The 52,712-nt window shown below is 49.8% G+C and overlaps 1 protein-coding gene across 1 annotated transcript; it reads right to left on the bottom strand.

The window, feature by feature from the left end:
* Positions 1 to 10,985: 10,985 nt before the first annotated feature.
* On the bottom strand, positions 10,986 to 51,109 carry LOC149353226 (uncharacterized). Its single transcript, XM_089575765.1, has 10 exons — positions 50,990 to 51,109; positions 47,870 to 47,975; positions 46,565 to 46,685; positions 34,329 to 34,416; positions 27,612 to 27,746; positions 24,715 to 24,763; positions 23,694 to 23,832; positions 22,144 to 22,401; positions 16,764 to 16,833; positions 10,986 to 11,168 (listed from the first exon to the last, which is right to left on the bottom strand). Exons 1-10 carry the CDS (start codon positions 51,107 to 51,109, stop codon positions 10,986 to 10,988), a joined length of 1,269 nt encoding a protein of 422 aa, XP_089431891.1.
* Positions 51,110 to 52,712: the final 1,603 nt, after the last annotated feature.

The raw sequence follows: 52,712 nt of genomic DNA, 5'->3' as shown, positions 1-52,712 counted from the left end.
ACAATGGCACTGAGAGGTACGAAAGTGGAGCTTCTGGGGAGAAAATTTAAGCTGGGCGTTTCCGGCCAATGGGGCTAATTAGAGGCTCGGTAGAGCGGCGCATAATGAACGCCGAGTGCTCTGTGTTGTCCGTGTTGCGACAGTTCCAAATGAAAGAGCGGGTGGCAACCCATGGGAAACTGGCGTAGAAAATGCGAAAGAGGAATTAGCGCACGAGGATAAACGGAGCAGCCTGCCTTACTGAACTAGGGTGGCTAAAAGGTAACGAGAAAAGTGGGCGTAGAAGTTCGCATTGCTCGAAAGTTTGCCTACTGTGAAGCAGCGGAGAAGGCGTCCGTCGTTTAAAGTTTGTCTCTGTCGAAAACAATGTGGGCGGGACCATAGCTGGCTAAATATAAGTTTACTTATATGCTGCGCTCTACCAGCGAGCAAGCTCGAGTTCAACGTCATACGGTCGTTTCGAATATGAAGATGACAAAGCTACTCTAATGTTATCACTAAAAAATCCCACTCGCAGAGATATTTCGGGTGACAATGGGCCAGTTAAGAACACCTATGACTTGTTAAGAACGTTGAGGCTAAGCGAACATCTTTGCTGGTGCTAATACATCAGTGAGTGCATGCGACGATAGCTAGGGAAGACGCTTGGCAAAATAGAAATAAACTACGTGGAATCACACTTCCGTTCTCTGCAACAAAATTGCTGGCAGGGGGATTGAAGGTTGCATTCCTAGCGATGGAAATTATAGAAGCGGCGTGAACACGTTTTTTTTTTTTTTGATGATGGACATTCATGAGAGCTAACGTCGAACTTTGTTTCCATGCGTAGTACAGGCAAGCATTGTGCTGTTCGCTATTTTTTCTCTTGCTTGGTGTTTAAGCACTTGGTGCTAGTGACTGTAACTGATATATTTACTGCAGTAAAAAGTAACCAATCCTTTTCTAACGGGCTTTAACCGATGGGGTTATCCTTCAGAAGGGCATTGTTCGTACTCACGGCATGCTTCCCAAGAAAACTCGAATTCGTGCAACCATATAATAGATACCTAATATTTCTACGAGCACTGCAGGTTATACGCAAATGCAGGGAACATAGCAGGATGAATGACGGGAGAGACTGACCACACGGGGTCAAGGAAGAGGCCTAAGCACATTGGTATATTCTTTGGTTAAAAATAATCGCGCGAAGGACAGAGCAGCAAGATTATTGCAAATTTAATATGAGAGATGGTTTACAGCGCCATAAAAAAACCCTGCCAACGGCATAGACAATAGAGCAAGTGGGTGTGACTTAATTGCTCAGCTGCGAGTGCCGCTGAAGACGAAAATGTCGTGCAGCTATCAAATAAATCTACAAGGCACACATGAAGTCACCTATGTGGACAGAGACTTCAGATCTTCGAAATAACTACATATTTGGAAATAAAACAAAGGGAGGGAATGGTGGGAAGGGAGAGGCGAGGGCAAGCATACTTGGAACTAAAGAACTGCGGAATTCGCAACCACAGGCTTGAGGTAAAAAAGGAACATCATGCACGGAGGACCGCCTCGCAGAAGGCACGTTAAGGCCTGCGTGAAGAACAACTTAACTCGAGTGGGGCATAGCCCCGTCAACGACATCACGCACCGCAGAAAGTGTAAACGGAGCGCGCGCCTAGGGAGGGGATGCGTGGAAGGTACAGAACATCGCATAATTAATGCGAATGTCTGAGAGTATGCAATGAGTAACACTCACGAGGGTTAGCTGAAGCTGTGAAAACTTGGCGGAAGAATGCCTGCTACAGTTAATGCCGCTTCTGGCTGCTTTTTTTCATTTTGTTGTTAAGAAAATGAATCCCGACAAAGCACAGCGACAATAGTGATCCTCCTTTGCGACGCATGACAGCACGGGGAATGGTCCTTTTTAATGGAAGAGACATGATGATAGGTAAAGCGGCACCTCAGGCATGTAGACGGCAACATACGATGGAAAGGGGCTCTAGGGAACTGCAATCCAGATTTGGTCAAGAAGTGGTTCTGCAACCCAACTTTTTCATTTGGGTTCGTTTCTATCGACCATTTGCCTTCGCTCTATTGATGGGTCTACTGACCCTGCAGTCTCCTTCCTTGCAGATTACGTGCAAGGCGTGAAAGATGATCTAAACAGGAGCAGCGCGCGTGTGCACCCGGTTATTTAAGTACCTAAATTCCAAATCTGACAAGGCCACTGAAGGATCACTGACGCACCGTTTGCCGTTTTTTCGAATAAAGAACGCTTCCATCAGCTCCCGGGTCACCTTATCTTGGTGGCAAAAAAGCACATTAGTTTTCGGGAAAAGGGGTGTGCATTTGCAAACCAGGCAGTGTGCGGGAAGGTTGTCTCGCTAGTCACTGCCGAGTAAGTTGCGGTGCTCAAAGAGCCTTACATTTACACAGCGCCCCGTTTGCCCAATATACTCTTTACCGCAAGACAGTGGCAAACGATATACAACACCCTTTTTGCAAGGAATGAAAGGCGCCACATGTTTTGTTGTACAGGCCTTGCGATTCTTGTGGATACCCGCCGCTAGTTTTTTGGCCACTTGTGGGCAAATTGCAGCGAGCTTCTTAGGAGCCGAGAACACCACCCTAACATCGTACCTCTTTGCCACGCTCTTTAACCCATGCGAAAGCCTGTGAGCGTACGGAATGACAGCCGGCCTACGGCGCTCACTGTCAACACGGCCTCTTCCATTGGCCCCTGTCTTAACCCACCTCAGAACTTTTTCTCCTGCCCTGGAGATGACGTGGTCGGGAAAACCACTACTTTTCAATCGTACCACTTGCTCTGACACACTTTCCGCAACACGGTGGTGGCACGACCTAGATGTGGCGGCCTTAAGGCACGAAACAGCGATACCGTCCTTGATCAGTTTTGAGTGCCCTGACTCATAACCGAGGAGTGGCTTGACGGTGCGCGGGCGATACATACAGCAAAGGTCTCCCGGAGTAGCTCTCAAAGACATGTCAAGAAAGCGTAGCTCGTTGCCAACAGAAACCTCCGTAGTAAAACTTAGACCACGGCCGAACTGACTGAACACCCTTAGAACATCAGCCATTTCCGCTGCAGGGTCAGACCCTTCCACGATGACTAAAAAATCATCCACGTATCTGAAAGCCCTCAAGAACAATCCCGCCGAGGCCGCAGCTACCTTCCTATCCATGTCGCTCAGAAAAATGTTGCTAATCACAGGTGCAACCCTCGACCCAACTGGAAGCCTGCCACGCTGGTCATCTTGCTCTGGTGCTCCGCTGCGACCCCGCAAATCTTCAACAGTGGTGACCCGGTGAACCGTGCCTTCTATCCCAGCGGCCTCCTAGCATGGCGTTCTGGCAGGACCCAAGTTTCGACCCGCCGCTCCCAGCGTTCCGGCCTGCAGGCGTCGGCGGGTGGTTCGCCCAACTGGAGGCAGCGATGTACCTGAACGGCATTACCATCCAACCGTTTAAACACGCAGTCCTTCGCGACATCGCCTTTTACATGCTTTTACATTTTACATGCTTGGGGCCACAGTGGTACACCTTTTTCGCTAGCATGCGAGGGCACGCATTTGAGAGCCGTATAAGCCGCGTATACGCTATCCTTCCTTCCGAATGAACGGGGCGCAGTCGTTTGAAGCACGTCTTACCTGATGTCGACTGCTTTGGAATGAGGAGTACAAGAAATAAGACAGCATGTTAATCCTATAGCTATTCGTAACATATGTTGCGAAAAGCTATAGAATATATATGTGGCGAATATACGTACCAGCTAGTTTTACCATCCCTTCCTTCATTTTTAACCATCGTGTGTTGTTGTCATGACCAAGATATAAATAGAATATTCTCTATTTTAGATGGAGTCAGCCTTGTTCTTCTTTACTGCAATTTATTTTGGCACCTGTGTTGTTGTGTCACGACCTTGTCTTGTGCGCTGTTTCCTTCACTCGACTTCAAGGACCAACTACCCCGCCAATAGCCCATTTGGATGTATTCCTCCCTGCTGTTTTTTTCACATCTCTCTTCATAGTTGTTCAGCATCAGGAGGCATGTGTCGGACGCTAAATCAAAACAGAAAACAAGGTTTGTGGAGAACAAAATATATATATATTGGTTAAAATAGGCTACGGTTTAGTTAAAACATTCGGCGACAACCGTCATGTCCTTCCACTTTCTCTCCCTTCTTTTTCCCGCCTTTATTATTCTCCTTTCGTTTTTTTTTTCGTTCTTTCGTACCTTCGCCTCTCTCTTGGCTTGGCTTTCGGATTGCGTCGTTTTGGCTTGCGTATTTCTACACCTACAAGGGCTTCAATTACACGACGACTCATGGTGGGCTCCCATCAACGGCTCCCACCGCAAAAGAGAGACAGGTTCCTGCATGGGAGTCCACGGCTTCACCAGGCATGCAGTACAATGACCATGCGTACCTCCGGCTTCGGCAAGATATAACACATAGTATTCTTCATTGTCATGCAAAAAGAGCATAAAAAAAACCGGAGAGAGTCGCATTTGACGCAGTGTAGCGAAGGTGGTACTTACCTCGAGGAACATTTTTTCCGGAAGAGCTACCTCGAACGGGATGTCGGTGTTTTGGAAGTCGGAATGATCTAATGTGTCCAGTGATCCCTCTTCAATGGCCTGAAATTGCAAGAAAGTCGGAAAGTAGAAATAAATAATGGAAAGGTATCACTTGGTTCGAAATGTTTATACCCCTTTTCTCATATCTTTTTTTTTTCGCGCGCAACCATGCCCCCTTGTATATTATATGGTGTGGTTGGCATAACTACCCCGTACTATAATTTTAAACCCCCATCCCCGCCAGAAATTACCACAACTTTACCCTCAAATCAAAATTTCGAATAAACCTTTGGTTCATTCTGTGACGTAAAATTTGTTCTGTACCTGACGTCTGCATTTCTATTTCAGAGTGGTGGTCTGGTGGCGACACCGTTACCTGTTCTTAGCCCTTTCTTTAGTCTTGCGCAGTTGGCATAGGCGTCCGCCAAGCACTCACTGGTAAAACTCCGCCTTCGGGCACCCATAGCAAAAATGCATCTTCGACATATGAGCAGCACCTCCTGCAGCCCTCACCAGGTGCCGAATACGAGGCGGATGCACCAGTATATCAACTCTAATATGTCTCTATTTCTTCGCAGTCACAAGCCATCGCAAAGTGGATCATTCGCGTTACGAACTCGCTACCGTCCAGTGATTTTGTTCTGGCCAGCGCCGGCTGCGATGGTTCACCCGGCGGTCTTGGCAGCGCGCCAAGGATCTGCGGGGCCAGCAGCAGCACAGCGTGTTTCTGAAAGGATCTTTGCTCTCACATCACAGCAAACGCTCAAACCTTCGCGGTACACACTCGCGACCGTTTTGTTAGTTTTCGTTCCCCCCCCCCCCCGCAGGCGAGATGCTCTGCAGGCGATGAAATTTCGCCTGGCGCGACTGTGGCACGATGAGTGCGATGTGTGGTTGGCGCGAAACGTGAATGAGTGCGATATGTGGTTTAAGTGTCAATACCGTTTTCATTACCGTGAGCGAGCGCTGTTTTCAGTACTCGCCCAGCCATGCATGGATGAGAGAGTGCACAAGTTGGCTCCTAAGCGCTATGCAACGCGTCGCACGGACCTTTGACCGCCAAAGTATGACGTGGAGTGTTTGCCGCGCTTAACCTAGAAAAGGTCCTGGAAAACACTTCGCTGACAGCCCTGTTTCCAGCCTCTGACGCGTTTTCGTTCTATTGGTAGCACTGGCATACTGGAAGCTATGCACGCTAGACTGGCGACTCATGGGAAACGCGCGCAGCCATCCGCCTATCCAGACGGCGGGCCAAGGACTGGTCCGCGGACCGGTCACGTGGGGTGCACCGTGCGTGGCCGGGCCGGGCCCGTCCGGCGACAGCATTCACATGACGGCCCGAAGGAGCAGGCGATCATGCGGGCCAAGCGAAAAGCTCTGGGATCCGCTTGCAGCAGCGCTCCTTTCATGGCGCATTCAAGCTTCGGCATTCGGCGGCGAGGGCAAGCGGAATTCGCCGTCGCGGCAGCGACTCTCCTCTGAATGCCTAGCGGAAAGCCCGATCAGTCCGCGACCGATTTCTGCTGCGGCGAGGAGGAAGTTGCAGTCAACATACATGGCGGCGCGCTTCGAAGCAGGACCGCTCGCTTCGGAGTCAATTCGTCGTTGTTACTGCCTTTTTCATTGCCTTCACTGGCCATAAATGGGGCACCGATCTTTCGCTTGGTGCCATCTCGGCTATAAGAAAACTTATGAGTGAAAAATTTGCTTTATTTTTTATTTAGAGTGACGATTCTCCCGCTTCTAGGCTTAAGAGGTGCGTAGGTTTGTTGACAGCAATGGTTCCCGTCTTAACAACTAGATGGCGCCACTAAGCTGAGCTTATCGCTGTGTCTATATTTTCATGCGCTGAAATAATCGTGGGAAATGTGACAATTGGTTTAGCGGTGTGTAGGTTTAGCAGTGCGTAGAATACTCAGTTTAGCGGTGCGTAGACAGCGTCAATTTATGTTATTTTCTAACTATATCTGTGTACGCCGTAAGCGACGTAGTGGCGGCTTTGAAGCGCGTACTAGAAAGCCCTCCGGAGGCGGCGGATTTCGCTCGCTTTCATGCCCAAGTGTAAACGAGCCACAAAGCTGTAGTGAGAATGATATCAGTGGTGAATCGCCTGCCTGGAGAGACAAGTGTGACGTGGTTGCCAGATTTTAAGTGAGCCAGTGGGCTAAAAAGTCCGTGTTCCGCCGCCAAAAAAAATGTTCTCGCATTTCTCGCACGATTCGGTCCGCGGACCATGCGCGGACCTCGTAGACCGGAAACTAGACCCCACGTGACCGCTAGTCCGCGGGATAAAGCAGGTCCGTGGTCCGTCGTCTGGATACACCTCAGCCTTCCGTTCAGCGTTAGACGTGGCCGCATTATTTGGTTCTACGCTCGACAACAGGCTCTAACGTCCTTCTGACCTAAAACACCGGCCATTGAAGTCGTTTAGTTTTCAACGGCGTGCAGAGGCCATCCTGGCGCCAATGTGCGTCGCCAGTGTAGCGATGAGTTGAATGAAGCGCACGATTCAAGCGAAGGAAGCGTTGCAAGGCCTCTTCAATGGCACTTCGACTCGCCACACGCGTTGCGAGAGGAGGTACGCTGAGATTTCCGAAGCTCAAGGGCCGAACTTCGTAGTCATCTTTTCTCGATCCATTCTCCTGCCTCGATGTCAGCGTTTAATCTTGCCTTCGATACGAGCACATGCGACTGGCACTGCTTGCTGCAACTGTCGGCCCTGACATCACAGGCGGCAGCGATGAACGGCGGCGACGAAAAAGAATAGATCAAGAAAACAGTCGTCACAACATACGACCTCAAGTCGAAAAAAATGCGGTGTTAACGCGGTGTCTTTCGTCGGTATACAAGCATTGATAATGCTTCTGGAATCACGAAGTAGAAAGAAACAGTATGCGGCGTTTTCAGAGCTTTTTTAGCATAACGTTACCGTTGTTATGAACGTGAATTTCCAACACCGGGACGCTCCCAAGGATGGCGTCCAGGCCTGCGCCTCAACGAGCCTGCGCGTCGTCTTCGTGGAGAGTGTTGCGCGTTCGGCCGGTCAGCTGCCGAGACGCTCCCCAAGGACGGCGTCCAAGACTGCGTCTCTCCGAGCCCGCGCGTCGTCATCGTGGAGCGCGTTGTGCGTTCGGGCCGAACAGCTACCGGAACGCTACCGGGGTTGGCGTTCAAGCCTTGCAAGCCAATCACCCACCAGGACGCTCCTGATTGGACGAAAAGGGGCGGGAGTCTGTGCCGACTCTATTTAAGGGCTCCCGTTTCCTTTGTGTCTTTTCCTGTTGTGTTACATCGTGCCATGTATCGTGCTTCTCGTTGCTTGTAAATATGTGAATTCATATACCTTTTTTTCACGCTACTCCTTATCAACCCCCGTCTATTCATTGCTCCGGCATGTCGGCGACAGCGGACCCGCGTCCCGACGGCAACTGAGAGCCCGCGTCTCAACACCGTGTACCACTACCGTTGGGCGCTGGCACAGTCATTTCCCTGGCGTGGTAGCCCTCTGCGGCCACCATGCGAGCACTAGTGCGCCCGGCTACCTAGCTGGGCCTTACCGACACTGTCTCGCCCCATCAGTAAGCTAAAGCGCATGCACTTCAATGTAAACTGAAGTTTTCATCTCGAAATACTAGCAGGGTGGCGTGGCATTCGCGATATCGTGAACGTAAGCGTAATACCGCACTCGAAAAAGCATGTGCCTCGCTGTCGCGAATGGAGCCTCCTCTTCAATGTGGCGTCCTGACGTTTATTAAGCTTTGAGACTCGCCGCGGCGACTGAGTGGCTCTAACGTTCGGCTGCTGATTGCAAGGTCGGGAGATCGAATCCCTGCCATGGCGTCCGCACTTCGATGAAGGCGATTTGCAAAATTTCCCGCGTGTTGTGCGTTGTCAGCGCGCCTCCGGTGGTCTGAATTAATCCGGAGCCCTCCACCACGACTGTCCCTAATAGACCATGCAATACCGATTGCCAATACCAATTAAGTTTTGAGCTTCAGGATAAATAGAACGCCGCGCTTCAATGTTTTCGAACCAAAATTATTATTCGTTGGCGAACACGGTAAAATGCCCCGCACTGAAGTAACGAATACTAGAAAAGTAGAAAAACAAAACAGAAGGCTACTGAAGACACAGCATGCTCTGTTGCGTGTTCGGCTGGCAGTGAAGTCCCCCCCCCCCCCGCCTCCCCAATACCATTTCATAGGTAATCCCTACTAGATGCGTGCGTATGGCACTCTTACAAGAAACAGGCGTGCACTGCGCATCTGATGCTCCGAGGGCAACGTACTTCGCATATGTCCAGGTAATGGTTCCAGAAAACGAAGGCCATTCCCTCTCTGTTCATTGCCTGGTAAGAAAAGAGAGTGCATGTCACCTTCCACGCTGTCTCAGAGCGGGTTTGGCAACAGAGGCCACACTGCCGCCTGCCAATCATCTATAAAGTGCGTGACAAAGAGCGAAGCGATAAAAAAAGAAGCAAAGGGTTCCTGCTGTCCGCTCTCGGTGACAGTTCTAGCACACAGTGGCCTCCCTCGCCACGATTCCTCTTGCTCTGCTTCTGTCTGCAGGTGGCAGCGCGCAAGTAGGAATGGCAAGTTCCACCGGCATGTTCTCCTGTAGAGCTTCTGTCCTTTGAGTAGGGGTGTGCGAATACTTTTTTTCGAAACCGAATCGAATACGAATAGTTTATATATCGAATTAGAATCGAATAATGAAAGAACCGAACTGGATACCAATCAAATATTCGTATGATCATTCGCTACTTGTGGAAATATTCGAAGAAGACGAATATCCATGCGAAACAGAGAACAGCTAGCGGCGGCGCTGTAACTCTTGGAGTTAAAGCTGTAGCTATCGAAGGACGCAACAGTGATTTCAACTGCGAGGCACGCAGCACGAAGTCAGCATTTTCATTCTGTGGTCGTCACTTCATGCGCCTCGGGAAATTACCCTTTGCTGCTGACGACGACGGTGAACGAACTAGCGCCACATCTCATTTGATGACAGGGACGAGAGTTATGAGCCATGGCCTCCGATGTCAGGCATGAAAGCAGGGTTTGCTGGGCCTGGCTGAACCCAGTCACACGTCACCCAGTCTTGAAGGCCATATATGTCGGCACCGCGAGCGCGGCCACACGAATGCACCGCGTCGTGGCGCTGAACCTGCACACCAACCAAGGCAGAGCTGTACTACATCAGCGAAGGGGGCCCTGTTTTTGAAACAGCCGTTGAAGAGAAGTATGACGTGCCCGATTCAAAAATTGCGTCTGCTGTTCGAAAACCATTCGAACACTTTAGATTGCCTTCGATTTGTTTGGAATATTTTGTAATGTGCACTATTTCATTCGTTCAGCGAAACAAATAGGACGATATCCGATACAATATTCAAAAATTTAGAATATTTGCATAGCCCTACTTGCGAGGTTTTAAAGTTTCTTTGTCATGTGTAGACGTTTTCTAGCCTACACGGGTACGTGCACGGTGGAAAATTGCGCGAACAGCGTGCCTTGCAGGCGAGCCCCGCCTCGTAGAAGGCCTTGTCCGGAGGTATGTACTCCGTGTAGCGCAGCAGCGACACGGAGATCTTCATGGCATGCTCGGCGAGGGTCTCCTGACCCTGGCACGCAGATCGGGTGGCGTAATAGTTGCTGATTAGCAGCAGCTTGTCGAAGTCCCCAACGTCCTGACCGCTGGCCTCGAGGTTCTTCACCTGCACGAGTGGGTACAATTGCTGAGGACATCGCGAGCGTATACACATGCGAAAACGCGGCACCTTTTTTTTTTTTGTCTTCTGTCACGCAGGCCTTTGTGTTCAAACATCGCCTGATCATTTTCTTTTCATTTGTAGCGAAAACTCAGACTAGAGAAAATATCATCACTTTTGTTATGCTGCAGCGACCTTGCGATTTCTTGTTCCGATTAGGTTGTAGCTGGGCGACACAGGCACAAAACCATTGGTTAAATTCCCAGCACAGAGCCTCGAGTCGGCTACAAACCTTTCCTTTGCGTGCGTTGTACATTATCACCGAACAGTCTACACACCTTGTGATGCTGTCCGCATGGTGCTTTACTTCGATAGCCTACATGAGCATCTCTGCACGCACATCGCACTGGGCTCAAAGAGCGGTTGACGCACTTCTCGCCCTCTGCGGCCACCATGCGAGCACTAGTGCGCCCGGCTACCGAGCTGGGCCTCACCGACACTGTCTCGCCCCATCAGTCTCACCTCCTCTACCCTTTACAGCCCCGGATAAAGGGTGTCTACAGTAAAGTTTCCAGCATCACCATCGAACTCGTACTCTGTGCATAGGCAATTGCTGGAGCTTTCCGGTCCCCTTGTAGGTTTATGGAGCGCAGTTCCCCTCCCTGCTTACGAGGTCATGGAGGACGTCCCTGAGCTCGGACCAGGTTCAGTAGGCCTGCGCACCGTAGAGGCCCGGCAGCGCGGACACGCTGGCAGCGATGTGCCGGTTGATGTTCAGGTTCTGCGACAGGGCCGGCGCTCCGTAGTCGGCGTACAGGCGCAGGGCGTCCAGCGGCGACCCGTCGCGGATCCGCTGGCTGGCGCACAAAGCCACGTACTTGTGCAGCACCTGCGAGACAACGGGGGCACTGCGCATGCGTGCTGCGAAGTGCACTCTGGAACTACAGTCCTCGAGCGCGCCTCTTCAGCATCAACCATCGGTCGTAACCACGAAGCACCCAAATTTTACTCGTTGTGAAAGAGATACTGAAGCTTTGTATGTGAAGCCCTCTCACCGCCGCTTGTTTCTCTGTATAATTACCACGCGGTCGCATAACTGTGAGTTGTGTTATAGTTTGCGGTCTGATGCCGTGCGGCTTATGGCGCCTTGATGCCAGCGCCTCCACTGGCCCATCGAGGCACCCTGGTGTTGCATTACTATCAGCTGCAGTATGAAAGTCGTTTCTAATCTACCCAGGGGCCGAGCATAATGTTTTGCGTCAGTCAACAGCGACCAAATGAACGTCCGCCTAGCCCGCCGTGTCTTCCGCAGAGCCACGCACCCACACGCATGCCCCAACCCCCACAAGATCTTAAAAAGGATGTCAAATTTTTTTTTTCTTTTTCGTAACCCGAAAAATGAGGCAAAGAAACCTTAATGTCTTCAAGCTTTCGAAGAAAGTACTTTGAGTACTTCGCTGCGCAAGCGCTTGAATACTGCTGCAGGCATGGATTGGTCGAATATTGCGCGACTACGCGATTTTTCTTTTCTGTTTTGCAGCAGACTGGAAAAAGGCAAGAGTGTATTAAGTCGGTGGCTTTGTTTACAAAACATATAACGATTTAGTTTCCCCAGCACTCTTAAACCTCAAATTTTCAAGCGACATTGCATGTGTACCTAGTTTTGTGCGATCAGCATGCACACACACATTTGACGTAACATCAGCGCAGCCAAAAATGCGAACAGGAAAACACTTCTGCCAAAACCAGAACCCAAAAAAATTAGCTGCTGAAAAAGAAATACACGCACGGTCTGTACTACACTTCCTCACGGTGAACATCGCACCTGATGATCAAAATGACAAAGTGCGCTAATGGTTGATATGCCCTATTAAAATCTTGCTTTCCTGCTCTCATTTCAATTGTTTTGTTCGCGCTTCATTTGAAGCTGACAGTACGTACTGTGAACGATATCTTTCCCGCCACTGTCTTTTCCGAAGAATTAAATAAGGTTTGACTGCTTATGTATTTTATAATTCATGTCACAAATTTCCTCACACGCTGAACATAGGTAGTGAGGAGTATTGAAGCACCAAAAGGAAATTAGGCGTTCTTTCGTAGAACGCTTTGACGACGGCATACGTGGAGCATCCACAGCAGTCCACATCAGCTGCAGGTGGATGGGGGTGGGGGGGAGAGGTGAAGGAAGCTGAAGATGCATTTTAGAGCACAGCTCTTTTCGGCTGTTCCTGCGTTCCGCGTCGTAGGCGGCGTAACTGGTTGTCCATGTTGCAGAGCGAATTAAATGCAGCCTGGGAGGTGGCTGCCGCGGGAAGATCCAGGCGGGTAGCTAACAGCGTAACACGCCACCTGCTACACTGTAAACATGAACCAACCCAAATGGGAGTTTAAATGGTTGGCATCACCCTTTAAACTCCACATGCGAAAACAATATTACTCCATCAATATGGAGTAAAATGGTTTAAATGACCTATTTTACTCCCTGCACTCAATAATTAGGCATAAAGGAGGATTCTCCTCCTTATAACTCTCATTTTTAAAGAGAGTTTCTTGGTCTCAATGCGTCCAAGTTCCCAATGGAGTAAAAAAATAAACATTGCGCCATCCGTCCCGCCACCTAGCGTCTCGTCTGCTTCTGGTCAGTCGTCTGCTAATGGTGGTGAGTGACGACCCCTTGGTTACTATTGTCGCTGGATCTCTGCTCACTTCTGCTCCTTCACGGGCACCTGCCGCGATACAAGATATTGGCTTGTCGCAGTTTTCCGCTACAGTAAGATATATAACTGAACCGCTCCTGTGGAGCTTCCGGTGCTCTAAACATACCTTACCTTCCTTCCTTTGTGTTGCCAGCCCGTTACATCCCCCGCTTAGGCCTAATTCTTGCAGCTTTTTTCAGTGTGGTTCTCGCGGTGTTGCGGGAGATTTATTGCATTGCATAAACATGGAACTGTTTATTGGCTAGCTTTATTGGGGGTTTAACGTTGCAAAGCGACTCAGACTATGCGGGACGCCGTAGTGAAGGTCTCCGAAAATTTCGACCACGTGGGGTTGTTTAACGTGCACTGACATCTGTGATAGAACATAGTTTCAATGCTGAGCTCATGACTGATCAGTTGATGAGGCTACATTTTTTCTCAGTCATTTTTAAAAGTCAAGCCTTAAAGAAGTTAACATGCAAGCAAACACTGTCATACCAAACTACCTTCAGGGGTGTTTTCATTTTCAACTTATTCTGCTCTGGTTTTAAGTCAAATATAGCGTGGTGCATGACAGTGAAACTACCCCACGACTCCTTTTTAGTTTTGAACTATTGGTTCTAGTGTTACATCTTTTTACCTACGAACGTAGCTAACCAAACGAGTTCGTTCAGCAAAAGCAGATGACAAGCAGACGACTCCTGCTGCCTACGCCAACGCTGGGCTTGCAAACGGCGAAAAGAATGCGTGACGCGGGGTCACATTAGGGCAGCGCAGGTGGGTTGCCGGCGGCCCTCGAAGCTACTGTCTGTTTTCGCCGCCGGCACATGTTGTAAGAATGAGCCTGAATGAGGATGAATAAACATGACTTCATTTTTGGGCTCCATTTCTGTGGGTAGTAAAAATTTTACTCCCTTGTACATATAAATACCTCCCTTGTATAAGGGAGCAAGTAAAATACTTCATTTACATGGAGTAAATAAAAAATTCAGGGTGACACTTTGCTGACATAAAGTGCAGTGAGGCGAAAGCTCTAAGCTGCTTGTGTCACTGATGTGTTTTTAAGATGTTAAGCTTCGCCTCTAAGAGTGGAACGCGACAGCGTCTTGCAACGCTGCTAGGGAGTCCACAGAACGCCATCGCCCGTTCGGCTCAACGCCTTGCTCATCGGTAAATTGGGTTTTGAGGAAAGGAAATGTATCTGTCTCGCATATCTCGGTGGACTCCTGAACCTCGCCGTAACGGGAAGGGAGGAAGATGGGAGTGAACGACGAAACTGTATTCACTAGACGCGCCTTTGTTCATTCCAAACCATCCAGCTGGCATGGCGGAGTTGAATTGTGTCCTTGTTTTTCATAAACTATGGAGGCCAAGGAGCATATGTAATAGTGTCATAAGGGATGTCCTGTTTTCCTACCAGTAAGAACCTGATGTCATGCGGGTGTAGCGGTAAATCTTTCTTTAAGGTTGTTTGAAGCACATCTCAGAAGAAAACCGCAACCCAACAATCTAAAAACACGTCATCTATTGTTTCAGGTTTTTTACATAGAAAACAATCTGTTGACCAAGGGACAAAGAGTCCTTAATCATGCATCCATGTTTTGACCGACAGTGTTCCGGTGTGAAGTTTCAAGAAGAAAGTTTTCAAAGATGGGTAAACTGGCATTCTTTTAACCCTTTTGAGCACATATCTGCTCAACAATGCAGAAGTAGTTGTGAGATCTCCATGCGAGCATTTCATTGAAGGTGTCATACGTCTGAGGGAAGTGTATCAGGCACTGCTTGATCAGCCAACTTGGTTAAATGTGTTGATGACTTGGTTGAACTGAAAAAATTTTAACCTGCCGTGTCAGTGCAAGTGTTGCTGACATGTTTTACTTCTTTGTACCCGTTGTGAAAATGCAATAAAGAAAAAAAAAGCTGGCATGGCGGAGCGGTTAGCGTGCTCGTTTCGCACACTCCGGAGACCCTGGTTCGATTCCCCAAGTCGACCAATTTCCTACTCGGTTTTATTTATCTGGTCTGACTAGAAAGGTTAATTAGGCTAATTGGTTAATTAAGCAATTAACTAAATGCAGTCTCACTTACTTAGAGCATCACTATAAGATTATGAGAAAAGACGTGCGCTTGTTTTCTTGAACATAATTCTTGACTCGACGCTCTTTTTCATTTTCTTTTTCATGGTTACTAGCCAAAGTACAATTGGCTCCGTTTGAAATTCGCGTACTGTGACGTCACGACCATTTCGACCAATTGAAAAGCGTGACATATCTGTCGACGACTCCTGCTTACAACGATGAGGCATTAAAGGCTTTCGACTTAAAACCTCCTTTTGGGTGTGCGCTAGAGGACAAGCCATTTACTCGCTATTGGGTGTTTTTTTGCTAACAGTGTGGCGGTGGGGCCTTCGGGGAAGCGCAGACTTTTGAGCGTGCGAAAAGTGAGGCGAGGAGAGGGGAAGGCTCGAAGGCGCTGAAAATCAAACTTTTACTACAGGTAACTCAGCTTCTATAAAACTCATTAAAAAAATTCTCCCGGCGGATATTCGTGAAGCGGCGCCCTTTAATTCAGCCTATGAATAACGCACCTTCATTTAGAGCACTTGGGCATATACCAAAGCGCTGCCCCGGTGACTCAGAGGTTATGGTGCTCAGCTGCTGACCCGAAAGACGCAGGTTCGATCCCCGCCGCTGTGGTCGAATTTTGATGGAGGCGAAATTCTAGAGGCCCGTATACTATGCGATGTCAGTGCACGTTAAAGAACCCTAGGTGGTCGAAATTTCCGAAGCCCTTCACTACGCCGTCTCTCATAGTTTCTACCTTGATTTCTTTTGGATTACTGAAATAAGATTCTTTGGTAGCATTTATGATCATAATATTAGCCGGGCGCGTGAAGACGCGTTGCCAAATCGCTGCTGACATGCGCATTAGATGTACTACCGGGGTCAATGCCCCACTGTAATGCCTCACGGCGCTGTGGGTACTGTAATAAATAAATAAATAAAAAGTGGTATACTCCACGCGGCGGCAGCCGGAGCCGAGGAAAACTACGTTGCAACGCCATCTACAGGCTGCATCTGGGATCGAGACAGCCATTGCGTGACCTTTATTGTCAGCAGGCATGTCGCTTGGCTTGTTTCAATGTTTCGTACTTTAGCTTGCCAAAATGCCGCAGTTTTGTTTTGCTCCTGCTCCCGCCGCGTGGAGTATACCACTTTTCTCCCCAATAGTACATTCAAGAAAATAGACTGCTTACAAACGCTGTCGCTTTACCTAAACAAGTTGTTGCAACTAACACTCCTATATTATTTCTATGTTGAAATGTTAAAGAGGTGAGGGCTACTGAAGCGAACATTGGCCGCAAAATAAAAAAAGATACACAGAAATGGTTTACGGTTTATAGGAGTTTAACGCCCCAAAACGACTCAGTATATGTGAGACGCCGTAGTGAAGGGCTCCGGAAATTTTGACCGCCTGGGGTTCTTTAATGTGCACTCACATCGTACGGCACACGGGCCTCTAGAATTCCGCCTCCATCGAAATTCGACCGCCGCTGCCGGGATCGAACCCGTGTCTTTCGGGCCAGCAGTCCAGCACCATAACCACACGAGATAAATGGGTCTTTATGACTGAAAATTCTTTTTCCTGGTCTTCATAACACCCTAGGTGACATTATTGAAGCGGTCGCCATCTCGCAATACGAAAGGCTATCGGCCACACCAACTGGCAGACACATTCTGTCCACACTAGCAATAACATACGAACGACAAGGCGGATCAACAACTTACCTTCACGAGCATATACGGCAGCTTCTGGTCATTCCACCGATACCTCGGAACATCCGCCCAGATTTCCACGCTGAACGTCGTGCAGAGAGAGTCAGACCGTTGGGCAAACGTTTTCTTAATGATACCTCTGTAGTATATACAGGGTCTGGCTGTTCTGAAAGTAGTTTGACTTGTTTTTTCCTGGGCGAACGGGCGGACGAGAGGCGGTCTGCGCGTGCAGGATAGTTGAAGGAGGATATTGGGAATGCTGGGGAAAATCGGCAGTCGGCTCTCGTCCGTTGAAGAGAGGAGGTCGCTTGTACTGTGAACCCCTGTCGAAACGTCTCGTCACGCAGAATCGTCGAGCGTTTACTGGATCAGCGATACGCGATAAAATTTTGAGTAAATCTTGGTAAAACGGGCAAATAGACTCACAACATGATTAAGGAGGCCTACGGTGACGCTTCCACGGGTGATCAGGTGTTTTTTGAGTGGCACGAACTGTTCCGAGAAGGTAAGGAAAGAGTGGAGGAAGACGACCGCTCCAGACACCCTTCGACCAGCAAGACCAACGAAAATGTGTAGCGAGTGAAACATTTACTTAAAAGTGATCGTAGAATGAGTATCAGAATGATTGCTGATGACTTGAGCATTCCTCTAAACCAAGTTTTTGAGATCGTGACAGAAAACTTATCCATGAGGAAAGCGTGCGCGAAGTTGGTGCCGGGAGTGTTGTCAGAGGAGGAAACGGCCAACCGGTAGGATCTTCTTCATCATGTGAATGAGGACCCCGATTTTTTGCCCAGCACAAGGCGTCAACGCTGCTTCAGCCCCCCTAGAGACTCGACTCTGCCCCGCCAGACTTTTTTCTATTCCCAAGAATAAAATCGACGCTCGAGGGGAAACATCACGGACCGGTAGAGGTGGTTCAACAGGCCGTGACGAGGGAGGTAAACAGCATTCCGGTCCAGGCGTTCCTGGAGGCGTACGAAAACTGCAAAACTCATTGGCAGCAGCGCGTAGGTGCGGAAGGGTGGTAGCTTGAAAAATTGTAATCGTTTGTACTATTCTCTTGAATAAATTTTGTTTAAAAAAATGAGTCCTACTACTTTCAGAACAGACCATGTATATGTAGATGCAGCAGATTCCTTGGCTGACAAGGTGTTAGTTGTGGTCACCACAGAACATGGTACACTCATAACTTGGTTCATTACACGCACTCAGCACACACATGTACATAGGCGCCAAGTTTTCAGCCTGCCGGAAGGGGGCGGCATTGGCACCCGGGCAAGAACGCCTGAGGAAATTGGACGATAACAGGTGGGCAGCTAAGGTATTTAAATATTTATACAGAAAGAGCGTTGACTCACAGTGGCGGAAAAGAACTAGAAAACTAACCAGTAAGTATGCCGGTCATGAAGACGGAGAAAGAAAGGGCATTAAACGACAGGTTAAAAACGCGGAAGTTAAAAATTGGATGAATTCAATGGAGAAGAAACAGTGTAGAACTATATCGATGCTGGAAAAGGCAGATCAGGAAAGAATTTTTCTATGATAACTCAAGATGCAGTGCCCTACTTTTTGAAGCTAGGTCAGGGTGTCTTAGAACGCGCAGCTACAAAAAGAAATTTAAGGTAGAAGATGACACATGTGCAGTGTGTGGTAGATCTGTGGAAACAATTGAACACCTCATAATCAAATGTGACGGTATCCATCCGGATGTCGATGCAGGCGCAGTCACTTTTCCTTAGGCCCTAGGGTTTAAAGATAACAATGGTCATGTAAAGAAATCTGCAGTGGAAGTCAGCAAAAAGCGATTGGAGGATTGGTGGCTGAAAAGCAGAGATGTGGCATAAGCAGTGATGTGATTGGCTGAAGCCATTTTGGAGCAGCTTTTCGGAGCAGCCAAAAGGGAATTTTGGAGCAGGGAAACAAGCTTTTGGAGCAGCTCAAGGCTCATTGCCAAGTGAAAAAATTGACTTTGCGAGAAGTAAAATAGTAAAATAAGGAGGAAACCTTTGGGAACAAAAAGGTGCTGTTCAATAGGATGTTAGGGGCATTTCGATGCGAGCGAAATGCAAAAACACCCGTGTACTCAGATTTAGGTGCATATTAAAGAACCCCAGGTGGTCCAATTCTGGAGTCCCCCACTACGGCGTGCCTCATAATCAGATCGTGGTTTTGGCAATAATTTAATTAAATTAGAAGCAGTTGTGAAACATCATATGTTGGCCCAAATAACTAATTTTAGAACTTCAGTGTCATGTAATCTTTTATGCGACCAAGTATAGATCAGCCCTGTGTTATAGCCGCCAAGCCCCTATAGGACAGCAGTTATAAATGGACAACAAGGAATTCACTGGAACTTTTATTTAAAAATGACTAGAATGCAGATCACAAGCTTACAGAAAAACAATGAAAAAACACTATCAACGTTTCGAACTAAATAATAGTTATGTACACGACAGCACAACTTTTCGGCTTCTTGGCCTATCAAAAAGCAGTGGACCTATTCTGTGCCTTTTTTCTGTGAGCAACATCATTCAGTCTTTAACTGCAAAATACTGCCTAGTTGGCTGCCTTAGGCGACATTTTGTCAACAGCAGCTGAAAGCCTTGTTTTCCCTTCAGCAAGCAAGGTCTGCCCACTTGTGCTGCAGCCTTCCAAGCACGTCATTGTCCGGTAGTTCGACTTGCCCTACACGCGAAGTGTGCAATGGCGATGAAGATCGATGTCGACGTGAGGATTGATGTCACTCGCAATTGTGGGGCGCATGGACGTTTCAACCTCGAGATATTAGTTTCGCTTTCGGAATGTGAAAATACGCGTTTGGCGCAGCTTTGGCGCAGAATAACAAAAATGTAGCAGGATGTAGCAGGTTTTGCCTTTTGGCGCACATCGGCGCAATTGGCGCAGCTATTACATCACTGCATAAGGTTAGAATTGTAGGAAACCGTAGGTAAAGATGGTGGCGATTCTTAATGAGAAATGCCAACACAGTAAACAAAAAAAAAATAAAGAAGAAAAGCTGAGCATGGTGGCATTTGCCACCACCCCGTTTCAAAGGGGGCGCTCCTATCCATCCATCCATCCATCCATGCTCCTTGGCAAGAGATTTTAATTATTTTACTCTCAGGTTACAGAGTACATAAAGAATGGTAAGGGGGCCAAGTACTGATCTTTGAGGAACCCCAGAACCAGATGGTACAGTAGAGGAATCAGTGTCATTAATGCTGACGAATTCAATTAGAGGAGGAAGTCCACGGATACAGTTAAGAACTGCAGGGTCCATGTTTAGCACACATAGTTTATGTAATACCAGTGAGTTATTAACTTTATTGAATGCTTTAGCAAAGTCAAGATATATGCAGCCAGATAAAAAAAAAGCGGAGTCCAAATAGATGTGCAAGTCGTAAGTGAAGAAAGTTTATGGTTTATGGGTGTTTAACCTCCCAAAATGACTCAGGCTATGAAGGAAAGTAGTTGAGTGTCACAAGGGAAAAACTTTCGGAAGCCATGCTCTGTTAGAATTGTTATGCTTCAGAAAATTAACAAGATGTGTAAATATATCCACCATTATTAGGCATGCTACTGACCTGAAGGATATTGGTTTGGTTTAGTTTATTGGGGTTTAACGTCCCAAAGCGACTGAGGCTATGAGGGACGCCGTAGTGAAGGGCTCCGGAAATTTCGACCACCTGGGGTTCTTTAACGTGCACTGACATCGCACAGCACACAGGCCTCTAGAATTTCGCCTTCAAGAAATTCAGCCGCCGCGGCCGGGATCGAACCCGCGTCTTTCGGGTTAGCAGCCGAGCGCCGTAACCACTGAGCCACCGCGGCGGTGCTGACCTGAAGGATATGGGTCAATAGTTAGATGGATTGTTTATCTCCTGCTTTATGTACTGGTATGATCCCAGCAGTCTTCCAGTCTTCAGTAGTACACCATGATGATACGATTGTGAGAATATGCATTTCATGATGATAGAACTATACTCTAGCATTCCGTATAAATTCGCCATATATGCCATCAATTCCGCTAGAAGATGTTACAAGTCGATAAGCGGTGATACCTTGAAAGTCTAGCATCGTGGGATCCATCGTGAACTGATGGCACTGTTGGAGATCGAGACGTTGGACAACATTGGATGAAGGAAAGAATTGACGAAGACCGCTCCATTACTAGCAAGGCTTCCAGAGTGCTGGGTTTTCTCCGCAGAAATGCGAACAATTTACCGCCTAATGCCAAAGAGCTCCTGTATAAAACTAACATTAGACCAGTACTTGAATATGCTTGTTGTGTCTGGGACCCTTGGCTGATATTCACAAGATTGAAAGGATCCAGAACTTGGCCGTGCGATTTGTTAATGCCAACTACTCCAGAAATTTTAGCGTCTCCGCTGCAAAGAATGACCTTGGATGGGAATCACTCCAGCAGAGAAGGAAACTTCTTAGACTAAAATTTCTCCACACTGTCTTTCACAATAAGACTGGTATTAACAGGGAGCATTATTTGCGACATCCCGATTATTTCTCACCGCGTCTTGATCATGCCTTTAAAATTAAAGAGATCAGGTGTAAAACGAACTTCTTCAAGATGTCCTTCTTCCCCCAAACAATTCAAGAATGGAATAAACTCCCACATGATATTGCTACCATTACCTCCACTGATATTTTTTTCCTCACTGCGAAATATGCATTGTAATTAAGCCCTTGTTTCTGCAATGATTGTAAAAGTGTTACCTATCTGCTTGTTTGATTGTAAATTCATTTGCTTGCCTATCTTCTTTTTATCTGCATTTCCTGCTTTTTCGACTGTGTTTGAGTCGTCTTCCCCCCCCCCCCCCCCCCCCACTGTAATGCCTCACGGCGCTGTGGGTACTGTAATAAATAAAAAGAAATTGGGCGACATGCTGCAATCTATTTGAAAGCAGTGCACTGAAGAGTGTGCAGAGAGAGTATGAGAGAAGACGTGCGCTTGTTTTATTGAACATAATTCTTGACTCGACGCTCTTCTTCATACCGAGCTTTGCATGATTCCGGCTCAGGGATGCGCCTCGTAAGAGACATTTGTTGTTTTGAGATACGTTCTCAAACTATGCTGGCGCTCTGAATAATTTTTCTCCAGGCTCATAATCTCACCACTACCGAAAAAAAATGCACCCCATACATCACAAGGAACGCAGAGAGAAACTGGCCGAGGCTCTTGAACAGACGTTTTAAAAACTCACAAGACGTGATCTACGCAGATGCCGCTGACTATGGCAACGGTCGAAAGGCGCTAGCTGTAACCAGCGCGGAAACATAGCCCCGGGCACAATTCCAATTGATTCCTCTAAGATTGCAGAAAAATATATGAATCTTTGTGCATCCCTGCCGTGTCCTGGCGACGACGTCCTACGGCTGGGAAGTCTCCCGCTTGAACACGAGCGACAGCACCTCGCGGAAAGCCGGGTTGACGACGATCTCCTTGAGGCGCTCCAGCGCCCAGCGGCTCCCGGTGACCTTGAGCTGGAGAAACCGCTCTCCCACGCGGTCCGTCTGGATGAAGCATCGCATGTCCTGAACGCCGGACCAGTCCATCATGATCGTCGTGAAGACGTCCTCGTAGCGACGCAGGATTAGGACGAAGTCTTCGCCTTCCCGGTCGATGTAAATCCTGGGGAGGATTAGCAATAGGCCAGCGGAAGACAATTCAAGGCATTTCTTGTACTGGGATGAATACAATTACCAAGACACTGCGCGTAAGGGTGCTTCAGAAACGCTTTAAAGTCGCTTTTGATTTGCGAAAAATGCAGTGGCTGTTTTTATTTACTTCCTCAATAAATCAGAATGAGATGCCGTATGCAGAGTTTAGAGTATTTCTCCAAGCATGCCGATTATCTACACACTTAAAACATGGCAGTCACACAACCTGTCAATGGTTATTTCTGACGCAGTTCGTTAACAGACCGTTAGAAAGCATCCCAAGTACTGCCTGAAAGTAAGGCACTGAGTAGGGTAACGTATATAAGATGATTATCGCCGATTGCTGCAGCGTCTGATGATTTGCGGTGTAATCCCACACAGCAGCCTCCTTGTGCTCTGCGGAAAGCATGGAGCGGTGCGCACGGAGAATTGTTCACGGAAACTCAAGGATGTCTGCTGGGGATTAATGTTCTGCGTTAATGTTACTTAGAACAATGACCAACGCTAACGCAGCCCGGCAACAAAGGCAACGCGATGTTCAACGATCATTTCTGGGGTTGACTTCAGTGAGGAGGAGCATCATTAGTTGACACTTCTTAGAGGTACTTTCGCTCAAAACAGTGATCGATGTCTCTTCTGCAGCCTGAAAATCCTTCGCAGCTGTTTGCTACGTATTTCGAGTGTTCTGCCTTTTAAAAGGACGTAGACAAAAAGTTTCGGTATATAAGTTTCTTTGCCATGAACGATACTCACGGGCCTGGTAATCATGAAGATGAACTGGAAACGGCAGTGCACAGGGTGAATTATTTACAAACGATTTTGTAAAGGCAGTTTCGGTCTCTGTCGGTGTAGCACTGAAGTGCACTTCGACGTCAGGGTCGACCGGCCAACCTGGGCTTCACATTAGTGACCACATTCTCGAACCACATTCCTAATGAAGTCGGCGAATATCTGGGGCAAATGCACCTTGACGTCACTGGATTCCGGTGAAAATGCCGAGAGGATCCTCGGGCAACATTCAGAATAACATTAAAGCATTTTTTCCTCGACGCCTGCGACTGAAACTTGTTAGAAGACATCTGCTTACGCCCATAAAACAAAGATCATTTGTTGGCGTTCGAAGTTTTTGTCAGTGCGGTTTTCAAAAAAACTCACCGAGTGCTAACAGTGGCGTCATTCCGGTTTAAAAGAAATATGTGAAGTACCCGATAATCTCTGCGGAGGGGCACCCCTCGGGTGTCCTGCGCAGATGCGCCATGTTGCCGGACATGGAAAGCCGGCTGAGCATGATGAGGACCAGGTGTCTTAGCCAGTATCGGCGCCGACTCTGCTTGGAGACGAGTTCTCCGTTGCAGGGGAAGCTCTGGAGGCCACCTTTCGAGGACTGCAGCTCGTACGTCGCCTGCGTCCCGAACCCACATAATACTCCAAGGATTTGTCCTCCACAAGGTGTTAGCCTTAACATAGTCGCCGTAAGGTGTAAAGCTAGTCTACGCCTGCCATCGAACGAAAAACGCTTAAGTTAGATCATGGGCCTTTGTCAAAACATACATCATGTTGAAATGTCTTCAGAGGACGCTGAAAAACGCGGGGGGAAAATGGTCCATGCCGCAGTTTTTATTTAGAAACTTTCTTTTCGCAGGAGGCACAACCAAGAGGCATTACTGAGTACCAAATACACATAAAGCCGCCAGCTCGAAGTATTCCTTCTCATTATTTGTCGAACACTTTCTGTCGGAGACCTGGAGGAGGGGTTGGAGGGTCAGACTACTTCAGCTCGCTAGTACCTACCGTGCTTCCGCCACGACCATAGTAATCGTCTATTTCTTGATATTGCACCAAACTTTTGAAATGAGTCGCCTTCGATTGTATTAGTGCTCCGGCGGAATCTCGCATAAATTAGGACGCCAACTAAGAAAGTCGGTCGTTCAGACACTTCAGATTCTTTACGGAAGCATCCTTCATTCTTGAAGTGACAGGATCATAGCATGGAGTGAAATATGCTTCAGAAGCTATTCCAGGTAGCTTGCGTAACATCGGTGGGAGACTGCAGTCGCTGATACAGTCTTAACTATCTGCCTTCTTGATCGTCGTGATGCTACCTTGAGAATGAATCACTACACGCCTAGTCAGCCCGGCTTAGCAAGTATGTGCATTGCGCTGTGCTTCGAAGGGACACGACGACTAACGACGGCGACAGAACACCCCCCCCCCCCCCCCCCCCTTGAACAGCGCAATCTTTCAGGTTTCCGCTGTAAAGGCTGAACGCCAGCCATGCGCTCACTTCTCTTACTGGGAATCTTCAAACCGGACGACAGCGGAGGCTTGATCACCTGTAAAAAACGAAACCACGGTTGAAGTCAGGACCTAATGGGAGCTGTATATTGTCATCGCAAGGAGCACATCCCCCAATTTCCCTCAATGTTCCTATCAAATATCATTACGCAGTTTTGTGCCCTCCTCTGTACTCAACCCACCTTAATCCATGCAGCAGCGGAACGAAAAATCGGCCGTGAACTGAAATTATAATAGGCAAATGGAAGCTCATCAATGTGAGATCGAGATACACTACTACTCCAAACGTACATCTGTCGCATTAAATTGTTGATTTCCTGTAGATTTTAGTGCGAAAGCACTTATAGCGGCACTCTCAGGGTTTCAGGAGTGTTTGTGTATGTGCCGCCTCTACAGACTCTCCAGTGAGAAAGGAAGGCGCATAACTGGCTCCCTGGGTCAGTGGACACCTAAATCGCGCCTTGAGGTGCGTAGCGTTCACCTGCAAAAAATGTGTTTTCGTCAACATTTCGTGCTTCGCAATGCTAAACCGCCAGCCATTTTTCTTCTCGCGACTTCAGCTACTGCAGCTTTGGTACGCTACGGTTACTGATTCACCGGGCGATGATGAACCTCTACCGCGATGACGGAGTCCTCTTTGCAGACACCCAGGCGAGGAGATGAGCTTGCAATAGTCGTCCCGCACGACGATGCGCAGGGCGTAATTTGGATCGAAATGCTGAAGCAGGGGGCTCTTGCACACCAGCTGCGGAGGCAGGTAGACGCGTCGAATGGGCGTAAGGATCACCTTGCGCACCCTGACCATATGGGACGGTAGCTTCTGGGCGATCACCGAACATGCGAAGGCGTCGGTGCGCTGCCGGTGCCGCCTTTACCGGAAGTACAGGCGCTCCAGAGCGGTGCGGAGCAAGAATACTAGCGCTCGCTATCACGACACAAGGACGCTGTTCTTGATGTGCTAGATTAAGTGTCGCTGCAGCGTTGCACAGAGACCAGGGCGACAAAGAGGCAATAACGCTATGTATAGAAAGCATCGAAAGGGATCCAAGGAAGAAGAAAAGGTTGTAGCACGAGAAGAAATGAAATAAAAAATAAACACGATCAGGTTCAGGGCTCACCGGCCCTTCCTACTCCCCCAACCTCCCTTTCACGCCCTGAGATTTAGTTCCTAAAAATGCCATCGAATCACTTTAGGCTACACGCCGTTCACTTATTAGCGTACTGTATTTATGCATAGAGTCTTCGCCGATCACAAGTCTTAATACCGAGCTGCTTGTGTATCTAGCAGTGACGTCTACACCTAGTCATGCAGCTGTGCACCAACATCAGAGGTCTCTCAGGCGCACGTGTGGTGCTACACCTTTATAGGCCTTGCAAGCACGCGCTCCCTGGACGCCGGTTTGCACCGAGCGCTAGCACGGTTCACTTGTTCGCAACCGTCCAAGGAGCAGCTATCTTAACATCTCCATGTACCCGACGCAAAGCTACTTGCTCGACGATCAGGCACGCAATAAGGAATATGCGAAATCGCTGGCTCGCATGTATGCAAGCAAGCATTGGCCACAGTATCGAAATGGTGGGAAGGCACAGCAAACCGGACGTTGAATTTTCTAAAGGAAAATCTCGACAGCAGGCTTGGTCTTGAACGCAATGATGCAGATACAACAGCTTTAGAACATTCAAGTGAAACTTTGCTGGGAAGTGTAGCACACCACTTTTCAATATAGTGTCTACCAGTTACCATTTCCGCTACCACTGCCCTATAGAGGCCGAATGTTGACGCCAACAGCGCATTACACTGGTAAACAACTCCATCGGGAACGAAGTGATTACTCTTCAGGCGTTCATCTTCGAGAAATAACAAAAGACAAGCCGCGAGCTGCGGGCTGTGAGACGGGTGATGCAAAGCAGCCGCCATTTCTCTTATACGACTACAGACAGAGGAGACTAACTGGTGGAAAAGGAGGACCATCGCTTCTGGCCGGTGGGTGCTCCCGAGAAAGAGGATCGCGCAAAATTTCACTTGAATGTAACTTCTTGCACCCTCCTTTCATAATTCGTTATGTCGGCTACCCCTTGTTGCCACTGTCCTACTTTGGTGTCACTGCCAAATAATTAACCAAGGTTACTACACTGGTGCGCGCAATGTGTCGCCATGGGCACAAATTTGTGAACATACTTTGCTACACAAAACTCATGAACTGTGGTTACAACATTCCACTTAAAAAAAAAAAACTAGAAGAGGTTGAGCACTTGTTAAACCTAGTGATACAAGCGAATCTCTGTTAAGCGTTGTTGCGCATGGCTTCGCGCCGGTTCTGCGCGCCCCTCATCCAGGGCGAGACTGAGCGAACAAGTGCCAGCGAAGCAGCTGTAATACCTCATCCCCCCCCCCCCCCCCCTAGTCACGTGGTACAACAGCGGCGAGGCTCCGAGTGAGCGCAGCTACGGCGCCTCTCCGCAGCGAGTCACATGGTATGACGTCACTTTCCACACCACCGCTCCGCCGACTTAAGGTCAAACGCGCACCAAACTTGACCTTGAGAGTTGTAGTGGGAAGAGCAGAGCTTTCACTCTAAAAAAAAAACTGCTGTTCTGCCTTTAGTACAGAATGCTGCATTAAGAAGCTGTCTTAACACAATTCAGAAAGCAAATCTTACTTAACGCCCGTTAATGGGCGTTCGATGGCGCACGACGCGTGAAAAACTAAAGACCGAGCGTATAACAACAGCGTCCTCTACTTACGCCAGCAGGCACTTGAGTTTTTCCTTCCGTCCCTGTATAGCTAGCGCGATATTCACCACGTGCGAGGCGAGCAGGGGCATAGACGTTAAGAGCGCCCTTAAGCTTTTGTTGTTAAAGCCAGCCTGCCAACCGGGCTCTCACCTTTCCCTGGCTAAGCGAGAGATAGATCTCGAAGAGGGCATCCGCCATGGCACGGGGACACTCCTCGGCGCGCGCAGCCAACTCGTGGAACGCTTTCCGGCAGCTCTGAGAGTCCATCGCGAGTTGATCGGTGACCTGTAAAGGTGATAATCCACGTTTTGCTCGTCCGCGTTCGACAGTATCCTTTTCAAGCGCCGTTCGAAGTACCCGCCCGCTTTGTTCAACTTCGGTTCAGAAAGCTGCCGCATAGAAACAAACCAAATGACTCCGTAGTTCCGCAAAAATGCGTGCATAGAATGATGACGGAGGTTTGTATTTACGTAAGGTTACGGTACAGCGCAATATGTCAGAACAGCCAAGGCAGCAAATCCCCAAACGAAGATCATCTTTAGTCATCAACAGCGAAGATCCGACTCAGCTGTGTAGCGTACTTTGGAAGCAGTATTCATTCACTCGTGACATATCCTTATTTAATTCTTCATTTACACTTGCATGGTGTAGTATGGGGGGTTTAATGTACCGAAGCGACTCAGGCTATGAGGGACGTTGTAGTGGAGGGCTGCAGAGTAATTTCGACCACCTGGGGATCTTTATAGAGCACTGACGTCGCACAGCACACGGGTACCTTTGCGCTTCGCCTTCATCGAAACGTGGCCGCTGCGGCACGGATTGCACCCGGGTCCTCCGGGCCAGTAGCCGGGCAGCGTAGCAATAATGGGCCACCGCGGCGGGTATGTTTAGAATGTACTTGACATAAATCTTCTGGAGGTCAAGTACATAAACGTTATGCCATGTACTTTAATCCAGATGGATATATCGACACGTTACGGAAATCTTGTACTGTCTTGCAAGTCTGTCGGTTTCGGGCAGTTTTGTTAGGTATGAACGTACCCTATAGCGAGAGCGAAGCATCAAAGTGACAATAACAAGAATTGTTCAAGGGGATCCGAGGTTTGAAGCCGACAATTCGGATCATTTCCAATTCGTCCACTTTTGACTTCTGTTGTGGGGGGTAAGAAATCCGTGCAGCGAAATAAATTCCTACCTGAAAGCTCTCGGACCAGACGCTAAGCAAGGCGTGCATGACGCCGAAGTCCTGCAAGCTGGGCCTGGCCACTGCCTTCAACTCCTGCGCCTGCACCTCGCGCACGGGCGCGTAAAATACCTGCGCGTTTTTGCGCGTGCGCATGATCAGGTTGCAGAGGGGGTCCGCTGAGCGTCAGCTGCGCCACGCGGCTCCCGCCCAGAACGTAGGCGCCGCACTTGAAGGGTCCTTCACCGAACTCGACGGCACGGTCCCACGGGGTGGTGTCAGACAGGTTACACTGCGTCAGGCAAGGTGGTGGCTGAGCAGGCTGGTGTGTCGCATATTTTGAGGCTGACTGGACACAGTTTCCATTATTTTTTCCTGGGTCAAGGAACAAACGCGAGTTAATATCCTAGTCGAAATCAAGAAGAAATTTGTATGGGCAGGGCATGTATAATCCGAAGGCACGGTAACCGATGGTACCTTAACAGACTGGATTCCAAGAGATAAGCGGAGCAGTGGGGGCCAGGAAGTAAGGTGGGCGGATGAAATTAGGGAGTTTGTGGAGATAAGGTGACCACAGCTGGCAAAGGACAACGTTAATTGGAGGGATACGGAAAAGCCTTTGTCCTGTAGTGGGCATGGTTAGACTGCTGCAGATGATGATGGCTGGCATCAGTTAAAGCGCCCATCATCTACACTAATGGCTGTTAGGAAGGCGCTTCTAGGGGCCGCCATTTCGACAGTTTAATATTTGCCAAACCAAGAATTCAGGTAAGTCACGACTGTAATGTCACTCTATCACTATGCTTTGTGAATGGGATAAGCATATATGTGGGCCTTGGCCTGGGAGCGGGGTTCTCAATACAAGGACTGAAAATGTAGTACACCTGATGTTGAATTCCTCCTGCGGTAAGGCGAAATGTCTTCCAGCTTTCTTCCCGTCCGATCAAGCTTTTGCGTGTCATCAATTGAGTGATAATGTATATCTGCTGGGGCAGTCGTTTTGGCATTTTATGCGGATGCCGACTGTCCGAAGTCGGTTGCTCCCTCTCCGCATGGAGAGAGGCTAAGAAATCTCGAGAAGGAAGGGAAGTGGGACAAGGTTTGAAAAAATTGAGAGACACCAGTCACTGGGAACACAAGCTACGCAGTTAGAGTGAATATCCATAAGGAGCAGAAGACACTGCCTGGAAGCCCAAGGCCGGAGACAGGCCCAAGGAGCGCCGAAATACGTCTTATGTCCTTTAATATCAATCCACACTTTTAGTTGACGAGCAGTCAGCAGGCACTCGACCGGGGTTCTATACAGGCTTCTATACCGGTCCAGGGCCGCCGCGGTGGCTCAGTGGCTATGGTGCTCGGCTGCTGGCCCGAAAGACGCGGGTTCGATCCCGGCCGCGGCGGCTGAATTTCTTTGGAGGAGAAATTCGAGGCCCGTGTACTGTGCGATGTCAGTGCACGTTAAAGAACCCCAGGTGGTCGAAATTTCCGGAGCCCTCCACTACGGCGTCTCTCATAGCCTTAGTCGCTTTGGGACGTTAAACCCCATAAACTAAACCAAACCTATACCGGTCCAGGTTTCTATGGCACGTCGCCGAGTGCGTGTCCGTTCCTGTGTACAGTTAGCGCTTTACAAAACCGTAAGGATGATATACCAACTAGTCCCAGTAGTAGATTTTCTAGCTCTTTTCTGTACATACTTGGTAGGAAGACAGCGCAAAAAAACGACAACCACAGGGGAGGACAAGACACAAAAAAGAACGCTACCTCACAAACCTGTCAACACCCTCAAGAAGGCACCTCTCCTGGCCTTCACCACTGGCGTTCTGGACAATATTCCTGTTGGTCGCGGGCAGTTCGTGGGCTGACAATTGTGCTTCAACGGCAGGGTGTTAACAGCTTTGTGAGGTAGCGTTCTTTTTGTGTTGTCCTCCCATGTGGTGGTCGTTTTTTGCGCTGTCTTCCTACCAAGTATGAATTACCAACTAGCCCAGCACCATGTTTTATTGAAGTTCTTTTCTGTACAGCTTTCCTCGTAGTCCGTCAATATTTCTTGTAGTCCTACAGTTTCCCTTCTAGGCACAATGCAGAACTCTACGAGTAAAGAAAAGTGTATCGGAAGGGAAACCGTGAAAGGACCGGGCAGTATTTAGAGACAGCCAGGCTTCCTCTTTTAGTACACTGAAAGCAATTAACGATATAGCGCTGCTCACCTGCGGCACGTAGTTGCCTTCGCGGTTGCACTGGTTAGTAGCGCTGTTACCGGCACACACCTTTGTGGGGATTAAATTGGGGAGATAAACACGTTCTCCCCGTTTAACCGCGGCTGACCTAGTTCAAAACCGCGCGGACCCCACCTCGTGGTCGCGTAAGCTACCGAGCGCACGGCGACCACGGCGGGCCTTGCTCTGCGGGAACAAAGGAACGACACACTGGCTGACACAAACAAGGCATTTATTGCTATAACAACAATAACGCCAGCTAGCAGCAAAACACACTGAGGAATCGAGGATGTCCGACTCACCAGCACGGTTACGAGCGAACGTTCGCCCACGCTAGGGCAAGGGAAAAGCTCCGAGGCCGGACGGGACGGGGTGGCGGGAACGTGTTCCGACCACGAGACGCCCGCGACGAAGAGCGGAGCGGCACGCGAAACGTCCGCGTGCTTACCCGGTCCCAAGGAGAAGAGAGCCGCCTTTGCCCCGCCATGGCCGGGCTAGAGACACCCCTCTAGCCCGGCCATGCACAACTAAGGGGAGGGCGTTGAGGGGGAGCTAACCACAGTTGGGGTGCATTGCGGGAAAGCGAACCACGGGGAGGCGAGTGCATCCCCACGCCTTGTACAGCAGCGGCGGGTGCAGAAGCTGCAGGTAGACAAAAGTGGACGTTGGCGACGTCTTGCGTAGAATGATGCGGCAAATGCTCGAGTACCGCATCAGCAGCCGGTACAGCGCGGAGCTATATGCTTGCGGACGTCCACGAAGTACAGGTACAACCCATTGGAACAGTGCTAGTTAGAATTGCAGGTCTATTCATGTCGGTAAAGTTAAGTTGTGTTAAGTTGCGTCGCAGTTGCAGATGGCTATCCTGCCCTTTCAGTCTCCGTGACTGGCTACTGCGTTGAGTTGCGTCATAGCGGCAGATGGCTAACCAGGCCTTTCAAACCCGGTGATTGGCTACTGCGTTGTGTTGCATCATGGTGGCAGTTGGCTATCCTTCCATTTCAAACTCGGTGACTGGCTACTGCGTTGAGTTGCATCATGGTGGCAGACGGCTATCCTTCCCTTTCAAACTCGGTGACTGGCTACTGTGTTGAGTTGGGTCTTAGTGGCAGGTGGCTATCCTGCCCTTTCAGACTCGGTGACTGAGTACTGCGTTGAGTTGCGTCATAGTGGCAGGTGGCTATCCTGCCCTTTCAGACTCGGTGACTGGCTACTGCGTTGAGTTGGGTCTTAGTGGCAGGTGGCTATCCTGCCCTTTCAGACTCGGTGACTGGTTACTGCGTTGAGTTGGGTCTTAGTGGCAGGTGGCTATCCTGCCCTTTCAGACTCGGTGACTGGCTACTGCGTTGAGTTGGGTCTTAGTGGCAGGTGGCTATCCTGGCCCTTCAAACTCGGTGACTGGCTACTGCGTTGAGTTGCATCATGGTGGCAGTTGGCTATCCTGCCCTTTCAGACTCGGTGACTGAGTACTGCGTTGACTTGCGTCATAGTGGCAGGTGGCTATCCTGCCCTTTCAGACTCGGTGACTGGCTACTGCGTTGAGTTGGGTCTTAGTGGCAGGTGGCTATCCTGCCCTTTCAGACTCGGTGACTGGCTACTGCGTTGAGTTGGGTCTTAGTGGCAGGTGGCTATCCTGCCCTTTCAGACTCGGTGACTGGCTACTGCGTTGAGTTGGGTCTTAGTGGCAGGTGGCTATCCTGGCCCTTCAAACTCGGTGACTGGCTACTGCGTTGAGTTGCACCATGGTGGCAGTTGGCTATCCTGCCCTTTCAGACTCGGTGACTGAGTACTGCGTTGACTTGCGTCATAGTGGCAGGTGGCTATCCTGCCCTTTCAGACTCGGTGACTGGCTACTGCGTTGAGTTGGGTCTTAGTGGCAGGTGGCTATCCTGCCCTTTCAGACTCGGTGACTGGCTACTGCGCTGAGTTGGGTCTTAGTGGCAGGTGGCTATCCTGCCCTTTCAGACTCGGTGACTGGCTACTGCGTTGAGTTGGGTCTTAGTGGCAGGTGGCTATCCTGGCCCTTCAAACTCGGTGACTGGCTACTGCGTTGTGTTGCATCATGGTGGCAGTTGGCTATCCTTCCCTTTCAAACTCGGTGACTGGCTACTGCGTTGAGTTGCGTCCTAGTGGCAGGTGGCTATCCTGCCCTTTCAGACTAGGTGACTGGCTACTGCATTGAGTTGCGTCATAGTGGCAGATGGCTATCCTGGCCTTTCAAACTCGGTGACTGGCTACTGCGTTGAGTTGCATCATGGTGGCAGTTGGCTATCCTTCCCTTTCAAACTAGGTGACTGGCTACTGTGTTGAGTTGCGTCATAGAGGCAGGTGGCTATCCTGCCCTTTCAGACTCAGTGACTGGCTACTGCGTTGAGCTGCGTCATAGTGGCAGATGGCTATCCTGCCCTTTCAGACTCGGTGACTGACTACTGCGTTGAGTTGCGAAATAGTGGCAAGTGGCTATCCTGCCCTTTAAAACTCGGTGACTGGCTACTGCGTTGAGTTGCGTCATAGTGGCAGGTGCCTATCCTGGCCCTTCAAACTCGGTGACTGGCTACTGCGTTGAGTTGCATCATGGTGGCAGTCGGCTATCCTTCCCTTTCAAACTCGGTGACTGGCTACTGCGTTGAGTTGCGTCATAGTGTCAGGTGGCTATCCTGCCCTTTCAGACTAGGTGACTGGCTACTGCGTTGAGTTGCGTCGTAGTTGCAGATGGCTATCCTGCCCTTTCAGACTCGGTGACTGGCTACTGCGTTGAGTTGCGTCATAATTGCCGATGGCTATCCTGCCCGTTGCAAGATACCGTGATGAACTTACTGCGTGGTAAAATCAAGTTCGTATCGGCAAGTTCTTTGTTTGAAGCGGCAGCAGTTAAAAGAAATATGGAAGCGTTGCGCGGCAACGGAGGAGGCAGGTTTCTCGCCCTCACCCTCTTGCTCCCTCGCATTCTAATCAGTGCCGGTAGTAGGTTGCACTGTCGCCGGTGCTGGCAGAACCGCTTTTAAATATTTTAGGGATGTATATCGCCCTGTGAGATCCATTCAATGAACCTGAACACAAGGCTCGCCTTGCAGCCGCGCGCTCACAATGTGCTGCACTTGGCGCTTTTTAGAGCGCAGCTCTTCGGCGCCCGTTCCTGCGTTTCGCGGCGTCGCCGTTGTCCCTCGTAACCAGCTCCGCAGCCGCGGCAGCGCGCTGCTCTGGCTGCGCGCGCTCCTGGCGCCATCTCCCGCACGTCCAAGCCGAAACGCATAGCCGCCGCCGTTCGCCACTGCGTGTTTCGATGGAGGTACAACGCAAAAGGCGTCCGTGTGCTGTGTGATGTCAGCGCACATTAAAGAGGCCCAAGTGGCCAAAATTAATCCGGAGCCCTCCACTACGGCGCCCCTCATAGCCCCTTTGTCGCTTAGAAATGTTAAACGCCACAATTTACAGTCTATTTACAACCAAGTGTAGGTTACTTACCTGGACCTCGCCGCTGTCGTCGTCAGTGAGGAAGTATCGAACCACGCATCCATCAGCATGCCCAGACAGGATACCTTTGCCTGAGATGCTGGAGAGGAAACAAATAAACATATAAACTAAAAATTTGGAGTCCTCCTTAACCACGTATTCTTAAAGAAGAAAATGCGAAAGCCTTTAGGTTGCCTGCTATGGTGTCCACAATGAGTGTGCAACGTTGTCATTGCGATATTCCTGCCAAATTCCGGTTGGAACCGGTTCTATCGCCCTTATATGGTATGCATGAGTCACTAACGGTACATTGTTGGACAGTGTGACTAGATACTGTAGGAGCACTGGGGGAATGCCCAGTGTACCGAATTTACATGCGCTCCTAGGCGCACTTGCGAGCGACTTGTTACACGGGATATGCGCATACGATGATACATGAAAACGCAGCATTATAAACATGGTACGGCCAAACACATGAAATGAGGCTTTCCCGGCGTCGTATCATATGAAATTATACTAATCCACTAACCCCCACTAATTCACCTTACTCCACTTTCTGCTCTAGGCCTACTTCCAAAATTTCGGGAGTCCTTTAGAATTTTCGGCGGTCGGCCAACTTCTAAATTTTGAGGGTCCACCTGCTATGGTGGGCAGGTTCCTCACAGTCCGATGGCCGGGTTGCCACCTGCTATGGTTGGCAGGTTGTGATGACGTCAAAAGGTCACGTCACCTCCCTCGACCAATCAGGATGGCCCACCAGGGCAGGTTCTGACGACGTCACAAGGTCGCATGACCTCTCTCGACCGATTAGAGAATTTCGTTACGGAGAAACCGGAAACTTCATGACTGTAATTGAAATGTTATCGCATATTATTAAATAAATAAAACGTTCAGTTAATCTAGCGCGGAATGATGTGCGCGCATGCGCAAAATGAAATCAGTGAAATTTCAACATACGCTCATTTAACGCTACTTAGCAGGCGGAAGAAAAGGGTCACTACGGTTTCGCATTGTACGCATACTGGGGGGGAAATCTGACTGTGCAGCCTGCTCGTGCCCCCCCCCCCCCCCCCCCCGCCACCGAATACGGGCCGGTGTAGTTTCGGCTACTAGGCTTTGTTTCGGTGCAATGCCAGCAGTGGGGATGGGATGGCCGGGACCCATCCTCTGGGGATGCAAACCCCCAATGGGAGTGGCAGCGACTCCCAGACGACTGTGAGGGCCAGTCGTGCACATGAGGTCCGATGCCTGAGCGGAGGCAGGCCTGGGTTTATACTCAGGTTGGACCCACGAAATCCGGCCCGGAAGGCATGTCAAAACGCCAAAAGGTTTTCGAATACATGCTACATTCCTTCCTCTGCGCGCGGGGGCGTGCAAGTCTGGCTACCGACGCGTCGGTTTCTGGTTACGGAGAAACCAGGTCCGCGCGGGGGTTCATAGTGGCCAGGCTCTGAGGACCGCCGCCTCGGGGAAGCGGCCTTACGGCCGGCCGCAGGCTTAACCGCCTGCGGGATGCCGGGGGATGAGGGCTTAGTACTGCCTCGTAAGAGTCTGGCGAAAACCGAAGATGTGTGGAGTACCGGTGGAGTAGGCCCGGGTCATCTCATCCTAAGCCACGTTCTTGGTTAGTGGCCCGGTCGCCCAGCCTTGAACACTCTCTCCTCAGTAGGAGAAGAGTAAGCTAGGAGAGGAAATAAGTGCATGGGTGGTTGGAGGAAGCACAGATGGACCCCCCGGAGTCTGACCGGTTCTGAGGCCGCGAGGCCGTTGACGAACTGGGCGTCCACTGGCCGGGACTATCACACATACTTCCGGTGTCCGAAAAACCGCGAAAAACCTTCGACGGCTAGTAGCCGGCAGGTGGGAAAAGCCTTCTAGTGAGCGATGAGGAGCCCCAGGTAGCTACTGACCCCGTGTTAGGTTTTCCTGTCTCCGACGGTCGGAGCCCGTTGCGTATGGTGGGTGGTCGGGCATCCCGTGAGTGGGGCCGCACCATTGGGCAATCTCGATGCTCTCCCTGCCCTGGCCAGGCGGGCCAGTAATGGAGTCGAGATAATTGAAGGATCAGAGCAAAAATCTCGCTGTCCCCATTCCCTTCCCACGTCCCATTTCCCTTTCCGCTACTTCCCAGGGGAGGTCAGGGGAGCCTCCCCGGGCCCGCTCTCTCGGCTGTGGGTCGCTAATGTAGCATTTTCCCTAATATTTTATTTTTCCACCCACGGGTGGTCAAATTACAACTTGCCTACGGGCCTCCTCTTTTATTTTTCAATTGGGTTAAGCCTGTTGTGTGTAAACGGTGCAGGCAGGGGCCTATTATTTTTATTTCCTTTTCGGTTGCCCCAACCTATTCAATGCACGCATACTAAAGGAGTACGCCCTTTTCGCAAACGCAAGCAGCAGAGACAAAATAGAACGCCTTCAGTTGCAAGCTCCTGCAGAGCGTGCTCTTCCACATTTGAGCTCATTGTCAGGTGAAGCAAACTTTACGTTTAACAGCGACAGGCACCGTTTCAGGGTTTCGCGTAGGCGCAGTAGTAGTAGTCGGCGCAGGCGGAGAATAGTTGCCATCAGAAAAGCTCACAGGGTGTTTACCGTGTAAAGAGAAGCGTCTGACGAGAGCGGAGGAATGCGTAACCGGAAGGTAGTTACGACGAGAACCATCCAGTGTGGTTACAATGGAAGCTTGTCCAACATTCTCGGACAGAAATTCTGAAAATTAGAAAACTGTAAGACACTCTTAAGGAAGTATTGAAGTTAATGGTCCATTCTTCTTATATGAAGCAAAATGTTTCTTTTAAAGTGTTTCTATAGATCGCATCGAACAGTTAAGACTGCCATAGAAAAACAACGGGGAACGCTTTTGACAATAGCAAAAACGTTAATAAAAAAAACGTTCACGACTGCCGTCGGCTGATCCGCGAATATATCGATTGCCATAGTGAAATATTACATTAAATGACTAAATTGCGTTCATAAATGGTTTCCCGCTCAAAAATGCTCTTGTCCAGAATTGTTGGCCATGAAGGTATCGCAAGAGCGGAGGGATCCCGAACCAGAGGATATATAGTTATCGTGGAATGAGGAAGGCATGGCGAGAGCACAAGAATGCGTAACAGGACAGTGGTTACCACGGTAATTACCGGAGGGTAGTTACCCTGAAAGGAGGAGGAATACCGTGGAAGGAGGAAGGCATAGCGAGCGCGAGGAATGAGCAACCAGAGGGTGGCTGTCATGGGGACCATCCGAAGAGTGGTTACCTTGGAAGGAGGCGGGAGTGTATGGCGAGAGTGGAAGAAATACAGCAAGGTCCATCTGCGGCAGCTGCTGCGAAACGCGCGGCCCGAGGAGAGGGTCAGCGGCGGTGACGCCGCGCTCTTAGAACGCGAGTCTGGAGAAGACCGCTAATCGAAGAACGAGTACGTCCTAATACTATAACGAGCGCTCTGTTGATTGGTTATCGCGGAAAAAAAAAGGCGCGGTAGCTGTCGCACTTCTTGATGGACACCTCAACCGCGCCAAGAAGGAAGCTGGGAGTGAAAAAAGAAAGAGACAAGAAGGGGCCGTAATGGAGGGCTCGGGGGCAGTTTCGATCTTTAACGTGCACTGACATCGCACAGCTCACTGGAGCCTTTTGAGCTTTATAACTATACAGATATGAAGTCGCTCTTATGTTCTCTACCTGAATATATCGTTAAATATAAACGCCTTAACAGCTGTCATTAGATGTCACGTTACTCACTGGTAACCGTCCCGTGATTTTTTTAGCTGATAAGACCGGCTCAGCTGGGTTTCGTAACTTAGCTTGGTTTAAATTCAGTGAGAGCAGACGCCCAAAAGGGCAGTCGCCTGTAAGCAAGGAGGTTTAAAACTGAAGACACAGCACAAGGTTTTCCAAGACGGCATCAGCACAACAGAAGAGAAGCGACTGAATACCGCTCGGCGAGCGGCACTGCAGACCTGACCGGCCATGCGCTCGGCACAACAGCGAAGAGGCGACTGACTGCTCGCTCGCCGAGAAAGCCGTCTATCCCGTATGGCGCTCACACGCGGCGCTCCGATTGACGAGTTGCGGTGAGCGTGCTCCGATTGGCCTGCTTCACCCCGCCGATTGCGCGCTCTGGCCGCCGGCAGTGGCTGTCAAACTAAGCGTTACGTTCTGCTGAAGCGCAGAAACCATGCGCGTAGCCAACCTCTCAGTCGCTCACTTGAGCGTCGCTACAAGTAAGTATAATAGTTCTCGCTCTAAAAATCAGGCTTCAGACAGAAGGTGGTGTCCGAGGGTGCACATCTGAAGCCGAATAATAAAAACCTCGCCACTGTGCAATACGGTGCAGTACAATAGAGCACAATGCTCGCCAGAGAGCACTACACTCGAGCAAGCGCCCAGCTGGCGATACAGCGTACATCATCAGTTTACATCGCAGAAGAGACTACTGCTTCGGCGCTGCTGGCACAGACCTCTTCGTAAAGAGCACACTGTGGCGCGCGTGTGGAAGATTGGTCGTCGTTACCGGCCGCCATTCGATTTAATAATGGCATGGTACGAGAAAGCACCATTCATGGCCGCATTTTATCTTCGTTTTTTTTTTCTTTTACCTCTTCCACGCTGCTCTCCTTCTGTCTTTTTCTCCCAAATTCCCCTTCCTACGCAGAGTAGCATGCCAGCGATTTTTAAACGCCGGCTAAATTCTCTGCATTTCATTAAAGAGTCTCTCTCTCTCTCTCTCTCTCTCTCTCAAGTGATCAGGCTCGCAAATTTTACAGCTACTGTGCGTGCATGAACTGGAGCCAGAGTAGCACTTACTAAAATCTGCATATGTCAGAATTTCCTTCCCCTACATCGTTCCCATATCAAAACTACCTAATCATAATGCTACAAGCCGTAGAAAATAGAGCCGCTTGTTCCATTACATGTGACTACAGTCCCTATTCCAGCATAACAAAGATAATGTTTGATCTCTCTCTCTCAAGCCATTAGATATTCGTCGTTCCTTCACTCTTTTAAGTTTTCTTCATAAATATCGCTACAGCACCAGGCTATCTCCCTTACCTGTGGAAGCGCCTTCACGCGTCTCACGCCGTCTATACAGTGAGTAAAGCATCAAGCGCATACACGGAAAAACTTCAGCTTTTAATTCATCCGCGCCTCCACGTGTTATGTTTCTTTGGAACGATCTTCCCGACATTATCGCATCCATCTGCAACTACAGACTATCCCAAGATGAGCTGCTCAAACATTTTTTTCGAATGGCATCGCCTTTCATAATGTTCTTTTTTTTTCGTTACTGTTGAGTTATGTTTTGGTTTCCTGTGCATTTTAAAAAAATTCACATTTCTAGTATGACCACTGCTTTTTCTTCAGATGTGTATTTGCCATATGTGTTGCATCCATGATGCTTCTTACGTTATAACACTATGTACCTTGCACCTATGTAAGTTTTTGCTTTAAAGTTTTGCCTGTACAATATTTTTGCATATCCTTTTTGCCTTGCATTTCACGTTGTATTTACTAGTTGTTCATCTTGAGCTTGTGTCGTTTTTTTTCCCTTACTCAATGCTCTTCTGAACCCGTAAGGTATTTTGAATGAATGAATGAATGAATGAATGAATGAATGAATGAATGAATGAATGAATGAATGAATGAATGAATGAATGAATGAATGAATGAATGAATGAATGAATGAATGAATGCGCAACTCTGTGTTTCTTGCTGTCAAATTCGATGCAGCCCAAAACGAATCAATCAAAAACGAAACAACAGAGCAAATAAAAGTCAGTGAAAGTCAAAAGAATTCAAAGTCAAAAGAGCCGAAAGGAAACCGAAAAAAAAAGAAAGAAATCTGGCGGAATATAAAAGCATATATAACCTGTTTCGTATACGGCTGCACATAATATAACCTGGGTCACGCCGGAGGACACAGCTCTGTGGCTCAGACTTTATGAAAATGAATGTGCCGTGAGCATTGCAAGAAGCATGGGCGGAAACTGCAGGACACGCTGCATTTTCGATTGGTAGCTAAATTCATTCCTTCTTCTGCCCTGACGGTCACGCATAAAAAAAAACAGAATTAACATTAATCTGAACCTACTGCTACGGCTACGAGGGAAGGCTGTCAAGCTGCCTGAAGTCTCCTCGCAGTAAAGAAGAAAAATCCGTGCTTGTCCGGCGTTCCAACAGAGTACCACCGTAATGCTGTTCATGAAGTCGCTCCGCCAAACGAGTCAAGTAGGATGGCTAGAGGCGACAGGGCGAGGTCGAAAGGATCAGCAGCTCAAAGCAGGGACGGCGTCGCCCAATGTTTTCACGTCTATCCACCTATGTGGAGTAGATTTACTTTTCTGACATCAACTCTTCATTTGGGAATTTTTTTCTAAATGCTCTAAACCAGGCTAAAGCACCAGTCTAAAACCAGAGGGAGAAAAATGGAGAAATACCTTTCTCGTAATGACTTCTGTTACAGCAATGAAATCGTTTCCCATTCCAGAAACTAGCTACTATCTACGACGAACTACGTGGCTTAATATTGAAGCCAGTATTATATGATAGATAAAAAAAAGCGACATGGGTTGTCGCCAAACACGCTGAGCAGAGTATATCTAAATGCAGTACACGCGATATGCATATGAGCGCGAAGAGCTCAAAGAAACGAGCCATCTGTAGTAGACAGCCGAACAGTTGTGCAACTCGCATCCTGGCTTTAGGCTCCTGTGCGTGCATTCCCGCAACAGGATACGAAAAAAAATCACATAAGAAGAGAATATATTGCCACCTAGCATTGCCAGGTGGCGCATAGCTGCTGACGACGAAGAAGTAGGGCTCGCGCCGTGTGGAGTCTGTCGCCGTGGCCTTGTCTGTCTTCGCACTTGTTATTAAAGCCCCGTCGTCAACAAGTACGTTACAGTCTGGTGGAGGTGCGGGGTAACCGTGAGCCCATGCAAGAGACCCCTCCAGGAAGCCGTCGCGCCAGCCCTGTACCACTTGACACCCCGGTACATCGCTTCAGTCGGAGGATCCAGGGACTGCCTTCGAAGGTAGGACTAGTCGAGAGCGGCGCCATGGAGACAGCCACTCGTCCTCCTCTGCAAACTGCCGCTGCCGCGCCATCCCACTACACCTTGCAGACTCCGCGGATTCCCAAGACGTTCCGTGGGGAACTTTTTGAGGATGTGGAGGACTGGCTCCTTCATTTTGAGCGCGTAGCTGCGTTTAACCAATGGGACGACGCAGCCAAACTCCGGAACGTTTACTTCAGCCTTGAGGATGGCGCTCGCACCTGGTTTGAAAACCGAGAGGACGTTTTAATCACGTGGCATGAGTTCCGTCGTCGGGTGCTGGAGGCCTACACAAGCGTGGATCGTCGTGAACGAGCTGAGCGTGCACTACAATCTCGCATCCAGCTGCCGAACGAAAGTGTCCAGATGTACGTCGAGGACATGACGCGCCTCTTCAGAAGAGCTGACCCGGCCATGCCGGAAGAAAAGAAACTCCGGCATTTGATGCGTGGCGTCAAAGAGCAGCTTTTCGCAGGCCTCGTGCGCAGCCCACCATCGACCGTTGCTGCATTCCTTACAGAGGCCACAACGATGGAAAAGGTGCTGCAACAACGTTCTGCGACCTATGACCGGCCCGTGCATGCTGCTGCTGTCACCGCATCGTTTGCTACCTTCGGGAGCCACCCTGACGATCTGCGTGAACTGATTCGCACCATCGTGCGTGAAGAGGTCCTGAAATTTTGCAGCCCTTCGCAGCCAGCGCTAGGTTCGATTTCTGCTCTTGTTCGCGAGGAGGTGCAACAGGCGTTCAGGGCTCCTGCTGTCGAAACACCTCCTCTACCAGGAGACTGCCACCGCCCCACCTATGCTGAAATTGCGAGGCGCCCGGCTGCGGTTTCGCCGCCACCATTTCCGGTAACGCCTCCTGAGCCGCGGTCCTCAGTTCCACCAGTGCAGTATTTCGACGATCGCCGAGCGCCCTTGCGGAAGGCCGATGTCTGGCGCACACCTCATAACCGGCCACTCTGCTTTCACTGCGGAGAACCAGGACATCTCTACCGTAACTGCTCTTATCGGCGCCTCGGTCTGCAGGGCTTTCGAGCCGATTCGCCCAGACCCCGGTTTGGCCATCGGCCCCCTGCCATTGAAGACTTCCTAGCGGAACAGCGAATTTCAGCCCGCACGCCGCATCAGCCGCGCTCATCGTCTCCGAGGCGCTCTTCCCCGAACCCCCACAGCCCCTCGCGAGCAGCACAGGGTCGCTCGCCCAGCCCTCGCCGGGAAAACTGAGACCAGCGACCTTCGGGGGCGAGGTCGCTGGGAGTCGCTGCGCTGAAGACCTCCCGTCGCCGCCGCTGCGTTCCGACCGTGAACAGATGGCACCGTCATCCGACCTAGACAGCCCCGTTTCTTTGGACATACCTGTTCTTCTCGACGGTCACAGAGTCAGTGCATTAGTGGACACCGGGGCCGACTATTCAATTATGAGTGATAAATTGGCGACTCTTCTGAAAAAAGTGCTCACTCCATGTTCTGTGATGCATCTTCGTACAGCCGGTGGTCATCTCGTTACCCCAAAGGGTATTTGCACGGCTCGCGTTCAGATTCACGGATCTACGTTCGTCATCAGTTGTGTAGTTCTGTGCAATTGCTCCCGCGATCTCATTATCGGCATTGACTTTCTGCGGGAGTATGGTGCTGTTATCGACCTCCGGCAACGAATCATCACCTTTTCGACCAGTCAAGCCACCCACCTCGCCGACTCTTGCCACCGCAGTGCCGCCCTTCGTGTTTCTGCTGATAGTGTCACGTTGCCGCCACTGAGCAGTGTTTTGGTTGAAGTCACCTGCAACGACTTGCATGACGCAGAAGCAGTCGCCGAGGCTAACTGTTCACTCCTGCTTACTCAAGGCATCTGTGCCGCTCGCAGTCTACTGACGCTTCGTGGTGGCCGGTCTGCGGTCCTGGTCACTAATTTTTGTAATGAATACCGACACCTTTTTCAAGGAACCGCTATTGCTTCTGCCGAACCTGTTATCGATACTCCTGTTTGTTTTGCGTCCGCGGCAGCCGGCACTGACGAGCCCTCCCTTGAAAACGTCGACATAAACTGCCACCTGCCTCGGGAACAACGACTGGCTTTGGAGCAGCTGCTGAAGGAATACAAGCCGTGCTTCGCTTCTTGCTCGAAGGTTCGTCAAACACCCATCACGTAGCACCGCATCATCACCTATGACGACGCTCGCCCTATACGACAGCAGCCTTACCGTGTTTCTGCTAAAGAAAGGGCAGTTATTCAAACCCAGGTTCAGGAAATGCTTGATGATGGCGTTGTTCAACCTTCCCAAAGCCCGTGGTCTTCGCCTGTCGTCCTCGTTAGGAAGAAGGACGGTACTCTCCGGTTTTGTGTCGACTATCGCAAACTGAACAGTGTGACCAAAAAGGACGTCTACCCGTTGCCGCGTATTGACGATTCGCTGGATAGATTACGGCGCGCTAAGTACTTCTCATCTATTGACTTGAAGAGCGGCTATTGGCAAATTGAAGTAGATGAACGGGACCGCGAAAAAACCGCTTTTGTGACTCCAGATGGCCTCTATGAATTCAAAGTGGTTTCTTTCGGTTTGTGCTCCGCCCCGGCTACGTTTCAAAGGATGATGGACACCGTCCTCACAGGCCTCAAGTGGCAAAGCTGTCTTGTCTACATGGACGACGTCGTCGTTTTTTCGGAAACGTTTGATCAACATCTCCAGCGCCTGCGGGCTGTCCTCGACGCTCTCCGCTCGGCTGACCTTACCCTGAAGCCCCAGAAGTGTCATTTCGGTTACGAAGAGCTCAAATTTCTGGGCCACGTTGTGAGCGCTGAGGGAGTGCGGCCGGATCCCGAAAAGACTGCCGCCGTCGCGCGGTTTCCCGTTCCAACCGACAAGAAAGCTGTCCAGCGCTTCCTGGGTCTCTGTGCGTACTATCGGCGCTTTATTGCGGACTTTTCCACGATTGCCGAGCCGTTGACGCGTCTCACCAGGAATACCACCTCCTTTGTCTGGACCTCTGAGCAACAGACCGCTTTCTCTACGCTCAGCCAGCGGCTTCAAACACCTCCCGTTCTTGCGCACTTCGACGAAGATGCCGATACCGAGGTCCACACCGACGCCAGTAACATCGGTCTTGGCGCTGTCCTTGTTCAATACCAAGAGGGCCTTGAGAGGGTTATCGCCTATGCTAGCCGTACTCTCTCCCGCGCCGAGAGCAATTACTCCACGTCTGAAAAAGAATGTCTTGCGGTCGTGTGGGCCACTATGAAGTATCGCCCTTATCTATACGGCCGCCCATTCAAAGTCGTAACCGATCACCACTGCCTATGCTGGCTGGCAAATTTGCGAGACCCATCTGGACGCCTGGCACGCTGGAGCTTACGGCTCCAGGAATTTGACATCACTATTGTGTACAAGTCCGCCCGCAGACACGAAGACGCCGACACACTGTCGCGTGCACCAGTTGATACTGGCGACGCAGCGCCCGATGACGACAGCGGCTTCCTTGGTACGCTCACCGCCTCCGACCTACTGACCCGGCAGAGGGCGGACTCGGAAATTCGCCCTCTCATTGACGCCCTTGAAGGTAGCGATACGGCTATACCTCGCCACTTCTCTCGACGTCTTGGCTCCTTCTGTTTGCGGCAAGGCCTCTTGTACAAGAAGAACTCGAGAGGCAACTATAGACCGTACCTTCTGGTCATTCCAGCTGATCTCCGAGCTGACGTTCTTTTCGCCTGCCACGATGAGCCCACATCTGGCCACTTGGGCTTTTCACGTACGCTCGCCAGAGTGCGGAACATGTACTACTGGCCTGGACTTCCTGCTGATGTCAAACGCTAAGTTAAAAGCTGCCGAGAATGCCAGCGCCGGAAAACGCCACCACTTAATCCGGCGGGTTTTCTCAAGCCCGTTATAGCCCCTCGCGCTCCGTTCGACCAGATCGGCATGGACCTCCTCGGCCCTTTCCCTTTGTTGCAGGCCGGCAATAAGTGGATCATAGTTGCTACCGACTATTTGACTCGCTACGCCGAGACCAAGGCGCTCCCTCGTGGCACGGCTTCCGAAGTCGCGGAGTTTTTCATGCACAACATCGTCTTGCGACACGGCGCCCCATCGCACGTCATTACAGACAGAGGGACGGCGTTTACAGCGCAGCTAATCGACCACATCTTTCGGCTGAGCTGCACAACGCACCGCAAGACCACGGCCTGCCATCCGCAGAGCAATGGCTTGACAGAACGATTGAACAGGACCATTTCGGACATGTTGTCCATGTACGTAGATGTCCAGCACAAAACTTGGGATGAGGTCCTGCCGTATGTCACCTTCGCCTATAACACCGCCCTGCAGGAAACTACGCGCTTTACACCGTTCCGCCTTGTGTACGGACGTGAAGTTCAGAGCATGCTTGATGCCATGCTCCCGTGCCCAGAGGATGACCAACTCGACCCAGACGCTCAACAATTTGCCCAACGTGCTGAAGAAGCCCGTCAGCTGGCCTGCGTGCACATCGGGCAACAGCAGAGCACCGATGCGCGCCGTTACAACCTTCGCCACCGACAGGTTGACTACAAACCCGGTGACCAAGTCTGGGTATGGACTCCTGTCCGTCGCCAAGGCTTGTGCGAGAAACTGCTCTGCCGCTATTTTGGCCCTTACAGAGTGATCCGGCGTTTGAGAGAGAGAGAGAGAAAAACTTTATTATGGCAAGTGTGTTTAGACCCCCCTTTGGTCCCTGGACCACCTCACGGTCCCACTCTACGTCGGAACGTGAGTGGCGTAAACTATGAAGTGGTTCCGGACGGTGTTGCGCAACCCCGACGCCGACAGCCCAGCTCTGACATTGTGCACGTTGTACGGCTTAAACCGTACTATACTCGGTGACGCAGACGTGTTGATGTCTTGGAACGCTTCAGTTGCGGAACTTTGCTCGTGTTTTGTTTATTTTTGTTACGTCGACAGCGCTTTTTTTTTCCATAAGGGGGGAATAATGCCACCTAGCATTGCCAGGTGGCGCATAGCTGCTGACGACGAAGAAGTAGGGCTCGCGCCGTGTGGAGTCTGTCGCCGTGGCCTTGTCTGTCTTCGCACTTGTTATTAAAGCCCCGTCGTCAACAAGTACGTTACAATATCCTCATATTATGCCGCTAATCCACCGCCGGAATACTCAGTAAGCTCGAGCAAAACTGCAACGTGAAATATAAGATGCGCCCTCACCTGCTGACCACGGAGACGACGTAGGATTCTGTGCCGTACAACGTGGACGACTTGTTGGTTTTTACGTTGGCGCTCCGCACCTGCGGGCAGGAACGCGTGTGTTCAGCACTCATCCGTGCCACTGTAGAGATGAAAAAGGAAATAAAAACATGAGAATCACAAGTAAGTACTAGTAAAACTTCAGTTGAACGAAAGTGAAAGCGCTCAAATGAATTCGTGCTTACGAATCACTGACTCAGTACAATCTCGTGCTCCCGCGTAACATGCCTTAGTACCACGGTATTCTGTACTCCAGCAGCCAGTACCCAAGCGCCTCATTCGCATCCGACATTAGAAACGCAGTCATTGCGGAATCAACAGCTGTACTTGTCATTGCTAATGGAGCAAGAAAATAAACACTTGATCACGTTCTCGCAGCTTATTCTTACAAAGCTGCGTTCACATGTACGCACCCCTCTGCGGTCATTCCGTTTTTCACCTCTGCTTCGTTTATGCGTGTTAGGTGTTTCTTTATTTCTTCACTTCGCTATTTTTGCAATGCAGGTGCGTACTCGTGTCAAATGGCACGCCGCCAGCTCTTAACGACGTTTCAAGCTTTCGAGGCGTGGGGATCAGTTCCAAGGTCAACGGTGATGTTGGGCACCGGTGGGCGCTGCAGGTGCTTAAAAGGCCCCGATTACAAGGAAGCGTTTATTCGGCGTCGCGCTGAGCGTCTCGTCTAGCTACGTCGACCCTGAGCTCCGGCTGGAGAGGCAAGCCGGACACATGAGAGCGTACGGACCGGAGTCGCCAGACGGGGGTGGGGAGAGATCGTGGATAAAGGCCCCCAGTTATCCCTTGTCCGTAGCTAATCGTCCTATTCAGATGCGATGGGAACCTACTGCAGGGGCAAAGGGGACAATAACGCGGGGGCAGAAAGAGCGCTGCTGCCTTCGCATAAATGGGCCGCGCGGTTACAGCAGCGGCGTAGAGTAATCCGGAAATTGCTGCCAATGCGGAGCTGGTCATTGGTTCCCATCAATCCCCACCTACGACATATTTCCGGTGCCAACGCTGAGTTCTGGCCCCATCAGATATCTGCGTCTCCCTACGTCGCCTCGCTCCAAGCGCCGGAATTTCGCCTCCGCGGCGACGCCAGTAGCCGACACGCTGACGCGACGCCGAAGAAACGCTGCCTTGGTTTGTGGCCTGCGAGGTACACGCCAGTCATATCTAACGGTTGAGGCACAGCATGTCCTTACGCGCGCACGCGCCCCACCGCATCAGGTATCGAGAGTCACGGCGAAGCGAAACACCCGCGCTCACTTTTCCGTCGGCGAGTCCGAAGGCGATGGGACCGTGGTGGGGCCAAGCCATGCACGTGACGGCGCTTTGCTGGGTGAACTTGTTGCATATGACCTCCTTTTCTCCCCTGAAATGAATGAAAGAGCCACCGTGAAAGCGAATTGTTCGCGGTGTGGAGAGAGCATCCGGCCGAAATTTTCTGATGCAGTTATTAGCGCGGAACATAGCGCGAACTGGTGCTCTTTAAGACGTCGCAGCAAGCACAGCTAGAAGAAAGAAGCGGGCAGCACCACGCTGCTTGTTCAATTCTTTCTTGCCGTTCTTTTCGCGCTGCTTTAAAGGTGAACATGCCCAAAATGGCTTGTGTCCATTTGAGAATGTGCACTGTATGTGCGACTGAACGAAATAGCCCAGCGATTCCTCAGAACGAACTCGAGGAACACGGTAATCGGTGTCCGTAATAGGGTGTTAGCAGTGATTGAAAATGCCCTTTATCCCCGATGTGACTCAACAGTGAGCAAAAGGTGCAAATGTCTGAAATGTTTTTCCTCGGGTCGTCAAGCAAAGTGAAGCGCATGCTGAGGGCAGATTGCCGACCGCGTAAGTGTACTTCTAATCTAGCAGCCAGAAATACGAAGTCCAACGAAACCGGCGTTGATTTCTTGAAACAGTTCGTGATGCGCGACGGAACCCGGCGCTTTTCAAGCCTTCAAGAGCGGTCATACTTTATGTTCCTCGCCGCGGCCGTAAGTGCCAACAGTTGTGCTGCTTTGAGAACAAGATATAACTTGTTTGGTTTGGTTTATAGGGGATTAACGTCCCGAAGCAACTCAGGCTATGAGGGACGCCGTAGCGAAGGGCTCCGGAAATTTCGACCACCTGGGGTTCTTTAACGTGCACTGACATCGCACAGCACACGGGCCCCGAGAATTTCGCCTTCACCGAAATTCGGCCGCCGCGGCCGGGATCGAACCCGCGTCTTTCGGGTCAGCAGCCGAGCGCCGTAACCACTAAGCCACCGCGGCGGGGTGAAGATATAACTAGTCGCGGCTAAAGCGTTTACGGCATCTAGTGGCAGATTCGCCTCCTTGTCATCGTCACAGTAAAAAACACAGCGCCACTTTAAGACAGGGACGAAGAAAAGACTGACACCACAGCGCTGACTTCAACTAGTTTTTTATTGCAAAAAGAAGCGGTATATACGGGAAGAGTGGGCGGGGAAACTTGACTAAACGATTAATTAACTAGAGTTAACTGATCAACGTTTTTATTTTTGATCCTAAGAGCAATATTATATTGCGAAATTGAAGGCCGTCAGCATTAAAGGTGAGCCCCCTTTTAAAATTTTTTCAGTCGGTAATGCGGTTCGAAATATCGAACGTCAAAAAATAGGCATCTGACAGCTCGCTGAGTCGGGTTTCCAGCATGGCGTATTACTAAAATGGCGTCGTTGCAAGTGGTATTGTCGCCCAAATAATGTTAACTTGTTTTATACCATCAAATAGACGAACGGTGTCCGTATTTGATGCACGGGAAATGCGAGCGATGCCGCCAATTAATGAATATGGAATGCCAGAAAGCCAACTCAGCGAGCTTTCAAATACGTATTTTTTGGCGTGCGATATTTCGAACCACATCGCCGATTAAGAAAATTTAAAGAGGGGGCTCATCTTTGATGTTGACAGCCTTAAATTTCGTAATATATTACTGCCCCTTAAAATCAGAAATAAAGAGTTTATTAGTTCATTATAGTTAATTAATCGTTTAATCGCTATAGGAGGTATTCACTGAGGCCGCGCTACCAGACGGCGCGAGCGTCGCCGCGGCAAACGCGCCATGTTTGCGGTCGTTTCACGCTAGCTCGCGCAGCAAACACGGTACGCCGTGAGGTACCCGGCCTGAACTGTTAGTTATCAGTAACATATTTGCACGTTGTTAAATGCACCAGCGACCGCGTACGCTTATTGTGCATGAAGTTTGCAGCAGAATTCCTCTGTGCCGTGATAAAACAGAGCTGCCTCAACTCGGCAGCTAAACTGGCTGGCTGCACTGCACGCAAAACTGTACACGACTTGCAGCTTTTAATATCAGTTTATAACTGTCAGCTAGTCATGCAGGGCACATCGTGGATAAACAGCACGATTAACTACCGAAATTCCAAAACTGGCGCCGCAGAAACTGATAATTCCAGCGGCAGAACGGTCAAACAAATGCTCGCACCACGAACGTCAGACCCAGCGAGAATATTTTGCAGTTTTGATTGTAGCTACGTAGCGCTGCTTCAAGCCGTAGCAACACGTCACTTTCAGCAGATAGAGGTGACAAGTTAAGCTACAGCTAAGCGAACAGACCCTTCGACTTACTCACCTCTCCAAAAACGGCACTTCGGCCTTCGGCACCCTCAGCACGGCTCTTGGACTCACCCGCTTGACAAGTAATTGCACTCTCTGATAGGTTTGTATGCTTTAATTCCTTGGCCTGTCAGCAAACTTAAGCCGTGCACAAGGTGGGCCTCGATACCGGTGAATTCAACGCGCGGCAGCAGTCCTGTACGTCGGACACCATGCCGGCGCCTCCGCATTCTTACCGGGGGTCGACCTTTTCACAAAGTAGAACCGTCTGAGCGTGCCCGCTCTTTTCTGCTTCGCACAGTTCACGGAATATTCACTCAGTCACGCGGCGGTACAGGTCGGACAGAAATTATCTGCGGCGAGACGCGAAATACACTCACATTTCACCCATCACCGGCTATTTAAACGCTGCGGCTGGCTGCGGCGGACGCGCACGCGACCACCAACATGGCGAATGCCGCGCCGGCAACTAGCGCCCCTTGCGGATGACGTCATGTGAATACCTCCTATACTCTATCACGTATATGATGTCCGCCTTGCTGTACACTACACCTGCAGACACCGCGAAGACATATCTCTCATATATATATAGTAATACAAATCTGTAAAACTTAAACAAATCACCCTGCATATGATACGAGCTCTTTCTCATCTGACCTCACAAACGGGTTCTGCGATACTTTGAAGCCTAACCGCACTGCATCAGGTTCACTGCACAGTTTTGCAAGTCTCACGTGCATGCAGTGACGAGGGGCAGGACGCATGGTGCAGTGCCCGCGCGTATATATACCTTGGAGTCGATCGGCTTGGTGGAGAACTTGTCGCGGCGCTCTCTCATCTCGTCGAAGAGTAGAACCACTCTGTCTGCCGTGCATGCGGCCCGCTTGACGTTGTTGGGCGACCAGGCCATCGCCACTACCTTGGCTGCCCCATCCTGCGCGAATTTCGCCAGGCTATTTGCTACGGCGGCCTTCGCCGTGCAGTCTGACGCGGTTTGAAGGTGATGGCTCCAGGCTTAACCGACTCGAATTAAAATTCTCCAACGCAGTTTAGTCTCGAAGGAAAACTGAACGGAAATGCTCGAGCTTGGGTAGCCGAATTGGTTCCTCCATCCTGCGCCCATCATTTTTATTGGAGGGCGACCGTCGCGACACTTTACTGACTACACTGGGAAAAATGTGTTGTCAAACCTTTAACTGGAGTTGCATCGTTCTTTCCATTTCGTTAATATATTACTAGTATTGAAGAACATCACAGATCGCAAAAAAAAGAAAACATAAAGCAGCATGTCGATTGAGCTCTTCTATTGCAGTAGCTTCTGACGCTGTTTCCTGTCTGGCAAATAACACAACTTAGCGCTGTCGCGTGTATGTGATGGCAGTTAAGAAAGGCAGCCAAACACATAGATGAGAAGAAACCCAGAGTGAATTCGTGGATATCGTGGGTTTTTCTAAGTCAAAAAGTCTTCCGCACCAATTTTAAATTTTAATTGTGAAGCAATATTGTAAGGCACTGTTATGAAAATATTGAAGGTAGTGGTCCAATCTTCCGATTTGTAGCAAAATTTTTCTTCTAAAGTTTTTCCATCGCTCGCATCAAGTAGTAAAGACTGCCATAGAAAATCAATGCGGAACGTTTTTGACGATAGCAAAAAAAAATGGAAGCGTGCCGAGGATAGAGCTGCGGATGTATTGATTTTTACTGTGGAATCTTACGTTAAATGAAAAACATTGCGTTTATGAACAACTTCCCTTCGAAAAATGCGCTTGTCCAGAATTTTCTCTACGCGAGATAATGTGTGTGTGTGTTTCCGTGTTAGCATTTCCGCCCTCTTGTTCGCGTTTCGTTTGTTGGCAAACCTGTCTATAGCGCTCGAACGCTGCACCAGAACACTTGCGTCATTTACGAGCGGCCTAGGGCTCGAAACAAGGTCTTACCGTGCATATGCACGCTCCCATGCACCGTGTTTAACTCCTAATGTCTTTGAAATCTAGGCCCGCCAGGCAGTGACAAGTGTGTGGACGACTGTACATAGGTGCACGGTTGTTCGTTTGCCGGCACTTGACGTAATTAAGTGGCACACATATGTGACCCGCTCTCCTATGCAGTGGGTCAGCGAGCACTGACATCGTACAGTAACAGGGCGTTTAGCACTTAGCTTCCGTTGGAATCACCCCCCTATTATCCATCGTGGACGTCTGCTGCGAAAATTTGCTCCTCAATAGCGGTTGAATTGGTATCATACGAAGTGAACAAAAGTTGTTCCCAGTAAGGCACAAGTTTTCCTCGTTCCACAAAAAAAAATTTGGGTGTGATTTCAGCGCCGTGCGTGTCGAGATTACGCGCACGTAAAAATGATTGGGATTCCGAAACCACAATTGCCCACAGTTCACTTTTGCCTGTCTATGCTTGTTTCCTTTTTTTTTTCAGCTTGTCGGTTGTTGAATATGCTATTCTTTGAATTTGTAAAGCTGCTAGCACATTGCCTTCTTTGCGCCTTTGTGTCATGTGTT

This window comes from Amblyomma mixtum, chromosome 3, assembly GCF_055824585.1.
Source record: "Amblyomma mixtum isolate Tamu chromosome 3, ASM5582458v1, whole genome shotgun sequence".
In the NCBI taxonomy this organism is placed as follows: Eukaryota; Metazoa; Arthropoda; class Arachnida; order Ixodida; family Ixodidae; genus Amblyomma; species Amblyomma mixtum.
The sequence above is the reverse complement of the archived record's forward strand: the minus strand, read 5'-3'. Positions and strand labels throughout refer to the sequence as shown.

Coding starts and splice junctions, on each gene's coding strand:
- LOC149353226 (XM_089575765.1), bottom strand. CDS start 51,109: ATGGCCTGGTCGCCCAACAACGTCAAGCGGGCCGCATGCACGGCAGAC. Junction 46,686..47,869: donor TCGGACTCGCCGACGGAAAA/GTGAGCGCGGGT, acceptor TCATCTCTACAG/TGGCACGGATGAGTGCTGAA. Junction 11,169..16,763: donor TGCCGTATATGCTCGTGAAG/GTAAGTTGTTGA, acceptor GTTGTCTCGCAG/GTGCTGCACAAGTACGTGGC.